Genomic DNA, 72089 nt, shown 5'->3' on the forward strand with positions numbered 1-72089 from the left:
TCCTCTTGTGCTGTCCCCAATCTATTTTTTATTATTTTTTTAGTATTCTCGTTTCCAAATATTCTTTATTATTTAGTAAACGTTTAATACTTACATTATTATAGGTTATATAACTAAATTATTATTCCTTATTACCCGTCTTAAAATAGTAAAAAAAGCTAAAATCTGATCCCAACCCACCAAGTAGAATCTTAAAACCTACCTCTCCATTCGAGGGTTAATACACTACGTCAGAAAATTATAGGATCATTAAATTTCAACCGAAAAATTGTCGATATTTGAATAACTGTAACTTTGTAAAAAAAATCGTACGGGCACATTTTAAAGCCTCTACTGTCACAATTTTGAACTCCATTTCTTGGAAGATCACTTTCCGTTGTAGAATGAAGTGCAAAACTAAAGTTGTTTTTTTTCTTTTCAAATTGCACGAATTCAAACGACTCTACGGAGTTTAAACAATTTTTTGGGGGATTCGTTTTGAGATGACTTTGTAAAGAGAACTGTCCCCTTTACAACGACATCTAAAGAGGTGACATATGATTTTTTGTCACCACTTTATCGCACTTTACATGAAAAGTGGGCCGCCGGCATTAGAATAACCCAAGGTACACCACGAGGAGGTTGCACGGTCGGACTTGTACCTCATGTCTGATGTCTGGCGCAACATCGAATTCCAGATATCAATTAAGAATATTATCATAATATTAGTTCAAAATTTGTTACAATCTTGCTCTGTCCAATAAAATTCATTTCACCATTTGACTGTTCATTATTAATCATTGTTTTCAACTCACCAGTGATCCCTATTTCACAAGAGTGAAGCCCATCTTCTTAAAATATTTACATAACTTTAACGAGATATCCACGTAATTGATTCCAAAGCGATCGTGGTTGGTTCTGCAATCAAAAAGATCATTTTGACGAAACAATTACGAGGCATTACTCACCGGCTGTTTTTCGTCGCCCAATTTTTTTGACTTTCACTGGTCAGACCTTACACGTACCCAGCAGCGCAGTTAGAACCAGTTCTGCGGAAATTTTTCTGATCCTGTATGATTCAACGGTGTAATGATAACGAAGTGATTCGTTTCCAACGTGGGTGTTACCTTCGGATTCGTTAACTTAATTGGAGAGATGAACAAAGGATCTCCCCCGGGTCCTCGCTACAAAGACGGAAGAAATACCGCAGTCTGGTGGAAATAAAAACACTTTATTATTCGCTCATCTCTCTGGCGAAAGGGAAACCTTGATTTAAATACAGATTAATATTTTGGTAATTTTTTTTCAGGTCACGTTGGCGTCATTGGGGATTCATAAACTACGCTGATTCTTATTGCATTTCATAAATTGGGTCCATTTGGTCTGAAGATTCATGTAAACAATATGCTAATTCAATTTACAATCTGTTGGATGCCAGATGAAGCTTAATTTATGATTGAACCGAGAAGAGACGAATCTTCATCATAACTGTCACTGACTACTTGTGTTAATTTTTACAAATCTTGACAGTAGCATGGTACTGCCTATTTTCCACAATAATTACATGGAAATCAACACAACATGAGTAGTAAAATCAAATGGAAAACATATAACTTCGCACTAGCATCAATATTCGTTGTAAGTAGAAACAGACAGTAACACACAGACAAAGTATCCAGTCCTTCAATAGTACGGCATTCCATGACTCTTCAAATCCAATCTCATCTGCAATCAAGCTTTACAAGAAAGAATTTTATTCTACATTTCATACCAGATATTGTACGTAAAATTATCTTTTCGATTCCACCAATAATAACCTACGACCTTGTGTTTTGTTGTACTGTACTTCTTTTCTTCAATTTTGTATTTATACAGTGATGTACGTAATAAAGTCGTGTTGTTATTATTATGGCCTGGAAGGGACAAGAAACCGGAAAAGAGCGCAGGGGGCAAGGATTATTTTTGGTAGCCTCGATACGCGTAATAAAGGACCCAGAGGACCCGACCAGGTCTTACTCGCGTGTTACTGCGCCTTACGTAAGGCGGATCTTGATAGCAACGCGGCACAGTTACTGTTTTCACCGAGCTGCACCGCCGGCAGAAAGTGAGAGCTGCAAAAGGATCAACAGGAATTCATCCTTTTATTCTCCCGGGCCGCCTGTCTCCTTCCTGTACTTTATCCCGCACTACTAAGTTGCTGGACACGAAACGACACCCTTTCTCGATCACGAACGCGTAACCGTATTTCAAGCCTCACCGTGAAATAACGTAACTGATGATGCAATTATTAATAGCATTAACTGCTGCACGAAGTATCCATTCGAATTAAATATCCCTTGAACGGAATTTTTCATATTATTCGTTCGGGAATTATTTGACAGTAATCTGACAAGTATTAAAGTCAGAAGATGAAGTTAGTAGAAGATAAAACTGTCGTACTAGAATTGTGTTGATGAATTTTTATTAGTAATTTTTTTGTAATGCAACAATGATGCAACTGGTGTTGCATGAAATAGCTTTCGGATATACTCTCACACTGATCTGAACTGATCTGAACGTTCTCGCTAAACCACTTCCCCTTGGTCAAATGAAACTGCATTATGACTAACCGAGGTGGTCCACCAGAGACGGGAAGTAAGGATTTAATGTTTGATTCTAGACCACAAATCCGTGAATGATATCCAACAGATGGTTGGAACATGCATACGAGAGGCTATCGTGTTACCAGCATTATGCTCATTGTAATGACCCTTACCTGTCTTTTCCAACTAACAAAGAAAACTAAGGACTTAAGGACTTGCAGCTCCGAAGTGCGGACTTGTACTTCTTTCTTGTTGCCACTATTCTCTTAGCTGGTCGTCTTAGTAGAAAACAGACCGCAAGTGCAGTATTGATCACGCTTGACGTGCACCGCAAATCCTTGAATGATATCCAACAGAATGGCGTGACGTGCAAACGTACGAAAAAGGTAAGGCTCGCTTACACTCCTATAATCACACCGCGATCGTTAATGTTACACTAATTACAAAACAGGTTGAACAGTGGCAAGGGATTGCATTTGGAACGCACACGAAACGACACGACCGACGCGTGTAATTAAACAACCGCAGTTCGCAGAACGCGAATTATACGGGATTACGGGTGACAGGAACGGTACGCATTTTCGTTGGCAATCTAGAGGCCAGGTATCCTGAAAATCGGGTAATGCAAATACTCGCGATAAGTTCCATGGAGCCATGCAGCCATGTGAAACGATACACTGGCGAAACTACGAGAACAGCAACCCTATGTATTAACTGAAGAGGGATATTAATAACGTGTATGATGAAACTATCGAACACGGTTGCTTTTAGAAAGGACTTGCATTCAAGAACATTAAGAACTTGGTAGCAAGACGCAAGGACATGCGTTGTAAATGATTTGGGGCAGAACAAAGTTGCAAAAGTTTACTAAGATTTTCTAGTGACACTTCATTTGACTCTGTCATTGTAAGCTATCGGTCATGCGTTGCAAGTCCGTACTTCGACACTGCAATTTCTTACTTTTCCTTCGGAAGATTGAAGTCGAACGTGTGTATGTTGATAATCTCTTAGTTGTAACCTGAATTTTCACAGAACAATTGTGATACGCCGGCCGTAAAATCACCAAGCATGCCCCTTTTCATTTGTTGCAATTTGCACCTCGCGTTTCGACTCTACGCATGTATACTGTGCTTGACGGATGAGAAACACCGTTCCACTCGGTTACTCAAACGATACGATCTTTCACGATCGAAACCGCACGCAGAGGAAGTTGGAGGCACGACCACGCAGAGGCCAATACGATTGACGTCAATGTGGCCTGCCCGATATTGAAATCTCGAACCCGTTTTCTAGATCGATGGGTGAACTAGGTGCGCGTGTAAGCCCTCGCGATGTGGACACGGAAAGTATTCATTTACATTTTGAATTCCAAAAACGAATAAACCGTGTATGTAATCGCAGCCTGTCAATGGATTAACTTTTCAATTATAAACGCCTATACCTATAAACATTCCCACAACTTTTATAGAGTTAAGTTTATTTCTATCAAAATGGAAACTGTGGAAGTTAAGATTTGCTTTTAATAAACTGCGGACGTTTATGGAAATTTACAATTTTGGACAGCAATATAAAAAAAAACAATTTCTTTTGTTTACTATAGGTTTATCTTTTTATTTCTTTTATTCAGTACGTTAATAGAAATGCACAAATAATATTAAATCTTCCAATCTTTATTTTGCTACGTTTTGCGAGTCAGAGGGCGCTATAAATGCATAAACATCCACAGTCTAGTTATTAGTTCTGATGTTTCCTTGTATCATCAACTTTGGTTAATTTCAAATCTGAACATGAAGATCACTCACCTGACGGTCAATACTATCGTAATTAAAAGTAATGGATAAAAATGATACACCTTTATCCAGAGTAACACTACTCACTTATATCCATTATTTTCGCATATAATACGCAAAGGTGAGTAAAAAATGACCCAGTACCAGTTGAACGTTGACGAGTGTAAGAATTCTTGGCCCACGATCACCTTCGAAGGCGGAACGAAGAAGAAAACGGATTCCTTAGTCACGCAGGCGCACGCGCCAATTATAAATACAGTACGTAATTGCGTTAAAGGGTATTCATGCCCAGAGCGGAATTCAACGGTAACAATCGTGAGTCACGGCCTCGCGTGGAATTTTGTAATAAGGAACGTACGCGTTTATCGCAGGCCGTAGTAACTCTGGATCAACTACGAAGGATTTGAGAAATTGAGAGAATACAGTAAGCCGCGTAAAGGCATCGTAAAGTAAATCAACCTACGGGGAGGGCACAGTGGAACGAAACCAAAGAAAAACCGATTCGGCGAAAAGACGCGTCTGTCAAATAAACAATTTTCGTATGTTTGTTTGGTTTAAATAACTGCGAAAGTACGATAAAGTAGGATATGATTCTTATTGCATATAAAAATAGGGTTCTTTCACAACATATTGTGATAAACGAGAAGGTGGGATATTTTGGGACTTTTTACTAAACTCGATGTAAAGTAATACATCTAACACAGTTTTGAAGACTTCATAAAAATTATTGAAACTAAATAAATGTTCACATAATTATAGAAAAAAATGTCACAATTCATTCATCATTTTACATTCTTTAATATATGTTATCAGTTATGGGATTTATGAAACATATTATTGTAAAATGTTCACTAGAAACGCGTCTCTACAACAGTCGTCAATTACATTATCATGCGAATGTCTATTTCTAATACTATTTTTTTCTATTTAGAGTGATGAAAAAAGTATAAATGACGATAGTTTATAATAGACTGACTCTTCTAGTATTACTTTCACGTAGAAATTTGACTGATTTCAACAAAAAAAAATTGATCAAATGTCCAGGAATTTCTTATGATTGGTCCACTGTGGAGGGGAACGCAGCCTGCGTACACGGTAATTAAGTGACGTTAGAAGCAGCATTGAAGCGTAGACTATTACGCAAGCCACGGGGCTACGATCTCGTTAAACGTTCACAAATATTTTCGCAGTTGTGATTCGTTCACGTAACAGCGATCCTTCGGGGAGTAACTAACCTCTCGTTACGGCTGGAATTCGTCGTTGGGCCTGACATAGGATAATGCTTCGTGTATAAATCAATATAGTAATCTTTATTCATATATTTATCGACATATTAAATAATTTCAAAATCTGATTTTGTATATTTTAATGAATGCTTGCAGTGTGTCTATTTGAAGTTTTCAACGACGAGAAAGGCAAGGGTAGGAATGATGGGACACAGAAGAATTACTCTCTATAATCACACAGTTTGTAACACCTTGTGATACTAAGTAGTGCCTAACAGTCAGATACATATCATTAGTATATCAATCAAAACACTTAGTGAATAAAATCCATCAATTACGACGGAATCTCTTATAACTACCTGCAAAAATGTAAAACATGGAGAATGTTACGAGAACTTGAGCAAAGGATTGCAGTAATTCGTATCATTTCGCACGACCAACGCCGCGCATGAATGTCGTAATAATTGAAAAAAAGAGGTGATTCGTTCGTGGAAGGATACATACGTATAATACAATAAACAGTAAAACACGATCATAATGGAAAGGCGTACAGACAAGAAGCAGTGTCCTCGGTAAATGGGCAAAAACCGCGGGAATGATAATCGTGATCATTCGTACAACCAAACCGGTTGACGATTCCGATTTGCGTATCATTCACGTCCAAAAAATCGCTTGTGAAACGACGATCCGCTAGATCGCGATTCGATAACACCTTCGAGCCATCCAGTGCTTACTTCTTAATCAACCGGGCAGGTGTTTCTAAACTCCGTATTACGTCACGCTTTCTAAGCTTCGACTCGCTAATGACGAAGTTTGGCACCTTTGTTTCCCTTCCCCTTCACTCGTACGACCCTCTAGAAACTCTGACGTGTCATGTGAATCGTAATTAACGAACAATAACAACGGACACGCTGGCGAACTGGACTGATAAACGATATGCGACGTGTCGATAATGAAATTGTCCGGTTTCGACATTGGTCACGGTTGCTGGATCACTGGCGAACCACTTTGTCCCGCGGCGTTTCGGGGTGGTTGGTACTAATTCGATTTAGAAGTTGTTCGTGATAGACAGTACAGCTTAACGAGTCACGAAACTGTGTTTATGAGTCATGGAAGGAAATTCTATACGGGGGAGAGATTTTTTCCAGTTCCGGTTCTGATCACTAAACAAGGATCGATGAACTTCTGGGTCTGCTGATAGGATTCGATTGAGCTGTTCTTATACGACGTATTAACGAATGTACAACTGATATACTGTTACTTCTGTCGATTCGAATTTGATCGATCACTTCACACGGTCGATTATGAGATCGACCGTTTAATCGGCACCGATACGATCTGTTTCCGATTATTTAACGATCAATTACTCGAAATTTTTTCAAATGGACGACATTTGTGTAGGATACAATGCGTCAATATGAGAGCAACGTAATTAATAACGATCGGATTACTAGGGACTTTTTATTTAAATTTCGTTAGACAATTTACATAACCGATCTAACGTGGGACGCGATTATGATCCTCGTTGATCGCTAATCAAGTTTTTCTACAATCAGACACTGAATTGTATGTAACGGTTCTTTTGTATCACCTATTTCGATCAGGAAGTAATCCGATTTATGGACACTTTTACGCGCGGCCGAAAATATAATAATCTCAGGTGAATGGCCACTGCGCGATCGGCCGTTCGCTATGATCGATGCAGATCATCGTTAGAAATTCATTGCTGCAATTCCCCTGGAGAGTCATAAATTAAACGTCGAACTGTACTGGTATGAATCAAACATGAATCAACAATCTAATTGAAATGAAATTTAAATGTAGCGGTATATATGAACCTGGTTTTTTGTCGGGCTATATGGTATGAAAGTTATTTCATGAATTAACATACATATAATAGAAATACTTCGGTAAGATTTATTGGAATTTTATCGAAAGTATGCAGAATCGAAATTGAACGGGTTACGTGTAAAATCGAGACGGTCGGGAAATCGAAAAACCGAGCGGTGATTGGAAATCAGGAAATATCTGAGCCAGCTCGTAAAGATTTCTGGACATAATTTTCCCGCTTGACCGTTCCATTACCGTCGACGTGTTACTGTATTCGATGTATTGCATAATTTCGTCCTGATTTCCGGCATGTACCTCTGACTTTGTGCAATTAATTGCGGGCGTCGACTACGGTCGCTTGATCAGCTGCGAAATATTACGTGGTGTGATAGCGAAATATCCACCGAACGTATTCGATAATATTCGTGTATTATCGAATAGGAAATATTAGCAAACACTATGTTCTTTTCAGCTATCTTTGGGTCCCATTTACTTTGCGCCATTTATATTTCACCCATTCACAATAAGACTCTTTTTAAATTAAAATTGCAAAAATATTTTTGAATTATACCGTACGATTGGAAAACCTTCCATTAATGGGTAATACCGTCACATAGTATCAATATTTCCGATAAGTAGTATTAGTCGATAATGGACAGACATGCTCGAAGCACCCGAAAAATGATCAACCTGAATACTTTAGCATACAAAGTCACCCGATACCCGGTTGCACTACCAACAAAAGAACACCCTATATTTATAATTAAGTCTCTAAAATTATATTTCCCTCAGACACTACTTCAAACGAGAAGATACTATCTTCCCACGACAAAATTGTACAAATGACCATTCATAACATTTCCAGTGACCCGTGCAACGCAGTTCTCTCCATCGAAATACACACACACAACTGATATTTTCATCCAGGTATAAATTATTTACAATTACCATCCATCGCACAGACTATATCATGAACGAACGTACTGTACAGTACAACACCTCAAAACACTTTCATTATCAAATTTCCTTTCCACTGAAGAATCATCGATGTCCTCGATCGAATTACGTCTTAACAACTCCGTGAAGGGCCAGCACGTCGAAATATACAAACTTCCTAACGAAAGACGATACGAAAAAAACGAATTACGTCTGAACAACTCGGGGATGGATCAGCACGTCGAAATATCAAAACAAAGACGATACGAAAAATGAATTCGTACACAACGCGTGGCGACTGTACTCGTCGTCGAATCGATTCCCAGGGTGTGAACGATGGATCCGTTCGATCCGTGCGCGGTTGAACGTGTTCCTGAGTTTACGAGTCTCACGATCGCGGGTCTCCCCTCGAAATGCCGCGATCGATGCCTCGTTAAAGTTGCTGTGAGCTCGAAATGCACGGAGCTCCGGTATATATATATATATAAATATATGTATATAATAGTTGTATGTGTATCTCCATAAAGTGCCCCACACGTTCTATTTAGTTTTCTCTCACGTTTAGAGTGTTATACAATCACACACGTGTAACGCACATTATGTATTATAATGTGCGACGGTATGCGGCTGTATGTATCGTGGGTAAATAGTGTGACGGTAGGTGTGGCGATAGAACACCGAACGAACGGCCATTGGCTTCCCATTGGCGGGGTGCACGCGCGAAATGAAAGTGAATTCCCTATATAAAGGGTGGTTTTCCTCGAATGCGACAGAACCAATTTAATTTACCGAGAGACGCCTAGCCAAAGTATTTTCCGGTCGGTTCACCATGAGGGTCCTGGTACGTTTAACATAAGTTCGCGACGAGACACCCCAGGGACGATTCGTCTCCTTCTGTGGATCCATTTTTTAATATAATTACCGTTCAAGTGAGGAGTCGGATCATGTGAACGTTTATAGTGGACGATGCTTTGCGCCGAGAATCTTTCATATTTTTCTGTCGAGATCGATTTATCAGGATGAAAACGACCTTTCCGTTGATTTAGTTTAATTTCTTGACTCACGGTATGGACTCGGGCTCGAACTGTAGATTTCCAATCGAACATAATAAATATGAATATTATTCATTTCATATAAGTTCAAGTTACATGCTACTTGTCTTGTTATCAATAATTAATATTTACGATTTTTGATAAATGAGAAACACCAGAAGTAACTTCGAGGCGAGCATTGTCGCTACGGAAAATCGTAAAATCAAGGGTGTTAAATTGAATGATGTACTAGACCAAAGAAACATCGAAATTAACAAGCCCTTAATCGTATTGTTTTTCACTTGAAGATATGCTTGATGCTGATCACCGTGGCGGTCGCCGAAGAAAAAGCGGTCCAGAAACGTGGTCTGCTTGACTTAGGTTGGGGCGGTTCTGGTCTGGGTGGTGTTGGCCTCAGCGGACTTAGTCTGGGCGGTTGGGATGGTGGACTTGTCGGCGGTGATTTGGGACACAGTAAAGTCGTTGTTCAGGAAAAAGCTGTCGCCGTTCCAGTCGGTATCCCGCAACCATACCCAGTCGCCGTCGACCGACCAGTCCCGGTTAAGGTGAGAACAAAATTGCGTATGAAACTTACCACGAGCCGTGCTTGTGTTACAACACTCGACACGCTCTATTAACTTTGAACGTGTTTTTTCTTCTTCCTTCTTCGATCTACGACGTTTCCAGAAATTCTGAAAACCGATCGTGTGGTCGCCGTAGTTTCAATTAATGCAGAACTTGGTACTTAACTGTTGAGCAATGAACAGACTTGCATGCGAAATGATACTAGCAATCTGAACTTACAGTTTCAGCTTTAACATCTAGAAAATCTTTGTAATGAATCATGTGATATCGAATTGTGTGATATCGATAAACTTCAAATTTTGTCTGTTTCGTCGATCTTTTACGTTTTCATAGTTACCCATTTTTTGGCTATTTTAATTTAGGTATTTAGAAGGAATTTAAATGGTATGTACTGTTTTGTTTTTTCAGGTACCAGTCGCTGTCCCACACCCAGTCCCGGTGCCAGTAGTGGTCCCCAAGCCGTACCCAGTAGTCCAGACCCAGACGGTCCAGGTCCCAGTCGACAGGCCAGTCCCAGTCCAGGTTCCAGTTAAGGTGCCCGTCCCCGTGCCCGCCCCATACCCCGTCAAGGTGAGTCGAAGCGATCGATAGTCTCGATTTCGTTCGTAATTCCGTTAATTAGCCATGCGGTCCACGCTGATTCCGATCGCGATATGGCCTCCTGTCGTAACCGATCGCAGCATCCAATACCACAGCAATTTAAATTTCACTGACGAATCATTAGGTGGAATTCTGGTAGAATCAAAATTAACGTATACTTTAGTGGACACTAGTTACCGAATTATATTTCCACGCTGATTCCGAACGCGATAAGACCTTCTGTCGTTACCGATCGAATCACCCAATACCAGATCAAATTTAAATTTGACTGGCGTAAACCATTAGCGAAATTTTGACAAAATTAAATTAAGTTTCACTGTAGTAGCACTAGTTAACACGTTTGGATTCCGTTATTCCAGATAATTTATAACTAACTCTTATTGTTTTTTTATTTTCAGGTGGCAGTCCCTCATGCAGTTCCAGTCGCGGTTCCACACCCCGTTCCAGTCGCGGTTCCACAACCCATCCTTGTTAAGCAACAGGTTCCCGTTCTTGTTAAGGAACATGGCTGGGGTCACTACTAGATGAATTTTACTCTTAAACACGCCACAAACCCCCTCAGTCTTCCACCTAACCCACCCCCCGCAGCATCGCAAAAGACATCGTGACGAGCGCCGTACCAAAACACGTTCTCCTGTCGTAGTAACTACAAATCATGCAATAAATTGATTTTATAAATGTTTTTTTAAAGAAACGTCTGTTATTTTCTCCACCGAGCCTGTCATTCCTTTGGACCATTATTGTTTTTTAAGAAAGATTTGAAGATATGTTGACACTGGCTTCGAGCCAACATCATGGCGGGTTTAAGATTCATTCGGAAAACGTGCCTTCCAGTTAAATTTCTATGACATTAATAATGTCGCTATTATTGTTAGTGAAAATAACTGTACTCGCAAAATTTAAGTAAACAAAGTTTTTCATTGCGGTCACATGCAGAATATCTTTCATGAACATTGTAAATATTATAAATACGTATTGGAGATATGCAATTATATATTGTATTATAAATTTTGAATTAATATAACGTGGTTTGCAGTATTTACAGGAACACACAGATACATCCAGATTTTATTACATCCCAGATCTGTCAAAGAAAGATTTTTATAAGCATAGATCCCAAACCCTCATATTCATGTTTGTAAAACACAACTATGTTTATTTTAGAGCTACATTTCACAAGAATCGTCAAACTGGTTTCCAGTAACTACACTGCAGCTGTTTATGCAAACCGGCATTTTTACGGACTCATTTATAAAAATGGAAATTGAATCATTTAATCTGCGTTCTAATAGTTTGAACGGATTAAAAATGACATTAAAACTGCGAAAGAAATTAATTAAGAAAGAGCCGTGTTTATCTGTACACGATATAACTAAAATTCACGATCTATATTGATAGAAGTACTTACAATTTAGCAGTTACAATTTATCATTAGAAAATCACTAGAAAGCTTCTACAAATCAAAGAAAGTTCAAGTTTACATTCTGTTTCTTCCACAAGGCCTGCAATACCTCATGAAATAAAGATTTGAACAGGTTTAATTTCCATAAACCTAAACTAGTTCAACCTTTTCTTGAAACGTTTACATTCGAACACATCCCACAAGGACCATGTTTATGCAAGTACTATGATTCATCTCCATGAATCATTTCATTCATAATAATGTATGAATACCTGATTCCAGTGCCTCTTAAAATCACCTGTCCAATAACACGATCTTCCGAACAAGAAAAATACACGCGACATCCAACCGCGCAAACGATCTCAAAGAATCGTTCAACAATCTCGATGACCAAAATCAACGGCCACACACATGACTATAATGTGTCCAGTTACCTTTGCCCAAGTTTTTACGTGTCCGAGACCGCGGACAGCCTTCAAATCGAGCTCCGATTCCTTGGAAACCAGCGACCACTCTAGCGTTATAAATTCACGCGCGACAACGCTGACGCAACCGAACAGAAATCTACGAAATCGTTTCAGGATCACGTCGTCGCGAGCTAGATCGGTGGTCTGGGTCGATTACAAAAAAAAAACGTTAACAAGCCTTTTATCCGTGCAGAATGTCGCCTTAATCAGGGGGGAAATCGAGTTATATTAAACGCTCAATAATTGCCGGTTCGTTAATTGATTAGTTCCTAAAACTTTGGCCCTTTACAGCCCCGAGATGATCAATTATCGAACGTCTACTGTACCCTGCGGTATTAATTAATGTGCGAATGAAATGTTTCGACACATCCTCGTGCGACAAGCCATTACCTGATTTTTACGAGTGCTATCTGATCCCTCATTGTCTAGAGGCTACCCACGGGGCTCGACGTTTCACGTCTCACCGGAACCTTGACTGCGATTTCGCGCGATCTTAGAAGCCTTCCCGGTATACTGAACTTCCACGGGATCTCGTGGAGGGAGCCAGAATACGGGTCACGATGTGAACTTTCCCCTCCCCCATCGAGTTTCCCCATCGGTCTTTGTTTATACATGGTCGAAGGATTTTTTATCGCGGACAGACAAAGGGCTCGCGGGTCGATTTCCACGGAAAACTAACGAAACGAATTCCTGCGGCCGGTTATGGCGAGACGATTTTTCACTCGATTGTTGGTGGTGGATTCGGGGTTTCGGTGACGGAAACACTTTACGATATCGTGAAACGTGTACACCGCCATTCAGAAATTTGGATCTGCTAAGTGATTCTTAATTACAAATTTTTCTTTGAAAATGTCCATGATCTTGGATCAAACTTGGAAACAGACTTTGGAAATAGATACGAAAATTATTTTTGAAAGTAGTAGCAGATCTTCATCGAGTTCAGATTTCTCATGGTGACGAAGTTTTGTATCTATATAGGGTGGTTTACCAAGAACGAGTCACCTTACACGTTTTATATTAGTGGAAGATACGAAATTGAAATCAAGAAGTGCCATATAAGGTCATTTTTGTCTTTCATGATCACACTCCTCGATGTCTATACCTTCTCTATAGAACGATATCTATATTCTTTTTATCAAGTCAACACAATGACTACAGACACAATAGCAAACGAAAAAGTTACCACTTTTCCAATTTGTTTTATTTTTATGATTTTTTAACGTCAATTTAAAACATTAGTGTGTGTTTAATATATATTCTGACAGGGAATTGAAATTATTCAATATTCCCAGTACACGCTAATTATATGAAACAGTCAATTATAATAGTATTGAAGAGAACAGTAGACCAAGGTGCAAGATCTCCAAAGCGATTGTACAATTTGGCCAACCTCATCGCATCCTCTCATTCACAGAACAGAAGCTAATTAAAATGAACAATTCACCGCGTCTTCGCGTCGGCACCTCCTCTCATTTTACTATTCATCTCCGTTCACTCCCGAGCAGCGTGCACGACCGATTATTAATTTTTAGAAAGTGCAACACGAACGGCCATCATTGTTCGCCCCTTGCATTCCGATCACGTTACAGGATCAGCTAATTAACGTAGATCTTTAATTGGCGACCTTGCCACATCGGTTCCTCCCGTATATGAATATACAAAACCAGACAGATTCGGGGACAGAAAATACGTAATTGATTTGATTCCCATGCCTCCACTTATCTCCGTGGCCCTCATTCATCCTCAATTAATTAAACGAAAGTTTACCGTGATATTTAAAAAAAATACCCTTTTGCAAGCTGTTCGAAAGTTAGAAACTGATCAGCATCGTCCAATCACGATCGTCCGTTGACGAAATCCGCGACAGACCGATCGATAGTTCGAGGAAAATTTATTGGTCGATTTGTGGTCACTTAACCCGATCCGATGTCGTCGCACGCGTCATCTGGGGCCCCCCCTTATCTACGGCCCACCGTAATGGCCCATCGCGCCACTCAACTTTCTTTGATAGGCCCGCGGATTATTCAACGTCTTCCACACCGCGAGTGAAAAACAAACGACACGCTGTCACCGAACATCGAGAGATTATACAATACATTCCGGGCTAAACCTTACACACACGCCGTGACGGATAACGCGACCATTATGTAAGGGCCCACTTAACCTACTGCTTATGAAAGTAAACGCGACGTTAAAAACGATTTTTAAAAAAACGGGTTTCCCCTGTAATTCATATCGCGATACGTGAATTCCAGGTCGAATTCCTTTTCGTCCGGTTAATTTCACGAGAGCAGATCGTGTTTACTCCAACGAAGAGAGGAACGTCGTTTTTCGCCAGGAACACCGAAATAAAAGCCAATCAACCGTTCGCGGATTTATGAACCGCAATCTGAGCGATTTTTATGGAAATTCCCGATCAATTTCGTCGGCTCGAAGGACATATTCCAGGCCTGCAGACGGAAAAAATACCGGCACGTTTGAAATTTCAATGAGACACTCACTGTGTTTGAAAGTGGAAATGCAAAAAGTCTTGTTTTTTTATAGTGATTAAGTATAGTGTGTAAGAGATTCATATTCGCGATGAGGTTTATTTGGTGGAGACATTAATCATTCACTTTGATGTATATTATTTTATTGCACTCTTAAATTTATTATCTTTCCGAAAGAAAGAAGAACAAAATTCTCCACTGTTTATTTGTTATTCCTGCGAAGATATTACGTTGTCGTCGTTTCACGTGTTAAAAACAGACACCTATCTGTCTTGACGAAATTTCCCCATCGCTTACGCAGATTTGTCATAATCCCCCTAACAGCGTCCTAATAAAGCTGTTCTGAAAAACAGAAGTCGTAGATTTTACCAGGTTGTAAAAGGTGTTACTTATGGCCGACCATAAAATTCAATGAAACATCTTTCTTCGCCGTGGCTCGTGGCATTGTGAAACGTTTAGAAAACATCTTTTCCCAGCTATAACTCGCCGACGAATTTGAAACTGTCAGAAGAGTTACGATTCGAGGGGTTTCTCGCCGATCAGATGCGTTCGAAACGTGAAAACGGAGACCAACCGTGACGAAAGAGTAACGCATATCTATACGCAAGCTGATTACCGCATAAAAAATATCGTGTAACGAGACACCGGTTCGCATTTAATGTTACCGAGGAATATTCCAACGGAATTTCGTGAGCATCGTTCAAAACAACGACAATTTTCGGGGAAAATGTTTTCATCCAAAGCAGGACAAAAGAAAGAACAATTAAACGGTAAAAGGATACATTAACGATCACGTCAGCGATTGAAAGGTATACGCAAAAACTTTGGTCGTATGTGAAGTGTGGTTAAGAAACGAAAAGAACTCGAGGCACTCATAAAAACCTCGTATACACTCTATAAAGAATCGTGATGTAGAAACCACAATGACGTTATAATTTTCAGATTGATTAGTCTATTGGTAGACCATTGGTAGAAATACAAAATAGAACTATCTAAAGTTAATCTATAAGAAAGTGAAATCATAGTCCAATAATGAGTATAATTTTTCTTTTTAAAATATTCATAGAAGATCTGTTTGTATGTATAGATACCGCTGTTTATTTACTCGATCCTGTCACTAGATAAAATACCAGAATTGGTAATAGTTTTTAACGGTGTTCCGAAACTTCGTGTCGATTGCCCAATCGATCGATCCTCCTCGTGCGAGCAGTGTCGCGATTCGGCGGGTATCGAAACAAAGTCGACTTTCTTTCTGGATAGAATACACACCGACAACGGTGAAACCACCGCCATTCACGGTGTGTAATAACGGACCGATCATGCTCATTTTCATGACAATAAACGACATGCATGGTGTCGTAGATCGGCGACGATACGGAGCACCAGCGTAATTCGTGCGTGAAACTTTTCGTCTGTTTCTACTCGTACACGCCATCGTCCGGGCTACACGCGATAAGCGGTCATTCAGAGTCGAGCAAATTGCTCTCGTTTTCAGTGTACAATGGTTAATAAAGGCGTAACGCACAATGTTGTACAATTTAATGGCAATGTTACGGCAACCGGCGCTGTTTATTCCGCAGTTCTTTCGGAGATTTCAATGGTTCTGTTCCGAGTAGAACAAACACGCGGTTGGATGAACACTTTGCACTTTAGTTCTAGTTTCCTTAATCTAATTTAAATAGTACATTATTACTACTTTGAAGTGAAAGAAAAATTTAATATTTTTTATTACAGATAACTTATTATAATAGAAATGTAAAAATATTACGTACTCGGAAGAATATTATGTACGGAAACTGAATATAGTTAAACTCGTATTATTGAATGCTTAACCGACTGACGAGCACGGGTTTCAAGCTACTCGCGTTGGTATCGATATGTTTCAATAAAATAGTTATGAATAGATTATTTGTAAGTGTAACAACGAGAAATTTTAACCTGATGAAGTCAAATTATTATTTGAACATTTCAAATAGTAGTACAAAAAATGGCAGAGCAACCATGTGACGTACTGGTCGTCAATGGGTCAATTCACTACAGTAAAGCATCGATGAGTGTACGTAGACTTCTTGGTACTGAGTGTTCAGCTGTCATCAGAAAAGGGTCCCCCGTGGAACCAGCCAAGCGCCCAGTGGTGGGGATGACATCTGAACATTCATCGATGATATACTGTATTTCCTTTTGATATATCGCCATCCTTTTGCTTGTTCACGATGAAAATGACTATTTCAGGATAACATTGAACACTGTTAAATTACTATAAATATTTTACCCCCAAAAATAATGATTACTATGTGAAAGACAATATTATCTAACATTCAACATTAAGAGGAAACTGTTCAACCTCCAATTTCTCCATCTTCTGCTCCCATTCGACTTTCTTTTTCTCTCTCACTAAAGACGTCCTCCACTTTTAAAATTACCCAGTACATTCCACAATCCGAAAACTCGGCAACAATCGACGGGTCCCATCGAGCGGAAACCGCAGCGCAATAATTCGAACGTGGAATTTTCGCCGATTTCGCTACGCTGCGTCGCGGTTGTGCAATCGCGAAGAAACAAGCATGGGGCCCATCTTGGTGCCCGTGACAAACGGACCGTGGCGAGTTCGTGCGTTGAAAAGAAGGGAAAAGGACAAAGCCAGTTTCCGGTGTCGAAACCGGCCGCGAGACGATTTATGCAACGCACGACACGCGCCTGTCCCGCCCCGCGCCGATTTTCGCGCCGATTCGTTCGATCCGAAATTATGTTACTGCTCGATGATCGCAGGCGAAAGCGGTGAAACGCACAATCGTGCGCATTGATCGCGTGAAAACCGTATCGTCGAAAACAAACAATTGAATGCGAAAGTATCGCTCATAAGGAAGTCACAACAAGTGGATTGCGAATTTTAGGGAATCTTAAAAATATAACCAAAGGAACATTTTTGATTAACCCTTTACTAGAAACCACTTGTCTTATAGATGAATCTGAATTTCTAAGTCATAATAAGTGGATTGCGAATTTTATGGAATCTTAAAAATGTGGCAAAAGGAATGCGTTTGATGAACCCTTAACTAGAGACCACTCGTCTCATGAGCGAATTTAAATTTTTATTTCACCATCAAAGTGTGGTGGAGAATTTGTGCAATAAGTGACAACACTATTTCCAAAACGGTAACGAATAAATAAGACTAAGTTGGTTATTGAAAATATTACAAAATAGTCGTTGTCGGATAATTTGTCCCTGAGATGTGTAAATGACATCTTCATGACCCACAGATCGAACTTTCAAACGAATTCATAGCTCGAATGATCCAAGAAGAGCCATTTGCTACCAGGGCAATTTTTCGACCGAATTTTTCCCGATTCGCGTCAACCGCGAGTACCAGCTGAAAACACGAAAGATACAAAAAAAAAAAAGAATTGTACGAGGCCAGTCCCCAAAAACCAGCCTTCAACCACTGATCATTCCCGGTCTCCGCGCGACATGGGTCCGGCAGACATTCGACACGGACAACTTTACGACTGAACTTGAGGTCCCCTCCCCGTCCAGCCTTCTTTCCCTTTTGCAGAATTCCGTAACACGAAGGTTACCCGCGATCTCTTCTACATACGCTCCCGTTTTTTCTTGTTTTTTTTTTCTGAAGTGAAGGTACAACCTGGACCACGTAATCCACGCGTCACACTGTGTCATTAGAACGAAACAAGCGAAGCTCGCCACGGATCGAGGCACTAATCGTGGGCAGCCTCGTAACACTAAACGGTTGCTTCCCAGGGTGGATTAATAAAATCACTTTATCCCGATCGTGGTGATGAATCATCGGTCAACGGCGAAAATAACAATCGTCCTAACAGGAACAAGGTGAACCAGAAGAAATCGACGATCAGAATCGGATCAGGATCGTGCCGTTGCGGAATGCTGACGTCCCTCCGACAGAAGGGGTTAGCTCTTGTCTACGACTCTGAAACCCTTTTCTCCCTTCCCTCTATTTTGTTCTTTTAGACCGGCTGGATTCGAGTGGCTGCTCGTTCGCCCGTAATAAGCCGCGGGACCAGCAGTGTCCAGCATCCTGGCACGTTATTCAAAATGTCAGATTGCAAAATTTGAAATTCACTGCGTTCACCTCAAGAAAGATTAATTATAGACACGACAAAGACCTTTATGAAATGGATTGACTGTCGATCGTCCGTACCAGGCTGGGACAGCTACGAGGTTCAAGGTCACACAGAAAAAAAGCTGTTTTTCCGTTCACGGTGCACGGAATTCGAAAATGAAGCGTCGTCATAATACGACGGGCGTGTAACCAACGATCCTTCCCGGTATCGATTATTCGTCTTGTTTCTGGACCCGGTGAGCGGACGGGACTGAACCTGTCACCGATCATTCGGAAGAGGATCCTTAAATGCATGTTTTAAACATGAACCGGTAAAACGATTTCATTAATTTTCTGTCCGAAATTATACCACGGGCTCGCGGTGAAGTGAAACGCTTTTTTTGGCCGGACCTGTCCGGGAAAGGACACATTTGAATGAAATATTCTGTCCGAATCAATCTGAAGATCGTACGGTGAAAAAATATTTATGTCGATTTTAGCGACGATCGAGCCGGTTCGAATAATATGGATCCGTTTTAGAGTTGCTTTTAGTGTAGGAGATATAGGAGATGTTCGCCATGTTGGATTCTCATTTTCATGTGATTCAGATATTATAGGGGAAAGAAGATATTTTAGGATTCTAAGTATTTATACAGCTAATAAAGATTAATATCTATAATTTCATAAGCAATTATTGTACTTATGACACTGTATCGTCATTTAATTTGAAAATTGTAACCGTTTTCAGCGTCCTATAACATCTTCAACCAATCAATTAATGACCATATTCACATTTTCCTTGGCTCTTTGTAGTTACTTAAAGATGCACACGATATTACAATATGTAGTAATTAATTTTTACGAATATAATACTAACATACTTTTTTAAGGAAGAGAGTGATTATTTTATAGTAATTATATCCACTGAATGTTAATGAATTATATCTTATGTTAATCTGATAAAAAAAGTAGTATTTTACACCTAATTAAGAGTAAAGTTTTAATGATTGTTGACATACCATAAAATTAATATAATCATCATTAATATTTCATGCTATACAAGCTGCACACGGTTGCCGGCAATAAAAAATCAATAAGAGGTTCTTCGTGAAATATTCTAAACCCTTCTGTGAGGAAAAGTAAAAAACGATAGACCATTTTCGAGCAGTGTCGTTAAAACGTCCCCTTTGGTATTTTATGGTATCCCTTGTTCTTTCGAAATAGTTTTGGTGTTTCTCTGCTGCACTAACATCGAAAAAGCAAAAGCTCACGTCACTCTATTAGCATAACGATGTAGCTTACGATAACGGAAAAAAAAATATGATACAGTGGCTGCGAAAGAGTTTTAACGTTATCGCAATGGTTATCTACGTTTAAAAAAAAAAGTATCTCTCGTTGAGTGAAAAAGATATTAATATTCATTCGAGCGTTATCAAGTCGATTCGATTCTTTCGTCGAGTTAGGTTCTTGTATACTTAAGTACACTTTAAGTAATTATTAACGAGCATGTTAAAACGAGGACCGGCTGACACGCCTATGGTTTTCCATTTCCGACAGGTGTTCGGTTAACGAGCGAAGTTACGTGGAATTGCGAAAAATTTGCCCCATTTACGTAATTTCAGGGTCCGCTGCCAAAAAATGAGACATTTCTTTTGGACATTTCTGACGTCTCGCAAGACGCACAATCACACATAACGAAATAAAATATGGCCAAAAAGTATGATCCAGGTAAGATGTTATTTTTTTTCACCTGTCTTCCCATCTGGCACTCAGTCAGTACCTCCTGCACAAAAATTCTCCTATTTACCACTAATGCATGGATCCATAAACAACGAAACTTTCAAAGAAAACTAATGTTAGATCTACCCATTACTCTATTTACTATTCCATTCGAATAACAATAGAATCTAAATTGAAACAACTTTTATCCTGATTCCATTTGATAAAAAACAACGTAGATTAGTAAACAACGGTAATAATCATCCTTAATACAATATAAGTATACAATTTCCTTAAAAATTAATTTTGTCCGAAAAATAAGCGAATTACTAATTAGTATGTCTAATGTTATTATTCGAACATACTTACTTCCGTCGTCTAGACACGAGATGCACGTCGAAATTTCGCCAGAAATGCACAAAGACCACCTGAAACAACACGAAGCCACCGCGTTCCTGACGTCACTAGATGCACGTCGAACAGACCAATAGCAAGTGGAAAAGTCACCCTGACGCAGACAAGTGGATGACTAGCAGCGACCGACTGGAGTGCAAGGATCCAAAAGTATTAATCAACAACAGTGGGGGGATATAATTTATCTTTCGCAAGAAAAAAGAGCGCGGAGAGCTTTGCCTTGGTTCGCTTTTCGAGGACCCCTGCGCGCCCCCCACGCCCAATTTCTTTTCACCGTTTCGCTGGCCCGCCACGTTGCCTACCACCTCCGACCTGTTCAAGGGTTCGTCCAGCCGTATAAAAGCAGAGGATCTTCTTGGTATATCATCAGTCGCAAAACTACAACGAACCAAGTCCAATAGCACACAGCACCATGAACGCCAAGGTGAGCATCACGTACCATTAGAACTGGCGGAATGGTCCTGAGGTATCAGTCTTTGCTGAGGATCAGGACGGTTCGCCGGTACCATTCTTCATACTGGAGGGTTGAAACCCTCATAAGAACGTGTAAAACGTTGTTGGAAGTTAGTGTTTCAATCAGTATCTCTGTTTTCTGCATGATTGCCAGAGAGCTATCGTTTGTTACCATTTTCGTGACTTTCTAATTTTTGGTTGATGACTCGTATAAGTTTAAATTGTGGAAGAATGGGGGCCATTTCTGAGGAACAATCTGCTATTTTTGTTTAAGTGTTGTCGGTAAATATTGTCAATTCTCATTGAGATGTTAGTGTTTGTACTAAAGTTTATTTTTCATTCATCAGTTTTCGAGTTAACGAATTCACACTTAACGAATTAAATCGGGTTTAAATACATTGCCTACGAGAACAACGTGTGACATACCGTTCGCACAACCTACTGAACCTGTCCCATTAAGTTCTTTTTACCGACCTAAAAGGATTCACTTTCGCGTGAAAATACTATTACGGTAGTCTGAGAAAATGGTAACCTCGTATCACCTGAGCAACACAGAATGGAATTCCAGCCAAGCCGTTCCACGCTGTTCGAAAGGAATAACACGGTCGTAAAGATGAAATCACTTTCGATTCATTATCGACTACACCGTTCCATCCTGAAACTGGGTCATAAAATTAACAAAATCGTCACTATTATTAACTAATCGTCGTATAGAACATATAACCAATGTACATAAACATATTTTTTATTGCTCTTGTCAATAGAAGTGTATTGAAATCTTTCATCGAATCGTTCTCCAGAGGATTTCATTAGCCCACGGAAGTAACATTGAACGAAAATACTTGTGTAATTTCAGCTTTTCATCGTTCTTGCCTTCGTGGCAGTGGCCTATGCCGAAACCAAGACCGAAGAGCAGCCAGCCGAAACGAAGAAGGACAAACGAGGACTGTACGGACTGGGATACGGATATGATTCTGGTATAGGACTGAACGGATACAATTCCCTGCCCTACCACGGTGTCTCGACAGTGATCACCAAGGAAGTAGCTGTCCCGGTACCGCATCCGGTCGCAGTTCCCGTCGAGAAACACATCCCAGTCCCGGTTAAGGTAAGCATTCGCTTTTCGTTGATTGAAAAAAAAAAATGAAAACCGATACACGGTGAACAACGATTTCCGTCGCGTTGCAAACGATGTCACGGAGGTGTGAAGTCGGTAGTGACCTAATCCTTCGATCGCCCTTTCGAGCAATTCCACGGCGGAACGATTTGCATACGTAACGAAATGTGATGTGCGAGAGTGTCGAGTCGAAGGCGACGTGGAATCACGCTCTGTTTATCTCGGGAATATCGTCTCGCGCGGTTTCTATGCCGGAGCCTTCATCATCGATCGTTAATTATCATTTCAATGTAAACGAGTGATTTCGTAAGATATCGCGGTGTTGCAGGTTGCATTTTCCAGTAGAATTTAAAGTTATACCACGTTTTGTAATCTAGCCACGTATTACTTTATATGATCCACTGTTCTACGATTTTTCGTTCACAAGCAATATCGGGGAAAAGGTTTCTATAACTGTGAATATCAAAGTTTAAATGTTTTTCGTTGTGAAACAAACATTTGATGGAACAAGGCTTCCTTAGGTATCACAATTTCTGTCAATCTTCAATACACCATGACTAAAATGCTTCACCTAGAGCAGGGTTTCTCAATATTTTTCGGATTATACTCCACCTCAACGCCTCAAAGATCTCGATGTCCCCCTAGTAGAGTAGGAAACCGAGTTCTGATAAAGTTTAATATTAATAACCGACGATCAGATGACGAATGGCAATGATTTGCTAATTGGCCCTCAAAATATTCAAATTGCCCCTCGGTAGTGCGTACGCCTTACGTTGGGAAACACTGACCTAGAGACCCATCAAATAGTCTACTCTTTCATGAATTACTTGTATCAAAACAATCCTTCAAAACTTTTCACAAGCGTACCAGATATATTTAACCCTTACACGTTTACATTGGCCTCTACGAGCCCTGTCAAATCTAATCCATCTTATCGATCATTACCAACGATCTTGTTTTTAAAGTTTTCCACGCCTAATACTGCTTATACTAATCTTACACAAGTAATAAAGCCTATAAAATAAACAAAGAGAATGAATAGTAAAGTAGTAAGCGATAGTAGTAGTTCCATAAACAGTAGAGTATTCCGCACATACGCGACCTATTCGTCAAAAGTATGTCGCACCGAAAGGGTTAATGACGAACTTAAAAGAAGAAATTCAGAGAATTATCCCCTTCGAATCCAGACTTCACAAAATCAAAAATGTATAGCATTCTAAAAGCACTAAAGTATTTTAATTCCAACATCTTCGGAAAGTATTAACCTAGCCATCAGAATAAACCAGTACCCCGGCTCTGAACAGTTCAGCTACCATCATCGAATGTTTCTACAGAGTAAAAGCACTGATCTAACGATTTTCTCCGTGTTCTCCAGGTACCATACGCAGTCCCGGTCGACCGTCCTTACGCCGTCCACGTTCCCAAGCCCTACCCAGTGGAAGTGACCAGGCACGTTGCAGTCCCCGTCGACAGGCCAGTCCCCTACCCAGTCCAGGTGCCAGTGAAGGTTCCGGTGCCAGCCCCGTACGCCGTCAAGGTACCCCACCCCGTTCCCGTTCCGTACGTGAAGCACGTTCCGTACCCAGTCGCGCAGCCTGTCTTGGTTGAGAAACAATACAACGGCTGGGCGTCCGGCTACAACGCATGGTAAAATAACAACTTCATCGTGGATTACCCGGGAGGGGGGGGAAGACCAGTCACGAAGATCGTAACCGCGCAACGAATCGACGTCGTCGTCAAGACACACCAGGTCCACTGACAGAGAAAGTTTCTCGCGACGGATTCTCCACCTCGAGAACGACCATCGAGAGGGACTATTCCAACGACCACACCCACGAAGGCAACCGCTGGACATCGCCGAAACCTTCACTCGTACCTTTCTTCGTCTCTTCTTACCTCATTCTGGACAGTCACTCGAAAGATCGACAACGTTAAGACTGGCCTTCCCCTGCGAGACTAGGGCGAAAAGATGCCCCGGGTCTCGGTGTCCTAAAACCACAAGTCAAATCGACGGACTTGCAATCGAGAGCTGAACGGAATTGGATCGAGCGTTTCGCTACTGTGACATTAGACATAATTTTTTTGTACCGATTGTTTATGTATATTTTTTCTTTCTTTATTTTCTACGCAACTCGACGCGCGTCTTGCATCATTGAAATAAAGATACCATTTTTTTTTTCGTACGAAAGAAACCGGTCTTGTATCGCCTTTTATTCGCCTTGGTACCGATTTACGACACGGCCGAAAATTGGAGCAACGTTGCGAAAACGGAGGTAACCTTCGTATCCTTGAAATCCTCACGGCGTTCACACTCCCTTGTTCGACTCGAGTTCGTTTGAGTTTGGAGTCAGAGTCTGCGGAACCTGTCGCGGAAGAATTTGTGGGAAATATGGAGAGATTTAATGGAATCGTGTGGATGTGGTTCGTGCAACAACTTATATAAATATTTGAAGCTCTAAAATGATTCATAAAGAAAGGAACTCCAATGAACAGATTGTGGATCCTACAGGCATTTATGACATGTGGAATGCAATGGTACAACAACGTATAAAATTACATAAATATCTGAAGCCTATGTATTAACGTATTTCGACCACAGCTTTCTTGATCGCAAAATACAACCGATTTACTTTTGCTCTTGCTGTCCAACGTAACTGTCGAAGCGCAAAAGTCATTAACTCGATGGATTCGTCACAGATCACGCACGTAAATAAATTACAAACGAACTGGGAGAAAATAAATAATCGATTGCGTTAGCATCCTGGCGATTCACTGTCAAATTACATCACCTTTATGTAAGTGACAGAACGAAATCTAATTTACGACAAACATAGATGTCGATCTCCAATATTCGTTTTGTAATTTCATAGACCAACTTTACCCAGAGATCTTTCTTTAACAACGATGAACACATCGACTGTCACGTAAATATTCGCGTAAATTCAACCAGGAGGAAGATCGTCTTTTAACAAATTGGAGATTCTATCGTACAATATTTATTGCAGACAGTTCTGTCACCATCCAACATGATGATCAGCACGATAAAGATCTTTCTATCGAGGTACCATGGTAATGAAGGTTAAAATCCACTCTCTTGTAACGAGGAACAGGAACTGAATTCTAATTCCTTAACCATTTACTCGTTATAGATACTTGCCTATAATGCCACCCATTCGAGTCCTCTTTCCTCTTTCGCCATAGCTGGAACGTTCCCCCGGAGTGGGAACGTTCACCGCTGTTTTCCTGGTCGGATCAAAAATAGCCCGGGTATCAAATATAGATCACGCAGAGACATTGAACCAGCCGCGTGACGCATCAAAACCGTGGCAGAACAGCTCACTTTCCATTTCATCGGACCATGAAAGATCGCTCGACACAGCGACATCAACCTTTCCGCTGGGATGCTGACCGTCCTTAAGCCGCGTTCACACACATGGAACACTTGAACCGTTAAGAGGGATCGTAAAACACCACAGACTATCCATCTAGTAATTTTTATTACAAAAACAAATACGAAAAACTAAACATAATCAACGAAAACGAATTACAAACAGAAACTTAACGAAACAGACCTAACGCTACAGTGTACAATCGGCGGAAGCGATGTCAAGGATTGAGTTTTTTATGTCCTTTCCGAGACTCCACGTAGAATGATTCTTAAAGCTCTTACCAACAAAAATCAAAGGGTGATACGTCGAACTTGATAATTGGACCAAGGCTTGACATACTGACTACCACGTACGAGAACCCGTGTAACAATAACTTACCCTATTAGCCTGTTAAATTTCAAAAGCTTATTCAAAATTCAAAACTTCTTCAAAAATCCTGACCTCGTCCATTTGCAATCAGTCCCAAACATTCTCAAGTGGCACAAAAGATAATACAGTAGGTACTCCCCAGATTAACGAATCTACCCCAAGTCTCAGTACCATCGAACTCACCCTTCTTACTAACACAAAATAATACTTCTCATCCCAATTCGCGCCTGCACCGAGCCAGAAAACATCCCACTCCAAAGGTACCATTTTCGGAGCCTCCATGCTCCACAAAATGACATCTTCACTCCCTCCATTATCTTCGCTAAATCATTCCCATAAGTGCAGCCCAATGTCACCTTATCCATTCCACCGACTATACAGTCTGTACTACTAACTGTATATAGTACAGACATTCAGTGGTGCGGGCTGTAGTCTGGCTGCGAAGGCTGGAAGTGTCCGTGTCCACCGGCCTGCTGATCGTATCCTTCGTGTCCCTGCTCGTTCACCGTGTAAGAGCCGTAGCTCTCAGACTCGTGTCCCACGTGGTCATCGCTTGAGTCGTAGCCGCCGCCGCCGACTCCACCCTCGGACTCGTGGTGGGCCTGATATGGTATCGGGTGCGGGACCGGGTAGTAGATCGACTTGCTGATCGCTACCGGCTGGGGAACAGGAATCGGCTGCGGGATCGGCACTGGCCTCGGCACCAGCACCGCGATCTGCTGGGGAAGTGGTATCGGGACCGGCTTGGACACTTCGACCGGCACCGTTTCCTGGACTTTCACTAGCTTCGGGTACGGAACCGCGATCGGATGGTTCACCGGCACCGGGACGGGTATGTGATGGGGCACCTAAGAGAAAGGAATTCTCGATTAACCGGGCGATCTAGATTCTCGGTTTTTCGTGGCCTGCGGAGAAACGGCTTGTTCAGCGGTCTAGGGAGAAGACAGGGTGGAGCTGGTTGATTACGGTTTCGCGTGTCTTATGGAGTCCGAAGCGACTGCGGTTTGGAGAGACTCTGAGGTTCGTGTCTATGATGCCGTCCAACTCGATCCTTTGGGGCTTGATGTGGATGGAACCTCGGATGGACGTGAAACTTGAGATTCGTCTTTTGTGGAGGGAACGTGGATTGGGAGCTACAGGGTGGTCCGTTTAGACTGCGGAACTGTTTTATGATATCGAAGAATGTTTGAGGGAAATGTGGGACCGATTAGGAAGAAGGTATTTAAAGGGTTTTTAGTAGCGCCGGATCAAGAGGGTCTAGGGGGCTGCACCCCCGGGCCCCATACGCAGGGGGCCATAATCTAAGCATTCCATTTATGTAAAAAAATAATTGAATGAAATTTTGTTTACTGTTTCCCTTTGGAAATAATTAAAAATTGCACTAAATGTAGGAATAACCCGGACCATAGTTATTAAAATATAACGAAGCATTATTCGTTATAATCGATCATCCATTAAGATTAATTTTAATTGGAATAAAAATTCAATACTTAAGATTTAGGTACTTAAATGTGGTTTCTGGTGAGGATATTTTATATGTAGCATTCTAATCTGGCCGAATTACCAGATCCTCGACTTTTGAATAGTCATAAGAGTTATCACTTTTTGCTAGGAAAAATACTAATATCGTAATCATAGAAGAGGGTGGGTGTGTGGTATAAGGTGAATGAAAAGTAAGTAAAAATAACTGTTCAGCGTGAAGGAAACATCCTTCTTAACGTACCTTGACAGGATACGGCACTGGTACCTTGACGACCGCAGTCTTCGTGACCTTAATGATTTTCGTCGGTATCTCCTTCAGGTGAACCGATTGCGAAATGAGTTTCGGCTCACTGCCGAGACCATGGCCCTCCAGCCCGGAGTAATAGGAGGCACTCGCGGCGGCCACGGCCACACCAAGTAAAAACTACAAAGTTACAATCACGATTGAAGGCGACTGGGACCGCGAACAAAATTACAGGGCAAGAAAACACCTCGACTTGGATCACGCGAATCTTCCCCCAAAAAAATGTCGAAACGCCTTTCCAAGAAAGACGGAATTAAGCCCTGATACTTTCATCTGGGGACCTTAAGTACATAATTCAAAAGTAGCTAACTCAGCGATAAGATGGTGAGATCAACTTTCTCCCCGAATATTTTTGCCACAAGGTAGAGTGATAGTAGATCCATAACTTATGGGTTCAACAATGTACAAGCCCGATCGAAATACTTTCCCCAAAGAAAGCAAACTCATTTTTCGTCTCTCTATATCCGTCACTTTCAAAGCTCACGTTTGTTACCCAAAACCTGTGCAATCCCTTATTTCTTGGACGTTCCCGTTCACTGAAGTTACACCTCCACAAAATTATAGAGAAAATGAAAAGGAAAGGTCTCTTTGACCTTCTTTCATTTATCACACTCTCTTCCGGGTTTCTCCGCGGATGATCCAAGTAGCCTTGATTCGAGGGTTCTCTTTTTTAGCGTGCGGTGACTGATTGGCAACTTACAAATCGTAACATCGTCATTCGGTTTCCAGGGTAGAAGCAGATAGGACGCTTCTGATGGGACGAATCACACTGACAATTGCACTACCGGCTGTAGCTTATATACGAGGACCTTCACCGTCGCCGATTCACGAAGAAAGCACTCTCTTTCCGACTGGCTTGCGTTCTCCAATCTTGTCTCCGCTTCTCCACTTTTTTTCTTCCTTGCTCTTCTCGCAGGCGGCCCGGAGTTCGATGACCGCACATACGCCCGCTCTTCGTCCTCCACATACGATTTCAAGTGCGATCGAGATCGATCCTCTTACCAGCCGCATCCTCGTGCACCTGGACCTCTGAGCGGAATTAATGTTCGTTTCGTAACTGACCTCGCTACAACCACGTCAACATCGAGTGCATCTTCGTGGATTTATTAAGTGCTCCAGATAGTGGTAAATTTGTTTCTATATTAATTGTATTAACTAAAGAAATATTAACGTTGTTATTAGTGAAAATGTTCGGAACAGTTACGATTGATCTTAAATGGTCTTGATCTTATTTTGAAGTTACAAGTTTTCCAGTAGCCTTCTGATTTCTTGATGAATTTCTTCTGAATTTCTTGATTTCTAACCTGTTAACTGTTTTTGATAAGTCTACTCGTCATAAAGAAATGACAATTTTTGTGTTCTTCACGAATCTTACGAAAAAAATCGCCATTTCTTTACGACGGTTAAAGGTCTGTCGATTAATTATATTGAAATGTTCGTTCCTAATATTTTTAAACAATATATAATATATACTAATTTATTAATTGATATTAAATATTGATATTGTACTGATAAAATCTATGTATTCATTTAGATACTTTGATACTACTGCTTTATATTAACAGTTGATTTCTATCAATATAATTAGTAACTTTTGCTTTAAATTTTCTATATTTCTATTTATTATGCATATAAAATGAAAAATAAGTATATGATAAAAGTGTATAATAAATGGAGGAATGGATTAATTAGCCCAGAATTGACATAGAAACCTGATCAGGCCTCATTAAAATTCTATTTTAATCTATTCTCGACATTTACAAATATCTAGATAATGACTGTATGCACCTTAACAGTATCACGAATAAATTCGTAAATTATACCAGAACAAGAGAACAGTTAACAATATGAAAGTGCCCAATCAGAATCATGAATGAATCGATGCGCGTGCGTGTAAATGGATAGTTGTAATTATGCCGTCAAGATGCACCGTGCTATAACGGCGCATCGTGTGCGTAGAAATCGTAATTTCCACTCTGAATAATTGCCTGTCCGCGTTCCGAACACGTAAACTGTACACATTCCGGCTACCGTAAACGTCGCGAGCGAAATGTACGATGCGTTGCGTAACAAGACGATCATCTTGTATCGCGATGATGACAGTCCATTGTGACGGCTGTGATTTCGCGCGGGAAGCAGAAGGCAGAGTGGACTAGTCATGCAAGGATTCAATTGCTGGCGCTTAAGTGAATCCCTGTTGCTATAATTTCCCGAGGGTAACACATCATCTCGCGCCTGGAAGATCGTACTTTCACCGATAATCACGTTGTTTCTGTCCGGATCGTTACGAGTTGGCTTAATATATTCGAAGTCTTGAGAGTGTACCATCACTAGGATTCACGATGATGTATGTTCTTGAAACTTTAAGTATCTCTACATTATCATAGTATTACGTAGAGTATTATAAACTTGAACTTGAATGCTTGGCATTACATAGAAGGACAATACTTGACTATATCTATAGATCGATAAAACCTAGAAATTTTGTGAAGATCAAATGGGCACATTTACTTTTTTAGTATGGCTAAAAGAATTGGAGTGACCCCCAAAATTAATTATTGACTCAAAACCGTCATCATTTTTTCGAGAAAAGATTCGCCAGAGATGGTGTAAACGTGTAAATTCTTGTTAATTCTGTATTTGTAAATAAACAACAGATCTGTGAAAAGAAGACCACGAATTAATTTGTACACCTAATACAATAAAAAAAGATAGATAACTTACGAAATGAATAAAAATAAGGTCCTAGTAAAGAATACAATTACATAGTGATATTTTCTAAGGTAAACCAGTACGTAACGAAAATATATTGCTACTAGTGACAAAGAATATTTAATAGACCAATGTTAATTCTTAATGATTTCATTCAACGAAATGTATCGCTAATATTCCACCTACAGCGGAGTAATAACACGTGAAACACTTTCACATGTTATCTCGCCAGAGTTCTCGTTACCTAGGTGCACGGCTGCCGCCGATCTTGCACTTCCTCTACCGATTTTCAGCGCCCGTGGAGCCCGCTGTAAGGAAGTGGCGCTTCCTACGCGACTTCCTGTTATAAAAATGGAGAGAGCAATCGGCGTTCTGAAATGCGAGCCGGCCGAGACGATTCATGGCCGAGGGAGAGAACGGTGAAAGGATTACCTACAGCTGGGTGACTGAAAGAACGTTCGAGGTAAGAGGACTAATCTGGATCATCTGGTTCTTTCTACGGTCGAACTGCTACACGCTAGTTTCGCGTACTTCTGTGTGATCGAACGACACGTTGTCGTCTGTGAGAGACGGTACTCATCTACTTTTTATTATTTTCACAGGTGATCTATCTACTGAAGCTAAATTTTCGATGAATAGCGACAAGATTATAATAGGAAATGAAAAATACAATTTTAGTCAATATTAGGTATAGCAGTAAGTAATTCAATACTTTTTAATTATGAAGCGATATACACTGCTAAAAAATAATTAGAGGATCGCTACTATGATCGGTCCTGTTCCGTCAACCAAGCGAAATAAATAAAACGACAAAATAAAATGACGGAATTCAGATTTGTTATTTTACAATTACTGAATTCCTAAAAGTGTTTCCGTCGATATTCATGACTACCTTTAATTTATCATATATTTTATATTGCACTAGATTATGCTAAACTGTAATAATACAGTTTAATAAGTATATAAATAGTATAAATATTAATATATTATGCAATTTAATTTATTATACATGCAACGCTGGCAGTTCTACTGTTAATTATTTCGAGCAGGATATGTTAAGTGACAAATGTCTTCTCGACCTCTCGCAGACAAGTAAAAGTAATCTAGACTACGAGAAAGTTATTATGAATATTAATGAAATGGTATAGAGTCCTGGATTTCAGTAAATCGAATCCTGATTTCATTAAGAAACAGTGGCTTACTTACAAAGGAACACTAATATTTACAGCAATGTTATATATAAAAAAAAATTGGTCAACCTTATAGGGTTCAGCATTCGAGGAATTATACCCAAAATTCGTTCACCCTCGCTTCTAATATTAAACATCGCTCTATAGAGTTAAACAAACGATATTATTCTCACGTTCCAACAAGATCGACTCCAGAGGGTCATAAGCGATTCTCCACAGCGTGGATGTGCCGTTTAAGCAAGCGGCTAATGGAGCTTTCGTCGTTCGAACCACAAGCAAAATTACTTATCGCGTTTTAATCGACCACGTAGAGGCGGTCCTCTTGTGAGGGTGCTAAAAACTGGTTCCGCATAACAGCAAAAGTAAAATCATTATTCGCCGGACCCTCTTTCTCCTCTCACTTTCGATGAAAGCTAGTAATTCCACACCAAAACGTACACCGATTGATCTCTCGTGCAGAACGGTTACAAGATTACTACGGGACCACTTCCGCGGGATCGAGTCGGTCCCTGATATCATTTCTAGATCCAACTGATTCACTTTGGGAAAACATACCAATAATCGTCTTGGATTGAGATTCCTTCGACCCTTCGTCCACGACAGGAAAAGGAACGTTAAGCGTTAAAATGGAAGAATAAATCATTCAAGGTTCGCTTCGTATGGACACGCGTTCTTTCGATCCATTTAATGATGACTCGCCTTTCTTGCTAACAAAGCACTGATAAGCATCTGTAGTAAAAGTGGTTTGTTCCGATTTTCTTCATTTCACGGGAGAAAGGCAGAAAGAAACAAAAGGTACAAATCGAAGGAGAGCGCCGTGAGAGGAAAGGCCCGGGGAGTTTAACAAACCTGGGAGGTCATTAATCTGCATCTAATCACGCTCGAAACCGTCAAGAAATACAATGCTGCTGTCTGTCCAGTCGTTCGTCAATGATTTTTTCCCGTTAGCCAATTATTCTTGAAAATTTCTATCTACAACCCCATTAACTTATTATTCACGTTTCCTTCGTACTGGACAGAATACAATTTTTAGCATAAACGTGACTGTAAGGTAATAAACTTTGATTCTGAAGTATTTATTAATCACTGTTTTGTGAGCACAAGGTGAAAAATAGGTGTATTTTATGATCTGTTTGGTGTGAGTCCAATCTGGTCAAGTAAGCTACGTTCTAACGACTCTATTAATCACTGACACGTTCCTCGTGAAGAAGATGAACCGCTAGCTCGGTTCAAGTATCGTGACAGCAGACCAGGCGGAATTGAACTTTTACAAATAGAAAGGACAGCTCCTTTCAATAAGAAGGAATAGCTTGAAGTGGGTCACCGCTTTAATACTGAAAGCGTAGAAGATGCAATATCGTGTCTCAGCCAACGGCAACGAAAGTTTTTTCTGATACCTTTATCCGAATAAATCGAAAAAGAAGAATATTCTGCAAGAGTTTGTCTTGATATATTTATATATTTATAAGCTAACACATACTCTAAAAATTCATTTACCTGCATTTGAATCTGAACGGAAGATAAATATAAAGAGTTTAATTCTTCATACAAATTAATAAGAACACCCTGCATATATGTATTCTTCAATATTTGTACTCGAAATTGCTCAAAATGTCTGAATCAATCCAGTGAAATGCATAGCAATTCGCACGAGAGGCAATAAAGATAATTAAGAACGTCGGACCTTTCCTTCCGCAACTCGCCGGTGAAGCGGTTCTTATGATCCTTGCACACAAATGGAATAATATAATACGCTCTCGTTTAATGATACCGCATGTTCGACCACATTGCGGGCGTATCCAATGCTCACCCGGCGATTTTGCGTTACATTCACTCTCACCGAGAACTAGGTTTTTCTCGTGTAATGATAAACGAGTGCACCGGGCCGTATATTACTTTAACGCTTCAATTGTTGAATGGCTCTTAACCACCGACTAGCATGATTAATTACAGGCAATATTAGAAGAAAAGGAATAAAGACGAGACTCTAGGAGACAATGGAACACGGTAAATTATTTTTGTATATAATATAAACATTTTTACGGTCGCTGTTACATATACAGTGAGTCGCGGAAGCATTCGTACCCTCGAAATTCTTGAATTCGAATGACTAAAAACCGAACAATGCCGATTGCAGCCTCTGAGGGAAATGTTAGAGAACGTAGGATCATTCAAAATTGTTATAAATAGACAGCGGATTTTATGAATTTATAGACTCTAGAGCTCTATTTTATTCTTAACTCAATAATATACTTAAGAGAAGATAGAAATTCCTACTTTTGTTCTTATTTTCAAGAATTGCTTTATAAAATTTTATTTTGCATAAAAATCCGCAGTCTAGTGATACATAAACGAATAGGTTATAATGGTACCAGTTAATATGACTATTTTTTAAAATCTTCAGTTGACGCCTACCTGTAGGCAGACGTTCGCTCACCTGTTCCGAGTGGAATCTACTCGCAGGCTGAAATCTGAATTGTCAGCGCAGTCTTACGTTCACGTTCTTCTCAACAGATAGAGCTACCAGGTTAAAAATTTTCTGTTAATAAAAGAAAGCATAAAATTCCCTGAAGTGGTGTATATCATATCATTTATGGACATTTACGCACTCATAATTATATTGCACAAATATTTTAAGGTTTGGAACAATTAAGGGGTTATTGAGTTTAAATAGCAAATTATAGCTAAAACACAGAAAATTTATAACAGAAAGCGTATTTTTTATTTAATATAATAATTAAATGAATAATTTTTTTGTACTATCTCATATAGGAAAATTTTACCTGTTCTTGTCAGAACATAATCTCTTTCCTATTCTGTTTTTATTTAATTGACAAGAAATGAATCCAATGTTATTAAGTAAAAATGAATGGAAGCCAGAGTGGCCAACACTGTATTCTTTTCTTCCATAAATCATAAATATCGTAATATTTATGGTATTCAGTGATGTAATATCATTCATAAAATAGTCTAAACACTTAAAGGGGTGTTCCCTCTCGAAAGCGTCATTTTTAAGCAATGTTTAGAACTAAGAATTAATGGGGAGAAACATTTACTCGTCGCATTTAGTGTTAATTACCGTTAACCAGAATTTCATCAACCTCAACCTTCTTATACAATTCAAAATGCGACCAGTCTACGATTTCTAAACCAACGCCTTGTTATGCAATTTATGCAAGATCGGTGTGTTTTTAATTTCCTCTGTGTCAGCCCATTCATCACTAGTGTAGAAACGCGTCTGGCCAGATACGATAAAAATGCTACGAGATTCGAATGGAATCCTCGCTGACCAAGGTTACGGATCCACCTACTGAAAGATTGAGACGGATTATTGATATGACTCCAAAATCCGGCTGTCATCTATGCGTTTTCATTTATGCTTCTCACTCCATTGTATTGAGAGGAAGAAACAATTTTCAAGTAACAAAATTATATTTCGAAGTGATTCGATTTCCTTTGTTGCAAGACTTTAGAAAAGTAAACATTCTCGGAACCTTGAATGCTTATACAAAGTCATTAGTTTTCGCCATTTTTCTCAGAATGATATTTTGAACATTAAATATTAATTGGAAGTCTTGATGTAATAGTATCCAGATAATGTTATAGACATAGATAATTCAATAATCACATGTTTGAACATTTATACATAGAAATAGTTACACGAATGATCTTAGATCCACAGTGTACCTAATTTTTTCAACGTCACCTTCCATTGAGCACGATGAAATATTATTACGATGAAGATAAAATTGGTTCAATAAATCGACGGATTATAATACGATATCCTGGCGAAACGAATTTTTATGATATGCCAAGGATAGGGCATTCTTGTTCATTTACAATTTAAATCCGACACACGGATATTTCAGGCTGTTGGCAGACACAGGTGCAGAAATGTTATTCGAATATTCACAGTATCATCTTGTTGGACAACCGAACTAGAAGAATGATCAATGTCAGATCGTTGCACATATAGTGACAGAAACATATTCGATCAATTTTATTCGACAGAGAAAGTTGCAAGGACCTAGCGCCTGCAAAGATCAAGCACATTAAGAATTCTTATATTATCCACATCCACCTATATCATCCTTCAATTCTCAGGCAAAAAACAACTTCTATAACACCATATAAATGTAACTAGTCATACTTAAGAACCACTAACACGACATAATCTTGTTTACGTAACAATCGGAATTTACAATCGAAGAGACGGAACAGTTGCTTAATATATTCACCCTTAAAATCACCGATCCGAAAATGAATCAACACACATGGGCTCAAACAGAAAAGTCAGATTAATGTTCCATTGACAGCTGGGATCCATTATAGCGTACAGAGATTCCTCGTTATCCGAACACATTTAAAAGCTTCTCCCTCTCTTCACTTGATAGCAGTCGTGTCCAGGGGGCAGTTAAGAAAGAAGACGGAGTTCGGGACAAATAAGAAAAAACGAATGTGTCCAAAGAAGAAGAGGAGTTGCCCAGCGATTTGCATAAATCATCCTCGTCCCTCCGTAACGAAATGAAGTATCCGGAGTAAAACGTTCGTGGATAGGTGGGAGGAGAGTCAGAAGGAGCACCAACACAGAAACGATTCGAAGAATTCTGTTTTTCTCGGCGCTGTGGCACATGGACACACAAACAACACCAGCACACACAGACACACACAGCGGGTGCCCACCTATTCAGGAAACGTTTCGGATGGTCATCGAAGGCGCGGGCCTTCAGGAGGAGTCAATTAAAAAATCTAGTTCTGCCAATGCCACCGGATTGGGAAATAAACTGGAGGGAGCATCGGTCGTGTATAAAAGGTCGAAATATCATTGGGATGATACTCAAATCCACATCCAAACGTCACACGGTCAACATGAGGCTCCTGCTGATCGTTCTGGTAAGGATCCTCCTTTGTCAACCCCTTCGACAAATAACGCCATTTTGGAAACGTAGTTGCAGCGATGCTGATAGATTCTCACGATTATTAGCGATTTCTTTGTGGATGGCTTAGATTTATTGTAAACTAAAGAATTAAAAGTATAAACAAAAAATAATAATTGTGATATCGAATTAATTGTAGTGGTTAAGGGTAGTTGGGGGAACATGTCAATCATTATACAAATTCAAACACTTGTTTTAAGCACAATTTCTTGAAATACATCTGATAGTGTATAATTCTCTAAAAACCCTTTCTTTAAAATATAAGCAATGCATTTCTTAAAATAACAAAACTCTTAAGGCGTAAACATTTATTAATCGATGCGCTGTGTTCACTATATTCGCGACTACAATAACAGGCTCGAAATCATACCACTATCAATCCAAGTCTGTTTTTATACCGATCTGAAACCACACAACAGAAAACTCGACACTCGTCAGACCACTTTGAATCCCTTCCACTTTCGTTGGCGTGTCCTTTGCAACAGCCGAAACTTCCAGGCTCGATGCTGCATTTTCGAAAAACAAGCACTCTCATGATCGTCCAAAATAACCTTCGGCTAATTCGTTAAATATTTCAGACCTGCCTGGCGGCTTCTTTAGCTGCGCCCCAACAAAAGCAGAAGAGGGACATCCTACCGGGCGATCCGCGCTATGGAACCGACTACCATCATCATCATCACCATCACGACACCACCATAGTAGAAACCACGAAATCCATCGGTGGTTACGTTTACAGCATCCCGGAGAAACCGTTCCCATTGCCAGTGGACACGTACGGACCCCCTGGGTACCAACCAGGTGTTCCCTTGAACAATCAGTATTTGTCGCCGATCGGTGATGTCAAATACTCCACGCCAGAACCAATTTACGAAGTACCTGAGACTATTCACGTAATTATCCGAATTTTTGTTATTAAGTCGATGAATGGATGATGATCAATGAATGAACTAAATTTGACTATATATTCATCTAGACTCCCCAAGTGACCGAGACCGTTGGAGAACCAGCTGTGATAGATGTAAGGAACTTTGTCTCGAGCACACCGCTGCCACTTCCACTCGAGCAAACCCAGGTACGTGTGATATATACATATATTAATTGCTTCTTTTTCCTTGATAATAAGGTATATTTATGAAACATAAAATTACGATTTTATGTATTTGCAGACGGTGACTGGTTTACCGCCAGCTACATCTTATGGTACTCCGGTGGTCGACCATGTCAAGGTAAATTAATATTCATCGAAAAGTTGTCCGGATATTTTAACCAGGAATAACATTCAAGTGTGAATTTTTTTAGACCTCTGTGGGAACCGATGTAGTGAAGACAGTCAAAACCGAAATTCATGGCCAGTCTACGTTGGACCTGCCTAAACCCGTGGTGAAGGTCACCGAACACGCGCCTCTTGTCCAAGGTGAGAATCTTTTTACAACTAAAATTGTTATCTTAAAAAAAAAAAAAAAGACGAGTTTATATACTGGCGAAAGCAGTAAAACCTCGGGTATCGTGTATGCAATTACGCAACGCTTTCGATTTCGAAACGTTGTCAATACACTTAGGTGCTTAGTCAATCCGGCGATGGCTTGACAAATAAGAGTGTATCTGTAATTTATGCACGTAAAACCTTAGCCACAAATTCTGCAGTAATAAATTACGGTATTTTTAATATTCGTGTAGAAAATTTCTCCTACTCTGTGCCATCGTTTTTTAGCTTCGTAAATCTCTATATTTAACCCTCCGTGAACCAGCGGGTGTTAATGACTTAACACTCCTTTTTGAATTCCATAGTACCATCACTGAATAAAAACAATATAGATCCCTTGTAGAGTTTTCCTACTTTATTCCGGTACATACAATTAGGACGTGAAAACATTATCATTACAGGGCTAACTCATCTAACCACTGGCATCAAGAGCGTACCAGCAGTCACTGCCACCGTGACAAAGAACTACGTCGGTGGTACCCTGTTCAACGAGAAGTTACCAACTCTCCACTCCACATACGGTGGAGTGTATTCGGCTGGCGATGTCGCTGGCTCCGTGCCCTCCGTCTACACAAACATCCAACCCCATTACAATGGAGTCTATTCCGGGTACGCAGGGCTTGGATTGAAATCTGTCCACGTAGAAGCACCTCTGGCGCCACAAAGTACCATCCAACTTCCAGAATCCCTCACTCACATCGTTGAACGCATTCAACCATCGGTTAAGTCTGTGGAGACCTACACACCAGTGCATTCGGCGCACTCGGTAAAATCCTACGAATCCCTGACACCAGCGCACCCCGTGCACGCTGTGCACTCTGTACAGCCTCTGACATCAGTGAAATCCGTCGAGACCGTGACACATGCCCCGCAACTGCACAGTCTACACACCTACCCATATGCGCAGACTCCAGAGATCCTGACGCCAGTCGAACCAGTACAAACTGTGGGCACTCTGGACACGGTTCACCATGCACCCGCTTTACACAGTGTGCACAGTCTGCCAACGGTCAAGACCTATGAAAGCCTGCCATCAGTGCACCATGTGCCTTCTGCACACAGTCTGGCAACAGTCAAGGCCTATGAGAGTCTAACACCAGGGCACCATGTGCCCTCTGTACACACTGTACACAGTCTACCAACGGTCAAAACCTACGAAAGCCTGCCAGCAGTGAACTATGGACCGCCTGTACACACTGCGCACAGTGTGCCAACGATCAAGACCTATGAGAGCCTTCCATCAGTGCACCATGTGCCTTCCGTACACAGTCTGGCAACAGTAAAGACCTATGAGAGCCTGCCACCAGTGCACCATGAACCCTCTGTACACACTATTCACAGTCTTCCAGCGGTAAAGACCTATGAGAGCCTACCAACAGTTCACCATGAACCCTCTGTACACACTGTTCACAGTCTGCCAACGGTCAAGACCTACGAAAGCCTGCCACCAGTGCATCATGTGCCTTCTGTACACACTGTGCACAGTCTGCCAACGGTCAAAACCTATGAGAGCCTGACGCCAGTTCACCATGGGCCCTCTCTACACACTGTGCACAGTCTACCAACGGTCAAGACCCTGGAAAGCGTGACCTCATTGCCTCCAGTCCACACTCTTCACTCTGTGCATACACCAGAACACTCTGTGGAGTCCACAGAGACTCTGACTCATCCGGTCCAGACCGTGGACATTCTGCCATCCGACAGCCCAGTACACACCTTTAGCGAAGTGATCAAGACAAAGACAACCCCGGTGATCCAGAAGAACGTGCACGTCCAGGTGCAGAAGGGCTCGTTAAGCGATCTTATCTCGAGCTTTGGCGATAGCCTGTCATCTCTGCCATCTCTACCATCCTTCCCGACGCTGCCTCAACTACCTTCGCTACCGTCGCTGCCATCGCTGCCGTCGCTGCCCCAATTCCCTTCGCTACCTAATTACTCCGTCGATCCAACCAGCGCTACTCCATTTCCCGTGTCCACTCCAGTGAGCGTGCACGTACCAAATCGCCACGAGACGGACTCAATCACAGTCGACAACCCTTTGTTCCGTGAAGAACAATTATTGAACAGTGTCGACACCAAGCATTTAACACATGCTCACGAGTATGTTCAACCCACAGATGCCAATGGCGGATATGTCTATTAAGAACACCTTATTGGACGTGATTTGTTAAGTTTTTGTTAAGACGATGGAAGGTACGAAGAAACCTATCATGACACACTTTGTAAGAAAGTACTTTTGTAACTATGTGTCGGAATATTCTTCTATGTGTACTTCATGTTAATTGACATTGTAATAGATTTTCTATACAAGACGGACAACATTTAGAGAGTTACAGACATAAAGAATGAATGTATACAGTTTGTAAGTAAATAAAATTCTTTTATTACAAATATTCGATCACTTGGTTACTATCCTGTGTGTTAACATTGCCTGTTCCATCGAGTCATTCCATAAGCAATTTAGAGACATTAAAAGTTAATAAAGGATAATAAATTGATCAACATCCTTTGTAATTGTGTTCTGTGTTTTAAATAATCTTTCAATTTTATCCCGTTGATAATGTTATGGTTTTGACGTAGAACCACCAGTTTTATTTGAAAAGTACTTTCCCTCCCATTCCTTATAAAATCACTTGATACGTCGCTGTTTCAGCAATGAATACTTTTCTATGCACTCACACAACAATTTTCGACTTCAATTAATTACCAGAAGTCGTGTATCCATTTACGAGTTTTGTAGTAATAATTGAAGGAACACTCTGAAAGAAGAGACGAAGTATCTTCGGCTGTGGTACCATTACCATAAACGGCACTTGTTCTGTGGATTCATGTTCGATCCCACAGGACATTTCCAAGCATCGCTGAACTCTTTGGAATTTTTCAGAACCCCCTGAAGCCTCACGCGCCCCGGGCAATGTGAATCATCCAGCATCCATTTTAAAGCCTTCTGCGTGTAAGCTTCACACCAAACCTGAAGTTAATTAAAACTTCAATCTGTTATTCAGTAACTTTAACGATTTCGGAACGGAACACATTAAAAAGTGGAATAACTACTGTTCAATGAAATATTCATGGATCAGAAAACGAAGTTTCGTGTTAATGGAAGTCAAAGACACCGTGATGAATGTAGTTGCGCAAAATAATTATTTCCCGAATCTAAATCGAAAGAACTTTTCTACTATATCTAGCATTCAATATACAGGGTGGCCCAACAATTCTGTTCACCTAGCGTGTCTCTAGTTATTTTTGGAAATATAGAAACACTTTTTTTACGAAAGTTGAGAGATATGCCACAAAGAATGATTGCAGTCAAATGACCACTCCTTTATTTATTGTCGAATGACCTTGTATTAAAGATCGTTGAAATCATCTAAACATCCGCTATTCTAGTAGAATAAAAAAATCTTGCATGTTATTTAAAACAAATAGAGGTGACCTTGAAATCTCTTAAAACCCTCCATCTACAAAATAATTATTACTGGCCTATCATGATCCCTTCTGTATCACACAACTTCTGCGAATAAAGTTTTTCAATAGTTCGAAAAATAACGGAGATATTCCAAGTGAACAGAATTACTAAACCACCCTGTATGTATATTTAAACAGTGTACTTTTAAGAATAAAATTGCTGTAACCAAAACTTTTACTCACAAATAATGGAGCACAATTCAACAAATTCTAAAATAACCACTGAATGTTGTAACCAAAATAGAAAATACATCCTCAATATCCTTCGATCAGAATACCAATTATATCAAGCGTTTATCAATATTCATGAAACAGATTCCTCGGTTTACTCCGTCCTCAAACACGATAAAACGTTTCATCGAAGGCGCCCGGTGTTTCACTCTCGGACACCGAATCTCCATCAAGGGGACACGGTATTGAGTAATCCCCCCTTGAAAGACGCGTGGGCAATCTTACGTGCGCGAAACCGAGGAAAACGAGCTGCTCGTGAGTGAGGTGAGTGAATCCCGGAAGCAAAGGCTCTTGACCGTGTCTGGCCTTCCATCTTTCGTAAGCGATGACAGCCTCCCTAAGGCCACCATTATCCGCTATATTCTCGCCCAGCGTTCGTTCACCGTCGATGTAATCGTCTACCTGCGGACCCACAAACTCACGATCAACCTGTCCGGTCGGTCGTAGATCGATTGAATTTGGACGGTGTACTATTCCAGATTGTAACTTTAAAACTTCACAAATAAGTAGAAATAATAAAGATTAATATTAAAATTCATAATATATATTACCGAATTATCTAATTAGTATTGTAGTTAAATGGGAAGATTAGCTAAGTTCTGGAGATTTCCAAAGGCTGTGAATCTTTCCACTTACCTCTTCGTAGTAATAGCTATTGTAGTGTTCTATGAAACACTGGGTCTTTTCAGTGTACTCGGAAATGGTCTCGTTGGTCCACCACTGTCTAACGTTTCCATTGCTGTCGTAGTGTCTGCCGCTGTTGTCGAAACCGTGCGTTAATTCGTGGCCGAGCACCGTACCAATAGCGCCGTAGTTTAAGGCTCTGAATGCAAAGAAACGTTATATGAAGATAATTAATAGTATTGGAATAATATAGAAATACGTTGATTTTTAAGAATCTGTAATACGTATAGCGAATTTGTATAGTTTAATTGAAAAATTGAATATTGATACAGATCTTACTCGAGACCCAATTCATAAAATGGGAATTGAAGTATTCCAGCTGGTATAGCTGCGTGCGCATAAGAATTAAATATAGCGTATAATAATTAATTCATACTACAGTAGTCTACGTTAATACGTACTTATGTGGTTGAACTGATACGTATGAAACGCATTCACATCCGTCGGATCAGTTGCCCAGCTGAAAAACGAAGAATGGTAAACATAAAAGGTACTCCATAGCTTCCCATTGATATGAAATATGGCAATATTTCAATATTCTGTTAGCTACTCATTATCATGAAATATTGCAACTTACTATGAGAGATTATTGTAATTAACTTGATGAATACACTCCAACTCCGAGACAGACATCAGACGAACAATCTGGACCATGTTGTCCAAGTACTCCGTCTCCGAGAGGTCTATCTAAAAACATGCAAATTAATTTTCCTTACTGCACAACATCTAAGAAAATACATAGTTGACAAACGATTAAATGTAAATCGACAGTATCCTACGCCTTCGTAATATTCGTTAAGGACATCTTCATCGAACAGCCAGTCCGGGAAGCCGATCTGCGAGTCCATCTTCCTATTCTTCTCGAGCGTGGCCGTTTTTGTCTTCCCGTCCATCCAGTCGGTACGGGAAACCATCGAGGCGAAAGCTTCCTTTATGTCATCCAGCATCTCGAACACCTTTTTGCCCTCCGCTTCGTGGAAGGACGGGTCCACGTACAGCCAGGAGACCGCCATCCCTAAATCATCGCCCAGGCCAACGATCAGTGGGACCTTCGAATTTCGCGATAAAAATCCAAACAAAACCATCGCCCCGTTCTCGTCCTTGATCTAGATCAGCGCTGGGCAACGTAGGTCATCTCGCGCGCCTGTTTCCCCTTCCAACCTTTCTTTCGCACCGTGTGCCTTCGTAGAAACAAAGAAGCCCAGACTCTTGTCTCTGTCACTCCATGGTAACGGTGGACAGTAGTGGGGACAAGTTTTAGCTCCCGAGAGCTAACTTTGCCCACCGCTGATCTAGATTCTAGAAGCTGGTCGCGACACCCAAGAGAAACCTTAACTGACCCATCAACTCGTTAACTGCAGCCGCGCAGCGAATCGACTTCGATTCACCGATCTCGACGCTGGTTACTTCGTCGATGTACTTCAGCCAGAGCTTCCTCAGACTCTCCGACGAATGGGGTACCACGATGTCGATCACTGTCCACCAAATGTAAGTCTCTGAAACAAATCAAAATAATGTACATTCTTAGGACTAATGACAGTGGTGTAATTGTTTCACACATAGAATAATGATTTTAACCCTCGAATAGTAAGGTGGGTTTTAAGGTCATACTTGGTAAGGTGGTGGTAAATAGTAGAAACCCACCTAATTCTTCTTCATCAGTGGTAGTCAACATGAAAGCAATGAGCTTCAAGTACTCCAGATCCGCCACCAGTATCTTGTCCTTGCCATCCAAGTCCACGGTATCGACATCCTTAAAAACCATCTCAATATATGGTCGCCATAATGGCTCAGGTGTGACACTCGAATTCGTTTCCATCGCGTACGCGTCCGTCAGCTTCTGAAGTTCATCCACTGACATATAGTCAGCTTCTGTTGGATCGTCTTCCCATATGGTCTGATTGCTTTCCAAACGAGATAACTGAAAGTACCATAATTCGTATAATCACCAAGCCAATGATTTACTAAATTATCGTAACTTGTAATCGACCGTGTTAACACAGTAATCTTCCTAATTGATGATACATTTCCAACATAGTTTATTAGTCGAAATTAACACTCACGAAATAAAAAGCATTAGTCAGCTCGTAAAGAGTCTCCGCGACGTCCTGTAGATCGTCTTCGTCCGGAAACTGGAGATCGTCGATCAAGGAACAGGCGTCCAAGCTACCGTTATTCAGGACCTGCTTGATCACGCCGCTTATGTACGTTATTTCTGCTTCCTTATATTTGTCCGACTCTTCGTGGTGCAGTTCATCTTCATCCTCTTCCTCCTCCAGCTGCCGGAAACGCGATCGGATCGAGTGCAACCGTTTCTCCAGCTCTCTATCGCTGTGCAATTATGGAAAAGCGCATAATGAACATTCGCGTTGAAGTAGTAAGTGATTAAAATTCTACGAATAAATAATAAATTCGATATCAATATGTATTAGCATATCAAGGACAGAAAACGTGCTTACTCGACGAAGAATTTTATTCGCTGTTCGTATCGATTTCAATGACTACTTTTTATCTTGGACACGCGAAACACTAAAATGTAATCTGGTCGATAACGATTCGAATAACTTGCTGTGTAGCGTATATCCGAGATTTACATCTTTCTCGAATGTTTGCTGTATGGATTGTGGACAGAATAATTACAGAGCGGTAGATGCTAATGATAGAGGGCACGTGATATTGATCACTTTGATCTCACAGTGTAAACGAAAGGGGAGAATGGAAATGTACGATTTCCTGAAGTTGACGAGTTTTGTGGTTATTAGGTACCTACTAATTGTAAGATAGTTCACGTCATTTTAAGTAATTATCTAACTATTTCTCCATTCTACCTTGACCATCGATAAAAAATTCCTTTAGAACTCTGATTAATAACTTAAAAAGAGAGGTTCTATGAATTTTGATGTACAACTTTTCAAGTGGTAGGATGTTCCAAGTTCATAAAAAAAAACAATTAACGTAACTTTGAAGGATAAATCTACACCAGAAAATGATCAGAAAAGTATTTTCAACCCTAAAATAAAATAAAAGTTTTCCTTCTTCACTTCAGGCAAAAAATAATCCAATGCTGTTATTAACATTAACTTAGCCCCGATTCGTTCCTGACAGTCTCGTCCATTTCTTTATCAAAGATTCAATAAAAGTGAACGAGAGATTGTACTTGGGCAAGGGGTTCCTTATCATGGGTGTGTCGAGCAGCATGATATTTTTGCTCGTATTCCTTGGATCGGGAATCACGTCAAACCCGAAAAAGACATCCCTTCCCAGAATTCTCTTCACCCTGGCCATCTGTTCGATATAACTGCTGGTCTTCTTGGTGAACGCCGGCGGTATCGGTGGTAAATTGAGCTCCTCCAATAACTCGAACAGTGGCGTGAGTCCCATTTCATCCGCGGCATCTGAAAAGATATTATGGTTCTACTTGTCCAAATTTCCAATGACAACTGGTGAAATAAAATTTTCAAAATAAAACTATTTATGACGAGTGCCAAAATTTCGTCTTTTATCGTTGGGACATAACGAATCGTGTCACTCAGAAGGTGATTACTCCGGAATTAATACTAAACACTCAATTGAAGCTAATTGCAAATTATTTTTATATTATCAGATGAAACTGTTGAAGAAAATACAAACGTACGCACGTCCATGCAGCTGTTGTATAATATTTTAGCCTGATTCACCGCCCAAGGAGCGTTGTTGCTAGTACTGTTGTCCCTCAGGAGTTCCCTGATTTTCCTGTACACTCGTTCTCTGCGTTCTTCGAACCAAGAGTTCGTTATACTGGTGTCCGGCATAGGATGCTCCTCAGTCCACTTTCCACAAGCATATCTAAGAAATATATTTCCATTAACCGGTTAATTAATTGGTACGTGCCAAAAAATATTCCTTTGCAGAAAAACATTAAATAAAATGAGTTCGGATAATTTTAGGATATTCCATAGAGATTTTATTTCTATGAAAGTGGCAGAGAAAGTGTCTGTCGATTAACAATTTCAATTTAAATTTTTACAACGTGCACGTGTGAAACAACAATGTCGTTTGAATGTCAGGATTGATGAAAATCGTACTATCTCTGTGACTACAGCAACGGAAGTATAGAATGCATTCTTTGGAAAGTACACCATGCATTTATAAAGTGCTATAGACGGTCTCGCTTCGATTTCAGGTGTACTCACTTATAAAAATCGTCACAGGGATCTACAGACGTGTCCATACTTTCTTTCAAGCTAGCCGCTAGAGAAACAGAAGTTTTTTAATATTAGAAATATTGGAAGTAGTAATCATCTCTACGACCTTGGACTTAAAGTTCTTAAAACTTAAAATTGTTGCAGTCAGGATTAGATATATAAATTAAATATTCGACGTACAACTGCAAATTTTAAATATAATAGAATGTTTGTTACACATACCTATACGGACACAATTCTGCGTTTCGCAGAGCTTCGCATATTTATGTGTGAAGTCTGCAAAAGAATCGGTAATAAATTCCGTAAGTATTGTTACTTGAAACTCCATATCTATTTAGATCATGAATTTTCTCATCTCTGTCTATTAGTACACACACAATAATACTTACACAGTATGGAAAGTGTGAGTGCTGCTATGAAACAGAGAGCTGCCAACAAACACAAACAAATCATCACGCAATTCGGCACGTATCTTCGTCTCTTGAGGCTGTAACGAGGACAGATCTAATTGCCAGGTCTAACCGGCGTACGTCGATCTAGCGTTCACTTACTAGGCTTGCCTGGATCTTATCGGGACCAGATTCGTGTTGCTGGCGATCGTGTATATCGACGGAGTCTCATCCTCTGGGAAAAAGAAGAATAACAACAATCTTCTAGGGCGAAACGGAGAAATCATTAGAATGCTGAACGGTACCACTTTGACTTTCGTAATTAAGTGATTAGGATTCCAGTATCTCGGACTTTTATTGATTAAGGTATGTAAATCGCTCGGAGAAAATTGAATTGAAATGCTAATTACTATTAATCGAATGTTTGCAGGTACTAAATTGCTTTGGAGCTTAATATATTTTGCACCTTGCGAGCCATCGATGATCTATGGAACTTGTATCGGAAGAAAATCTTTCGATTAAATGGAAAATTCGATGGTTTAATTGTAGGATATAAGTTAAATATTTAATCACATTAAACAGAAAATAGAAATTTTGAATGTACAATTATTAACTACTAAATATCCAGAGATCTTAAGTGCCATTTCTAACAGAACCAAATGATTGTTAATTAATATCTGAAACGTGATCATCAAATCTCCATCATTTGCTATAAATATGTTAAAGAAGCAGAACTTATGTTAAAGTATTCCAGAAACCAGTTATTAATTACTATGACTGATACTAAAGTCCTCCAAGTGCCATTTTCGACAAACAAAAGACTTGTTACTAATTTCCGAGCCATCGTTCCCATTTAACATCTTGTATATCAGAAGAACATGTGAATATACCCTTCACACTCAATTATAGCGACAGAACACTTCATGTAAAATGATCCCAGCAGTATACCCTCGGAACGTCAATGACAGTCCGTTATTGTTGCAGAAAGAAACTAAAGGAGGACACGTATAACCCTGACTTAACTCAATCGTAACGTTTCACGTCTCTCTTAATCGAAGTTCATGAAGTAGAAGTTGATCGTGCAGCAGGTAGACAAGGTGCCATTTGAAGTGATACATCCGGACATAGTGGGTGCAGAAGGGGAACGGCAACCAGGAAGCAGTGAACAGAAAGAAAAGGTATAAATATACACTCACTCCGCTCGTTCATGCTGAATGGCCCACTGACCGGATCGAACTGACGACACTGAACAACCTCGAGGGACAACGGTGGCTATCCATACGTTCACATTTTCCTGGTTCGCCAGTGGTTCTCGTTACGACGACGTCCCGCGGCTCGTCAATTTTCACCGGTGCCGTCGTTACGTTCACCCCAGCCACGTGTCTTGCCCCATTAGAATGGCAAGCCGTTTCACCGTTGGCTATACCATCGTGAAATTTTAATGAAGTACCGCCACGGACCTGTTGGAAGTTTAACGGACCACTGAGAATTACGTAGGGCAGGAAATGGTCCTTCTTAATTTGACTAATAACAAGGCGAAGAAAAAAATTTCGAATCTTCTAAATGGTACTTACTACATCGAGGAAGAGATAGTCAAGCTAGGTAAGTAAAAAAATTAACGTTTCCAGACATAATAATATATTATAAGTTTTAGATTACTTTGCGAAAGAAGAATACCTGTGGTGCCATTTTCAGTACTTGGAAAATCTTCTGTACACATGAAAGTGAAGTATACAGTGAGAAAGTTTTTGTTTTTATATCATCAGGGATAGTAATGAGTTCTCGGTATGTAATTTTCGATTCTCCACTCTTGTTCAAGCATTTCCTGTTAAAATACATCTCCTATTCTTGAAGTTATCCTTTTTCTTCTATTACAATTCTTTCATAAGCATTCTTTCGATTCAACGTAATTAATCAGTAAGATCTTCACTAAATTTTTCCATAAATACCACAGACTGTTTACTAGTTCCTAAGCTGAGAATTGAAATTTTCAAATCAAGATGGTGGATCGTTGCACAAAATAGCGGACAAAATCCTACTTGATTGATACTTTCAACACTTTCTTTATTCCTTCCTCCTAATGTATATAAAAACATTCCACGTTATTGATTGAATGTAGTACGAAATTAACTTCCAATACGAATAAACGGTAGCAATCATCGGAAATCAATCAGTTAACAAAGTAGACAGTCCAAACTTTCTCCTAGAGGATTCAAAGTAACCGCAAAAGTCTATAGAAACCGTCCAATCGACCTTCGACGTAATCGACGTATGCAGAGAGTGTATCATTAATACATGCACTGCCATGAAACGCGTGATCGATATCGGCGTTACTCGCAATTCAAAGAAAGCTTGCTTCCGACTGGGACACGGTGTCTGGATCACGACGCGTAATGTATTCCACGAAATTACACGAAATTGAATTACGAACGCCTTCGGTAGGACATTAACTTCCGGAAGTCACATTCACGTGAATAGAATTCTGTCGAGGCAATTTCCTGTCCAGTCCAATCGCAATTTCTTCCCTTTGATAAAAATAACAGCATGTATGGTTACGGTTAAACATCCTCGGTACAATTTTGTTGCATTACACAGATTAGTGACATAACAGATTCTTCCGTTTGCTTCGAAATTATTCGTATTCCATGGAGAAAGTATGAAAGAAACTGTACAAAGTGCGTGAATCATCGTTACATCGTGTAATTGGTTATGACTACCTTAACGACCAGGTTTACATGAATGGTCTACATTTGAAGAAACGTTATTACGAATGTAACAAGTCAAGAAAATGTGAAGATAATATAAAAATCGTTCGACATCGTGTCATGATATTTAATACCCTACAGTTAAAATTTTTACGACCAACTTTAAAAATACCCAAAGCCTACGATTCCATGTTAATAGTATGTAATTTTCGATAAGGGAAAATATCCTGTCACCGATCGTTGAAAAATAAACAAAGTGGTCTTTTAGCGATCGATACAGTTACCACGCGATGACTCGGTTGGAAGTCGAAATAACATAATCGATGTCCGTCGTGGAAGTGGGTGGCTATTCTGTGGTCATCCACGCGTCATAATGGAGAACAGTGACGGTCACTGGAGGCGTTGAACTGCGCCAGAAACTGAACGATATTCGAAAGAAAGTTATTCGACAAAAGGTTTCGTAAACAATACCGGTGCACGCATTTGCATTTCTGAATCGCAAATTTTTACGTTCACTTTTCACAGTTACCCCCCGCGGGTAGCGAATTTCCAAGTTCCCTTTCAATCGCAACCGCGACGCTCGTGATGAAGGAACGCGGCTGGAAGGTGGCCGCACGAAGAAATCACAGGCTACATGGAGCAGTAAAAAATAAAATCTGTACCGAGTTGAAATGACAGGGAACCGCCTGGAGGGAATCGCTGGAGGCGTTCTTACAGAGGACTGGAATTCTCTATGACGTTTTGCCTCGCAGTTACCTTCGTTCAAATGGAACCTGGCACACCAGGCGACTAGAATTAACAGTTCAGAAGACTGAACACTACTTTTTAATAGATATTATAAATTTTGTTATTCTTCTTAAATTGTCGGTTATGTACGACATAATTTGATAGCATCTTCTAATGATTTTTCATTTTTTTATATGCTTATATCAGGAATTCAGCGATTATCAGTGTAAATTGCATAGTATTTGCGTTTTTAAGGAAATAGGTGAGTTAGATTATTTTCATTCATCTTTCAATGTTCATATTTCAGTGTTTACAAATGCATGATGAGTAGATTAACAGGTTAAAGGATTATTTAAACAGGTTATTACCCACTACATTTTGTACAGTTTTGTAAGAAATAGACTCCTGCTGTTATCAATATACAAGACAAAAATTCGTATTGCATTTCTTATCGGTAGATCGTGGATGTTTATGCAAATTTACATGTTCATAGAACCTAGAATTAAAGACTTAGATTGATAAGAACATTTGCATCTGTTACGAATGCATTAAATCCACGGTCTGATTATTAATCTACATACTCATTACAGTTCCATACCTTTAAGCAACACAAAATTATATAAAACACAGAATACATTATATAAAATGTAGAAAACCGCGATCTAGCGATTAGATATTATGGAAAAGATGCGCATAGCCAGAGAAAATCGCAAACAATAGAATTTCCCGGCAAACTACCCGCGTTAATTGCTTCTGCGTATTGGATTGCGTAAGGTTGATTTAAATTCACTGCATATTAATGTAATTAGAATGAGGCCCTTCCGCGATGCTCGAGCCATTTTTCTCTGATGAGTTCTCCACGCACCGGGAAAAATGATCCCACACCGTAGTATAATTTATTACGTTAGATTACGAGTGTCAAGTCGATTATGCAACTAGGAGAAACACAGGATAGAATAGAACGATCGATGAAACGATTTTGATCGACGTACACGGAAGAAGAGCGACTCTATCGTCGGAACGATCTCCACGCGATTTGGCTATTTTCCGGTCCGTTTGTGCGGAAATACAGTGCTTACTTTATTACAAAGTTTTGTTTCATTTTTTACGAACCATACCGTGCATCGTACGAAGAATTTCCTATATTAATATTCATTTTTATACTCCTCGAAGACTTTTCCACGGTACGAAAATATAAATGAATCGATTAAATAATCATCAAGTAGAAGGAAATTTAAATTATGCGGTTAATCGATCTCATTTCAGATTTTTTCACTGACGATAAACTGAATCGCTAAAACGATCATCGGACAGAAGGAAATCTGAACGCTATCGATCCTATCGATGCATAACACTCAGGATCCTTGAGTGAATTTCATTGATCTCCAGATGACTAATTCCGTCTTTACACGATCGTTTTCCTAGAGTTCCTGTTTTTATTGATGGCTACGTCACGCTCTCTGTTGGAACGATTTACGATTCATAGCGGTTTCTCGTTGCGCAAGTCTCACAACTTGGACTCCCGGGTATTCTCTTTTTCTTTTCTTTTTTCTTTCGACCAAGTGCAACTATGTAATCGTGGCGAATAGAAGGTATGCTCGACTTTTAGAGTTATAATTGTGCCTCAGTGGAATTCGAATTTTCGTTAAAACAGTGAGAAAGGAACGGAAAACGAAATTGAATTAGGATGCGAACAATAATTTGAATAATTGCACGTTTCATTAAATGCTTCAGGGTTCCATCATTTCACTTTTTGGAATATTTAATAAAAAGCCAATAGAATCACATCACTTAGATCAATTAAAGCGTCATAATATGAATAATTGTAAAAGTTTCAGCAATCTCTACCATTGACTGAGCTTCTTTTGAGGCTAAAAAGGTCACAGTCTTCCGAAGAGTCTTTCGTCACAGCGAGATTTTCAGACACTTCGAGTTACAGTTACATGGAGTGTACTCTAATGCTTCAAGCTTCAAAAAATTTACGAATACAAGACGGGTCGACGTGTTTTTTCTCTCAGCACGGTGCACTGCGAGAACAACGGCAGCGGGTTGAACGTTCTGTTTACGCGATCGGTTACCCTGGCGACATCGGATTGATTTCTATCACGGGTCTTCCTCGTCGCATACGCTTACGGGGCGCATAACCGCGTGTCAACCCCCTCGAGCACACGCAATTAACATGAAAGTGGAAAAATGTGTTTATGTAAATTTCAATCGTTGATCTTTCGATCGCGAGATCAGACATCAAATGATCTAACTATGCTTCATCTCGTTTAGAAAATATAATAAATCGTGAATATTAAATTTTCAAATTGATTAAATTTTAGTTGGGAAAGTTAAATTCTAATTGTAATATATTTTACACTTTAGGAATCAACCCTTGAACAACAATGATTAAGTCATTTTGACCAAAGTTCTGAAGAACTACATCCAATTTAACAGCTTTCGGTAACTCGTTTAACTGAGTAATTGTATATATTAATTCAAAGGCAAAGAAAGCCAATTCGCAAAGGAACTTGTTCAAAAATGCATTTAAAAGGAATGATGCACGAATGTGTTTTTTCCGAGAGCTAAAGAAGATATCTTAATTTTTTATTCGAATTTCATTCGAATTGCTATAAGTAAATCGAAGAGAAAACAAATTATAAAATTATACAAAACCAAGTGAAACTTTCTGCGGTTCACCTTCATCACATTTCATACTTTCCCGTTTCCCTTAGATTAATCTTGTTAATAAAACAATAAACTAATTTCTACAACCAGGATCAAGGAACAAACAAATAAAACGACTGGAACACCGATGTTTATCACAAGACATAAAAATTAACTTTTATTAGAAAATAAATAAAAGTGTTGTTGCAGAAGTATGATCAGGGGAGGGGGTGGGGTAGGTGGCAGACGGAAAGAAGAGAAGGGAAATATACAATAAACGGCTCCGATGTCGTGTTGTCTTCTTTTCAATATCACATGCCGCACATACTAATTTTCGACGCGAATAAACCAGGGCACAAAATAAAATCTACGGGAACGCTGGACCAAGGGGGTGGGCTGAGATTGTACAGAAATCGCCACGCTCGTGTGTGCTAACTGTTCTACGAAGAGAAGGGAACAGAAAAAAAGGTAGAGAGAAAGAAGGAAGTAATTTTTCTCGTTTAAATGCCTGGTCCAGGGTGGTGTTCGGGTGGTGGTCCAAAAACGCTAGCCGATCCTGAGGGCGTTGTCTGTCACGTCCTTCGTCCTTCTACTGGATAATACTGATCACGAACACCTGAACCCTTTCCGCACCTCGGCTGAATCCCGTGGTATCCAATCGGGGATCAGGAAAAGGTATACCGCCTTTTTTTCCCGCCATCGAACGAACGACTCCGTGTCCACGGATTTGCCCCCTTCCTGTCGACATCGATGCCCTCCGTGTTGTATATGATCCCTGGGCCTCTTTCCCGCCAAGAGAATTTCGATGATTGGCCATGGTTACCGTTGTATATCCGCAAAGCGTCGCTACGTCGAGCACCTAAGGCTCGTCCAGGATGGATCAGCCTGGACCAGCGTGTTCAGTTGGCGCCGTTCCGAACTCTAATCCCAGGGGTGGTGGACAGGGGCCTTGACGACCTTGACGGGCTCGACGTACGCCTCGTACCCGATCAAATGGGGCTTGACAATGTGCGGGGCTTGGTACGGGATCCTGTTCGCATGGCTTTGCACCTTGATGGTCAGCGGCTGAGGATGTGGGGGAGGGACCGACTGCTGCTGGGGGACCTGAAGCACCTGATGCACTTCCGGGGCATGTACCTGGAGGAATTGAACGGTTTCAATTGTCGTGTCCTAGTCGAGAATCGCGATAGATGAATCGAGAATTTGGGGACTTGTGATGAAGAATTGTTGGTACACTTGACAATTGAATTAATGGTATCTTGTAAGTGGTTAGGGTAATATAATGAGATGTAGTATGGCGGTTCAGTATCTTGTTCATGTGTGTATATGTAGTGCATGTAAACGGTATTATCGATATTATGAACTAATTCGTGTAAAATCAGTTAATGTTACAAGTTTTCTAAGATAATTAACTCTAGCAGTGACAGAATTTATTGATATTGTATCTATTGTGGTGATCGTTAAAAGAAAAGTAATTGCCTACCTCCTTTCTGAAATGGAAGACATCTGCTTAATTGATTCACTTCTAGTTTGTATTATATCAAATATTTCTACATGGTCTTCTATAATCCGCGTCAAAGTGGCTTTCTAGTTCCGTCGGAATTAGTAAAACCATGGCAGAGAAATATGCTTTAGAAATTTAATACGACATTAATCATACGAATTTCAGAATTGAAGCTGAAATTTATGATACAGGAAAGTCGCGATAATTCTACAACTAATTAGTATTAATTAAAACTTCGTAACTTCATATGAAACAGCTCTTGTACCATGAAATCAATAGAAACTTCCTTTCACATTTCAAACAGAATTAATTAAAAGAAGCAAACAAACAAAGTCGGTCTCCTTATATTTTACAAACATTCAGAGGCTTATTTTTCACTCCAAAATTGTATCTTTTACATATTATTCATTTTATAGACTTACGTCGCATCTAATTGGCCACTTTAAGCAATTTCTCGCAATTAAACTGAATTGTATATACTTTTGCATCAATTAAAGTTAAATAGCAAACATGGAAATCGCTGCGTATGTCAGAGGTTACAAGATCCAGAACGTCTGGAGCAACCGCCCGACAATTGGAGCGACTCGTTGCAAGATACAGTTGCACAAGGGCTCTGAATCGATCGTGATTTCGTCAGCGGGTTCGCGGATCCCTAGCAGAAATCCAATTAAACGACGATCGGGGTTCGATTCCGCTTCCACATCGGCTGGAAAGTTACGTTACGTGATTCGTAACGAGCGGCCGGCGTTAAGCGAACCGTTAATCATAGGAAATGAAGAGTTATCGGCGATGCGGTAGTCGTCGCCAGCGAATCATCGATCAGACATTACGATGATGGAGGGAAACGATCTAGATGATCAGTACAAGGAACGCGGAATAGAGTGTAGCCAGTAAAGCTCATCAGAAGGTTCTGACTTCTCTAAAAATCGTGAGAACTCGACATCGCGGTTTCTAGATGATTGATACTCTCGAATGGTAGCTGAAGGCAGTTCAGAAACATGGACTATACGGAACAAGGAATAGAATGTTTGAAATGAAGCTTATCAGGGAATTTTAAACATTCGGAAACTCGTAATTTAACATGATCATGCGTCGAACATCTGGAATGGTAGCTAACAAGAATACTGCTGGAGGTCCTATCTACATGATCAATATGAAAAATAAGGATTGAAATGTTACCAACGAAACTGATCAGAGGTGTTCAAATTATTTGGACCCCTCAGAACTCAACACCACGGGTTTATAGATAACAGTTATCGTCGGATGATAGTCGGAGGATCCATGAACAGATTAGTGTACTGATCGACATCGATTCGACTTTCTGTCGCTTTGGTTACCTGATGAGACCGTGATTCGTCTGAAATTATCTTTGTCGTTACCTGTGGCAGCGCGACCTTCACGTACGAGGGTTGGGCGACCTTCACGTACGAAGGTTGCCAAGGTTCAGGCGCTGGCCAAGGTTGAGGCGCTGGCCACGGTTGCGCAACCTAAGTGTTTCAAAATCACCAAATTCGTTTCAATCACAGAGTTCGTCGCGGAACAGTTTGTGTTACGTTTGGTTATTTTCCGCCGAGTAGGTCCAATTACTCGGTTTGTTCGATGAACGATGCCGGAAGACAGTGACAGAGAAGAGTTTCGGAAAATTAAACGAGAACAGAGATGGATGCTGAAGAGATGACGTTAGACGATTAGGTAGAGAACGTTGGAGGATCTCCATTATCTTATAGAGACCTGCGAGGTCCAAGTTTCGTCGAGTCACTTGGACGTCCCGAATGAGTTACGAGATGGCTAAATTAATTGGATTAATTGAAGGCTGATTGGTGTTGTCAAAACAGTGTAAAGTAACATACAGAGTTCGTTTTAATAGCTGTTATCTCGATACGGTAACTGCTGCAAACGCCATCTTGGAAGATTTACTCGAACAAAAATGAACTCGAGAACGGGGGCCATGGTCCACCCTCGTTAAATGTTACTCGATGGAACCGAGTAATTAACATGTATCGAGGGAATTCATGAACGATCGAAACAAGTGTTATAGAAATACAGCAGTATAATAGTGGAAAGTTTTGCAGGCATAAGTAATCATTTTTACAACAGTTTTGACAACGTTGATTTACTAGTAATCTTTCGAAGACACTGATAACAGTTACTTTTGTTATTTCGTCCTGATAACGTTACGAGAGACGATTAAAATATTCCACCTTTCCGAAAGTTGTAAAATAGATACCATATGTTATATACTTCAAGAAATGTAAGTTGCATACTTCTATGAATGTATGTTACGAGAAAATGTGTTACGTTTTTATTGTATAGTACTACATAAAGTACCTATAGACTTCCAGTCGGACTCAATGTAGAAAATTATTAGGCAATTGTTACGTCACATGCTGTGGTTAATTGAAGTTTCTGAAAGTGACAGAAACCGCACAAGATTCGTTTTCGTTTGGAATTTTTTCGAAATCTGTAAGTTTCACTCACCGGAGCAGCCCATGGGATTCCGGGGAAGGCGTTGGCGACAGCCATGACGGCGAAGAGAACAATCTGCAATTGCGGGAGGTAAATAATTTAATAAGCATCTGGACACAACACACAATTATACTTCGCAAACGCACAATACTTATATATTACAAATTAACAGCACAGACGAATAATAAGAAACGAACGAAAAGCAAAATTCTGTTAACGAGAGAATCAATGAATTGCAGTAAGATACAACACACAATTATACTTCGCAAACGCACAATACTTATATATTACAAATTAACAGCACAGAAGAATAATAAGAAACGAACGAAAAGCAAAATTCTGTTAACGAGAGAATCAATGAATTGCAGTAAGAAATATTTAGAGTATAACAAAGAATACATTCATGTTATAAGTTATAAATATTCTGAAGAATTTTGTCATACAGTAGAATAAATTGAAACCAATGAAACCAACAGAAAATCTAATAACAAGAGCAAATAAATCAGATGTCTAGTTGCAACATTAATATTCTTCTATGTATTAAACACAGGATCAAAGACTACTTCAAATTACCTAACCATGGCAAAAATTCAATGAACAGTGAAAATACAGTTTCCGAAAAAAGAATTATATTTTTATTTTGTAAACTGAAACTGCTACTGCGATTCTTCATCTTAAGGGGTAACAAACCAAGTATTGTAATAAATACTGACTACAACACGTAAAACAATAATCAAAAATTCAATCTTTTATAAAAGTACCAATATCAAATATACTATACAATTATTCTTAAATTTCTCTGTCCCTTCAAACGATATAAAATCAACGAAAACCAGTGATACCACAGGACAAACTAACAGAAAAGAACCAGTAACTAGGACTAATTTTTACAAATACTAAGTATATCCAAATCTTACTGTATCACCTAACTCAAACCAAAGACTCGATAACTACTTTAAAAACGAATTATCAAAAAGGATAACGATACTTCTGCGTTACAATTCACGAGTACTCTCTGTACGCTCCAAGAGTACGAACAGAAAGCAAGATGGACACCCGTAATGTAGTAACGATACCCGAGACTCGTTTCGTTGCTGGCTGAAACTTACGACGAACTTCATCGTGGTCGATTTTTCTTGTGCTGTACACGGGAAAACACTACGTATCTGAGGGGCGACGCGGTATGCTTTTATAGCTGGGCCCTGCCCAGGCCTAGGGAGCCCCAGGATGAGGCGGGGGCACCAACGATTGCATTGCATACAGACCCCTTTCACCAATACCGATCGACCCTTTCGGACCCCCTTATTCGGTGCACCGCAGACCACGGCGGCGTTCACACTTCCGGTAACCCTCCAAATTTCCCAAATTCTCGATACGTCTAAAGCTTTTCGATGGACGAAGTTTCACGATCGATGATTCGATTGACCTGATTCGCCGTATGCAACGACGCGTTGCGGTTGCATTGGCCTATCGAGAGAGAAAAAAAACTTTGAAGCTTAGGACACGCGTAAAATTCATCAGAAATCTCGCTTGCACTGTTTTTTCTCGAGTGATTAACCGATTACTTGCCTTTTTTTTTGTTCTCTGTCTATTGGCTAATTAGAGAATAACACGTTTCTGTGTTTCGATCGAACAATCAAAACACGTTGTGTAAGTTGAGGAAAAAAATTGATCGGTCTTCCTGTGTGGTTTTTACGCGGCCACGGTGAAGGGGATATTCGTCGACAGAGGCATATTTCTATACAATTAAACTGTGATTGTTTGGGAAAATAATTTGGTGGTCGGAGATTAGTAGAAAGGTTTCTGTTGTATGTTATGAGTATCGCTGAATAATCCACTGATTTGTTTTAATATTATGGGAATATAGTCTGACTTCAATTTGTCTTTTCGCTGTTGCGTTTTCGAAAATAAGTATTGAGTTAAGGAAAAAAGAGCTGAACAGAAAAATACTCATTTGTTGTTACATACATTAAATAATACGTCTTCGGTCTAATATGAGATGTATAGGAATTGAACTAAAAAGTTACCGTATTACAAACAATTTCAATAATACACCATGGCATAACTATAAAACCACCCTAGAATTTTCAATTCTTGTGTATTGTGGTTAAAATAAAAACGGATGAAGTATGCCATGTTTGACATCGTGTTGAGAAATAATGTTTCTCCAGGAAAGGATAGATTACATTCCCCAGAAAAAAGTGATTCTTTTTTATTTTAACCACAATGCATAAAAATTTGCAATTTTAAGGCAGTTGTAGAATTATGCTACGTAGTATATATCAACCATAAGGAACATATCAATTTATCATTTTACTATCCTCATCATCCATTTCGTTTAACTCTTTATCTATCTGAACATCTTTGCCACTCGATCGATCATGATACTTATGTCAACGTGTACATTATGTTAATTCTGCTTCGTGTAAATTATGATTTACATCGAAAGAGCATCCGAATAAAATTCGTCTCTTGACACGTGTTGTTTCGTCGTCGATCAGCTTTCCAATCTCGGGACGATCATCTCGAAATACAGGTTGGCCAGCAATCGGGAGTATTGCACAACGGAAAACGAGCCGCGACTTCCGGCAGGATCGACGCAACCGCGGAACCACGACGATGTTTCGTCGAGCATTTTGTGAAATTTCCCGCCGTCTAAAAATTTTCCCCGGGCATTAATTTTCCTGTTCTCATTCTCGACGTGCTCCGATACCTCCCGTCAGCGGCGGATCCCCGTTAACACTTTCGGCGCGGCCCAAAAGAGCGCTTCCGTTCGAATAATTCGCGGGGGATCGTTTCACTTCGGCCGCGGGAGGATTGCACAATATTTCGCTAAAACTTGACTCGTCGAGGCAAGAAATTGCTGCCGGACCGTTGGCACACGAAACAACATGTCGCTATGGAACACAAAAACCAGCGTCGAGCAACCGTTTTATTGTTTCCCATTTACGGCGGCCATTGTATTGACGCGAAATTAGAACGCGCCACGTTTTTCCAGATACATCGCGGTCGACTTTATTCCTACATAAAAATCAGAGTTGGCTCGATTTTTTCTGCTGATGTTGATGGGGAATCGGCGGTCGTTAACGATCTAGATAATAATGATTGTCGTCTGATAGAAATAAAAAATATACAGGGTATCGTGTAACTGATGGTACAACCGAATAGGGGATGATTCTACGTGAAAAGATAAATCGAAAATATAAAATACAATTTTTTCATGTGAGACTTTGTTTTCGAGAAAATCAACTTTGAAAGTCTGTTGGATACACGTACAATTGAATAGGACTGGGATAACGCGTCTGTTCATTGCATTCTGTTTCTACTTGCTGCTAGCATGAAGACACGCGTTACAGATGAATCTTCGAATTCGATTTTCTCGAAAACTAACCCACAGATGAATAAATTTTGACTTCTATTTTCGACTTATTTTTTCACGCAGAATCACCCCCTACCCAGTCGTACCACCAGTCACATGACAGCCTGTACATTGTTCGTGTTCTTTTTATAATAATAAAGTATAGCGACTGAGAAGTTTCGTACTATCTACAAAACTTAATATATTCTTTCTCCTTTTGTTTTCTTCGTTACTTGGATTAACAGCATACTTCCAATATTTTTAATACTATTAGTATTTTAATGTAAAAAGCTGTAAGCAAAGCAGGCGAATACATATGATGCTTTTATATTCACAGCAATTTATTTAACGAAAATTATACTCAATGTTAACGAAATTAAATGAAACACCTGTGGATCGCTATGTTGATATGGAAAAATGACATTTTAACCGCGTTCATTGTCCCAAAATAGAAGAGGCAAACATCACCCATTTTAACGGCGTCAAAGGAAGAAACGTTCCCCGAGACACGATTTTCTTAACCCGACTTTTTCTTCGAGGACAATTATGTAACAGTGACGGGGGGTGGGGGGAAGGATCATTTCCGCGTGATCGAGCGGCACGGTTGAAATTCAGTATCAATTTTCGTCCCTCCCACCCTATTTAGCCCAGTTATCCCTCGCGTCGTTAATAGGCTAGCTTTTACGACTCGCCAATTTCGTAAGCGCTGTAAAAGTCGGAACGGTGTAACCTAACGGGCCTTGCGCGGTCCCAGCACAGTCGTAAATGCATCTAGTTCTGGGTCGTGCGTAATACATTGTGTACAAATTACACCTTCCCCCGTCGAGAAATTGTATTATTCCTTCCGACGAACAAAGATCTCTCAGACTTTCCACGCGAATTAAGCAATTCCATACACCAAAAATCACAGCACCGCGTATGTATCTATCAAAATAAAAGGAAACCACTTGAAAGTGTTTTACGAACTGCTTTACACTCCAATTCTACAGTGACCGCGTTCCTAACAATCTACCATTGGAATCCGCCATTAAAAGAAAACGTTAAAATAGTTCCAAGCGGAATGAATTACGTTTCATGGAGCTAATTCGTGTTACTCGTGATGCAATCAGTTTTCGCCAATTTATCGTGTTGGACCGCATAAACGAGACCTACTCCTCGTAAAGAAACGTAACGGTAAATTAATCGCTTTATGACGAAGAAAAAGAAGCGTCTCTCGGTTCTCCCCCGCCAGAAGAACGGATGACGTTCGTCTACATGATCTTCAGAGACACGAAGGTTGCAACGATTCACGAAGTTTCCACCTTGGCACGGATTCTCTAAGGCGACATTTTCTCGCTACCTTTGGCCTGCTCGATCTCCTTTTCGAGAAAACTAGCCGCCCTTTACATGGGAGTGCACCGGCCAGTTGGCCAATCTTCGCGCCGCCGCTGGAAAAAACGCGATGACCCGTCGTTAAAAGTTCAGAACACCAGCTGTTTCAACCTTCGAGCGTATAGATTAATTGTAGACAGATAAATGATCGAATTAAGGTTCCACGATTTCAATCTATCAAAAAAGTTTTAGAAAACTTCTTTTTGTAGAACACCTGCGCCGCTTCAATTAACTGTTTGTTTAGAAAGAACGTCGTACGAACTGTAACAGAGTGGTTAAATCGGACGAATCGGCTGATTAAAGTTCAACTTCATTAGCCATATCTGCTAACGAAATTCGCGTTTCGACAACGCTCGTTACGGATAATGCGTTTTTACTACCAAATCAGGCTTCGTTTCCCAGAAACACTGCTTTGTTCTTTGTGGAAAGAAACCCGGGATTTTCCGTGCGAATCTGCTCGGACTTTCTTCGTTCATCCTGCACGGTAACTGTTCCTTTTCTCGTCATTTTCTTTTCGTTTTTTTTTTCTTTTCGACCTATCGGCAATTATGCGGGAACGTTGCGCTCCAGCCACTCACCACTCGGTCGATTTGCGCAATTTTTGTGGCGCGTTGCGCTCGTTGTTTCGAGACGCGGAGAAAGACAACCCCGACGCGCGGATCCGAGGGGGAAGCACGGTTGCAAAACTGGGAAAGTTCCGAGCGCGTTTTGGTTCTGGCCGGATTAAAAAGAAAGAAAAAATGCAACATTCGGTTTACGGTTCTGTGAGCGTTTGTACTCGAACATTTTGCAACCGTCCCGAGCCGCGTTTCACAACGTGGATTTTGTTGTGATACCGTTGGCATTCCCAAGATCCATAAAACATTGTTTCGGGTGAACTATATTAAGTTGTGTTATATAATCATAGAATTTATTATCAGATGTGATTCCGAGCGATCTTGCGAAATTACGGGGTGTTTCGTTGAAATTAGAGAATAGTGAATAAAATAGTGGCGGTGGATTTGACAGTGATAATTATTCTACATTAGATATTCCATTCTAGCCATAAATGACGAATGACAATAGAAAAGTAGAAATTATTTTATCATTTACTTCACTGATACAGAATTGTAAAACGAATCTATTGAAACGACATAACAATGCACAGATTAACCGAGAAAGTAAATATAATTTTGTCTACAGTTTTTCGTATACTATTTCCGAACTAAAATTGTTAATTGACTATTTGTTATACTCTTTCTTCCTGTTTCGTATACAAAAAAACATTTGTTCTGAATTTACGGTGTAATATCTTGTTACCAGACACGGTGAGTAATAAAGGTGCAACGCGAACAAAATTACGCTTGAAACGAATTCGCTGCCGGCGTGATTCAATTTGAATTGAGTTCAATCGCTTGCTAATTAACCGCAGTAACGTAACGTGATTGCCCGTGCAGCTACGTTTCATTAACGGTTTTCCTTATTCGGTCTTTCAAAATCCTGTAATATTCTATTAGATCATTCTATGAGCAATATCGTATTTTCTGTAATTTAAAACAAAGAACAATTATTTCATAATAAAAGTATAACGGATTACAATTCACGTTTTTAAAACATTGAACAGCTTTAGCTAGTTATTCTATAAAGAGAATATTTAACCTAACAAAAATTTAAAATCAAGATAATGATCATCTTACTAAAGAGAAACGGGTGATGAATGCTAAAAATTTTAAAATGACGTACGACTACGTTGCCAGTTACGAATGTGTTAATAGAATTCACTGCCTTCATAAAAATGATGACTATTCTTATTTATTTATTTTTCAAGAACAGGTACCAAATATTACACCGTCTGTTTCGACAAATTTCTCAACATCCACATCTCAGAACCCCAAAATTGAATAAACTTTTTGTTTCACTTCTGATTTCCTAAAATTGTCCACAGTGGGAGTAATTTTCTGTACACTACTCCTTTTGTAAATGAATCTACGCACGCGTAAATTTGCATGAACCAGTCCGTCATAAACACGACGGGAAGAACAAAAAGAAACTTCCGCGATCGATCATCATAGGACCAATAAATACCAGTATATTCGAGAATCAATCTATAAAACCAGTCGATCAACGCCCAACAATTAATTACGATCCAGCCAACAGCTGTGCAAAAAGCCCGGGAAAAAGGTACGCCCGCGTTTGAAAGAAGTTCACGCTCCGTTGAGCGGGCAGAGATTCGAAATGCGCGGGCAGTTTCCCATGGCGTGCCGGGTTTGATCGCGAAAAACGATCTGCACGTCGTAATCGCCGGTCACCGGTGCACGAGGAATACCGTTGGGGAAGCACCTGGCGAATTAGGCAATCCGTCTGCCTAGATTAAATCGTTCGCTCGCCCGCCGCTTTAGATTAGGTATAATTCCCAGACGAGTCGAAACGAATTACGGATCTAGCAGTGATGACTGACGGCCATCCAGATCAGAATCACCGGGAAATTATTACGGTTCCCGCCTGTTCCGCGTGCAGAATATCAACTCTGCCCCCTTAACCGTCGATTTCTGTTGGCAGATAACGCCGTTTCGCTCTGGATATCCGATCAATTGTGGAATTTATGAGTTATTTTATTTCCGTGATATTAACTGTTCCGGTTTTTTGTTTTGTTTCAGATTGTAATGATTCTTCGTGGTAGTAAAGGTGCCAAGGTTCTTCGCGAGAGCGTATGGAAATGGAATTTGAGAACATTTTTTTAAGGGGAAAGATTTATTGGAATTTGCTGGATTTCTAATTTTAGGTAATGTGAGAAACGTAAGTTTCAATATAGGGATAAAAAATAGTGGCGAGACGTTAATTAGAATTAGAATTGCAATCCTGATTTACGATAGTTTATAAATTAAAAGAAGATGTACCTCGATAAGTTCCAACTTATATACATATAATATAAACAAATACTACACTGTAATTACATCACGATTATTAGTATACTAAATCATTTATAAGTGCTCGAAGGCTCTTCGGCACTGAGTGTTCAATCTTGTAAGTTATATTCTACTTAAAATATTTAAATTATGCTATACTTGATTACCCCTACCTATTAAAAACAATTTATATTACGTGCAAATGATTTGTAATAAAATAGTTTACACTAACGCCACCGTTACATTAATTTAAACACACTTTTATTTATAGAACAGAAAATATCCTAAATGGAAATGGTTTTATAAAAAGACTATGACGATATTTATATCGGTTCTCCGAGAGTATACTGATTAAGTAGACTGATATAAACAGATACGAAAGCGAGGTAGCAAGTGTCATTACACCGGTGCACACTTCCTTTTTCCATTTTTATCGCGCATAGTATACGTTAATAACGATATGTCGGCTCAGTAGCTGCATAATTAATGACACTGGCTGTTTTTCTGCGAGCGGTGTATGGATATTACAGAAACGCTTCGAGCGACTACGATACGCCGCGGCAACCGGTCACAGCGGAAAAATTCTGATTAGATTTCCCTGAGGCGAAAGGATTTAAAGTTGTTAACACCTTTCCATAAAAAATTACCTGCGTGATTCGTGAAACATTCTACGGAACCCTTACACGACCAAACAATAAAATTTATCCTTTAAATCGAAGAATTGCACTTCGATTCAGAAAAAGAAAGAAGAAAACGGAAGATTTATTTTCATAGACACTCAGATTATTTGTTCCAATTATGAACTTATTAAAAAATATAAATAAAATGAATTAGTATAATTACTCGTGTCTCTATACATGTTATTATACAACGATAATTATTTGTAGATTTTCAACGATAACGATTCGATCTATACAAATCAATGGTCTTGGATTCATCTTGAAGAAGCGTTTAATTGGAACAATAAATGATAGAACAGTTGGAACAATTGAATGATTCTATTGAATCAATCCAATTGGAACCTCCACCGTTAGAAGCGAACTCGATCGAATTTCAAATCAGTTTGGCAAACGCTTATCGCTCGATTTCATCACGATTCCCTAATTACTACGGTGGAAATAAATGGCATTCACTTCGACAAGAAGTCCAGCGCAAATCGATGCTTCACGTGGCCAGGACGAAGAACTCGAGTATCGATTGCGCGGTGATCGATGATTCATCAATACAGGTCATCCATAAGATAACAGAATTTGCAAGTAAACGTTTGATACTGTGTCCCTATGTCGCTTAGCGTTTAACCCTTAAGTAGACGTAATGACAAAATCATAAGTGAGTGCATAGGGTCTGGAAGGTCCCCAATTTTGCTTCAAGAAACAAAAACCAACTAAATAAATTGAAGTGACAGTGACGGCATACGCCTACTTAAGGGTTAAACGTAACAGATATTCATAATGATTTTACACCCTGTCGAAAATAAATACTTTTAAACCCAAAGATACGTCCTTGAACAAATAGCAACAGCGGAATTTTTACAACTCCTACACTACATTCTTTAAGACGATCATAAAGAAGTGACTATAAGCTGCTCAAAAACCTCCCCCTCGCAATAATCGACACGTCACATTCGATCAGTACCAAGAAGGGTCGTTCTGTCTCGCCACTCTTCCGCAAACCCAGTTACCCGCCACCGCGGCTCGTATAATTAAACAATTAAGTAGCCAAGCAGCCGAAGGCGTAGCCCCGCCGCATGGAAGTTTACTTTCTAAGCTCGTTGCCGTGCCCCGCGAGCTCGCAGATATGGGAATCCGTGTTGCCCCCGAGGCATCGGCACCGGGATTGCTGCAATCGCCATCCTTGGGACACGAATCTGGAGCAGTTGGCCCCACCGGTGGACTTTGCAAACAGCCACTGATCACCGTCCACAACGAGCTTAATTTCGCGGTGATGAGGTGTCACCTGCGTTCCATTCGATTGACCATTCTCGACATTGGATTTTCGTTCGTCTGGAGAACAGGAATAGCCATGAAAATCAGTGGGAACGAAGGATTCGCGAGACACTGATAACTTTAGGGGATGTCTTGTACATTTATTCGGTGAGTAATTAGGGAGTAATTGTTAGTTCATCTAGTGTACTACTAACTAAGTTCCATCACTAAATACAAGTAAGGTGTGTTGATAGAAAAATTGAAAGGACTGATCAGTTCAATTTGTTTCGGTCTAATCCAGATGTATCGAGATCGATCTGTAGATATTTGATGTACCATTAACTGATGGTTCGGATGATCGTGTGAAAACAAATTTAATTTAGATCTAGTCGAACCATAGTTATTCACTGATTTATGGCAACTTCTCAGATTCCGTGGATTGTGTAATTCATAACGAATTATTAGGTCACCCGGTACATGCTCCCCGAGGCACCGCTCGATACGAGCGAGACGTGATTTTTTATGCCCCCCCGGTTTCGTAAATTTTCCCCGCGATTTTACCCGCTGAGCATTCATAGAAGAGTAAAACCATTGTACGAACTAGATCTCGGAATTCGTGCAATCGGGCACTGTATTATTAAAGTCGTAAATTTAACTAACATTACCAGTCCATAAGAGGTGAACGCAACATTGTTTCCCATTATTTCTGTCAAGAATTCTGTACGTTTCTACACACTTTCCTTTTCATTTTATTGATCGGGGATCATTGTGCAGGCGGAATTAAAACCCCGGGGATAAAGAAAAATGGAGGAAGTTCGCACGTAACAAGTGTGTACCCTTCACTTCTACAATTGCTCATTTAACTTAATTACGCGTGTACAACCTCGTATGCAAGAATACATCTACTGTCTTAGGTAATTGTGTGACAATCAGGTTTAACTTAGCTACTATAGATATATCGTATCCTATAAATTATTCATACTATACGCATGAATAGAAAAATTATGATAACATTACTTTAGGTTCGAAAATGAGAATATCGTCTTAGAAATTACTTTTCGATCACTTAGAAAATTTAATTTCGAGTATTAAAATTCCTTATAAATTTAGTTGGTATAATATAAAGAATTCTAATATTTCTCTATCTGCAACTGCGATTGCGCTATGTTTACTCGTTCAAGTGTATCCAATCTTCAATTCAACGGCTACCAATAAATCAAGATGGCGTCCAAGCGGTGCCCGCTTCACAACCCGCCAACAATTTTTTTGTTCGACGCGTTTAGTCCGTATCACTCCGCCTCGATCATTCCGCCGTCCTCGCGGTGTTCCCAGGAAGGAGTGATTGGGACTTGTCATTTAGAAGGAACAAGGCTCCGTTGGAGTCGTGTTGATTGTCAGGTCACCCGGTACGTTACCCCTTCGGCAACGTCCGCTCCGCGAGCGTCAAGAAACGCGATCACCGAACATACGTACATACATACACAAGAAATCACATTCTGCCATTCGTCGTGCGATCACGCACGGAGGGGATCGAGGTCCGCCAGGACAAATTCAGTAATCCGCTGAGTAGAAAAATGCACTGGGGAACGTAACTGGAAAATGGTCGCCTTAACTCTTGGCTTCGTCAATCCTGCTAATGTCACGTATACGCGGTGTCCCACGGCAATTTATGGCACAATAATCATCTCGTGAAACAAGTAGGTACCGCGGAGAACTATTATCTGAACGGAATTGGTTTCAAAAGTGAACACACTCCTACAGTATCCGGAATTTCATAAACTGAAACAACTTCGTCTAAAAATGCTCAGGTGCAATTTACGCGAAATTTCTGGCATTCGTATGGAATTACGAGGGTAAGAGGGAAATATGATCAATTTTATGAAAATTCGTTACTCGCGTTTATAGACAGATCGGTGACATATTTCATTGGTCGACAGTTCGCTTTAATCACGTCAACGTTCAGCCCAGTGTGAAACTAACCGAAAAAAAGAATCCTTTTGCGGTAAGTTCGACTGCAAATCATGCACAGTCATTCGCGGAAATAGTCACAGAGCCGTGCATATAAATGGATCATGTACAAGGTCTGATCAAAAAGTTCAAGAACTTTATGTATATATCATTTATCATTAATCTCAACAATAACCGTATAGGATCACTTTCAAGGTAATCCCTTTTTGCACTTATACACCTTCGAAGTTCTTTTTCTTCCAGTTTTCCAAAACAACGTGGTCTAGCTACAACAATAACTCAGCCATGTAGAGACCTAGTCAAATACAACACGGTTGATTCCCAGCGAAAAAAATGACGATTCGCCCATCTGAATCTCAGACTCGTATGTATGCATACTTCTATCACAATTTATTCTATAACATTGTGATTTGAATAACGGGAGCTCGGTCGAGACGAGAGCGTAACGAACGAGGTTCATCGAAAGGGAATTCGGTGGCTATTACGCTTGATGCCGAACCGACTGTCAGCTTCCTAGTTAAGAAAGTGACGTTACGTATACGGTGCTTGGGCGTCCTCGGTGTCAAGTAAATGGGCAAACACATCGACGTGGCCCGAGCGAGGAACGATGGGCATCCGCAGAATGGGAGCATCCCGTATGCGGACCGAGGTCAAGTTAACCCAGTGCGAATCCCTCGAGTGATCCCCCGGGCGGCTCTTTATTAACCGAAGGAAACCACACCGTGGGCCCGTTGGTCGATGGAACTAGGAGGGACGTCGCCAGAGGAACTGGCGCAACATTATTTCATCTCGTTGTAGGCCAGAGCCCCGGGCAATGACTTTGAGAGCGACTAACTTGGAAACGGCCGACGCTTCTTGCGGACCGCGACGGATGACGCAGCTGCTCCTAGTGGCACTAACATCTGGCGCCCGTCACTTCGCACTATCAATGGTGCGGAAAATCTAGTTAATAACTGGAGACAAGATAGGATACAAACTCTACTGGATTAATATTTGAGATCGTAGTAGGTATATCAAGATCTAGACTATAATAAATCAACTTCTCGTTAATAGTTATTTAGCTCTTTGTAGGAGGAATTGGAAGATTTACTATTCGTTCAGCAATCAGGAAACTGCGGACGTTTACGCAGATTGTGAAGTTGAAATTATAGGAATAAGAATAATGATCCATCTTCATTACATGTTCGATTACAATAATGCGTGGACGATCGTAGACACTCGTGTAGATGTGTGAGTTTCAGATGTTCGGGGAGAAGTTGATCCGCCATTTTAAGACGATAATAATTACGACATAAACAGTTAAATGCTGTCGTAATTACTACCTGACACCTGGTTCAAAAGAAAGATATTGAAACTAGAAATTAATACCTTATATTTTGAAAACAGGCAATAAATGTTCTTTTCATCTTCCATTTTCGTACATTAATATCTGATGTATAAAGAGAGAGATATACATGTGTATAAAGAGTCTCAGCTTACGTATCATATAACCACAGTGGCCAAACTGCGGTTCGCGAACTGCACAAAATCTTTTAGATCCTTACTGTGGCTCCTACACACTTACCTACATTATATCTTTTTATAAACTCGACGCATATTACATACACATATGTAGTATAATATTTTTGTAAGATTGTTGACTTTATTATGCAGTGTGATATACACGTGAATTGTAAGCATAACTCACAATCTAATACCGTTCCGATAGAGTATAGACGATACAGTTCTCCAGTATTTCTGATAGACGATATATTGCTCCTATTCTGACAAGGTTTGACCACGATTATCATACAACATTGACATCAAAGAAGACACCATTATTTACATAAAAATAGAAAAACAGTGAACTGAATGAGCCTACAAAAAAAAAAGAAGCAAAAAAGCTTATCAGACACGCGATTGCTCATCGGACCAAATGAAAAATCGCGTCGGTACACGGGGCCTGCAATTTGTTCATCCGATCATAATTGCCGGTCGTTATGAAATAACGATAAAGTCGGGTGGGCCGCGGAAGGTGATGATTCGCACGCGATGCTAATCAAGATTTAACGTAATAGCTCGCGTAAAATCCCCCATTTTTCTACGGAAGCTCGCGTCCATCATAGCTCGTCCGAACGAAATCTATCGAGCGTTCCGGCAAGAAGCGCACGCGCTCCCGTTCAATTACACTGGCCGATGGGGCCCCGACATTTTACGTGTGTATATACATCGCACGACTTTCATCGCGAAAGCGTGGCGATAGAAATGTGTATTACGTCCCGGAAGAAAATACAGGCGGCGGTTACCGCAACGCGGAGAATCGGTGCCTCGTAAAATCTTGTATTAAACAGTTCGTAACTGAATTGCATCGTTCGTGCCCTTTTCCTCATCGTCGAAACGGGAAATCTCTCTCTATCTCTCTTTCTCTCTGCGACGCGCAATTCGGCGAACGTCGGCGGATTTCTTTAACCCTTTACTTCCCACCGTTGCTATACAGCTACGGATATTAAATTACAAAATAAAATATTAGTGTCATGTATTTTTTCATATGTGTGAGTATATAATAGTTTCTTCCGGTCTTGTACAGATGGTATAGCACAGATTTGAACGTGCACTTAAAAGTTTATCGGTATAATAAAACATTATTTGATTTTTTGTCTCCTTCATTTGATGGAACTCAAGTGTTCAATGTTGTTGTAAATACAATAGAAACTTCCGAAACTGTAATTTCTTTCAGATATTTCAAGAGGATTTATTGATCATATTGTTGATCAATGATGAGAAACATTGGGTTTAGTATGCATATCATAAGTATTTAGACGACAGATTTCCATATAAAACAATTATGAAATATTGTTGTACGAAAGATTAATAGCGAAGCTTTTTGTTAAAGCACATTTAGAAAGCCTCACGAGATTTGTTAACGCTTGGAATACAATCGTTCATAACCACGCATTGAAATCACTAGAGTGTTATTTATGTGAATACTGCGTTCACCATAACCTATAGATATATTATACAACAGACGAGAT

At 40.0% G+C, this 72089-nt stretch overlaps 5 protein-coding genes across 5 annotated transcripts; 2 read left to right on the forward strand and 3 right to left on the reverse strand.

The window, feature by feature from the left end:
* The first annotated feature begins 4483 nt into the window (after window positions 1–4483).
* LOC107194390 (zinc finger protein 512B-like) lies at window positions 4484–11139 on the forward strand. The gene is made up of 4 exons (XM_015584009.1): window positions 4484–4609; window positions 9683–9940; window positions 10368–10529; window positions 10958–11139. The coding sequence occupies exons 1-4, from the start codon at window positions 4484–4486 to the stop codon at window positions 11081–11083; spliced, it is 672 nt and encodes a 223-aa protein (XP_015439495.1). The 3' UTR covers window positions 11084–11139.
* A 10399-nt stretch (window positions 11140–21538) lies between these two features.
* LOC107194438 (cyclin-dependent kinase inhibitor 1C-like) lies at window positions 21539–24347 on the forward strand. Its single transcript, XM_015584060.1, has 3 exons — window positions 21539–21550; window positions 22436–22687; window positions 24072–24347. The coding sequence occupies exons 1-3, from the start codon at window positions 21539–21541 to the stop codon at window positions 24345–24347; spliced, it is 540 nt and encodes a 179-aa protein (XP_015439546.1).
* A 2520-nt stretch (window positions 24348–26867) lies between these two features.
* On the reverse strand, window positions 26868–29251 carry LOC107194391 (E3 ubiquitin-protein ligase RNF12-B-like). The gene is made up of 3 exons (XM_015584010.1): window positions 29243–29251; window positions 28178–28360; window positions 26868–27302 (listed from the first exon to the last, which is right to left on the reverse strand). The coding sequence occupies exons 1-3, from the start codon at window positions 29249–29251 to the stop codon at window positions 26868–26870; spliced, it is 627 nt and encodes a 208-aa protein (XP_015439496.1).
* Window positions 29252–41359: 12108 nt separating this feature from the next.
* Window positions 41360–48781, reverse strand: LOC107194433 (neprilysin-2). The gene is made up of 17 exons (XM_015584054.1): window positions 48715–48781; window positions 47681–47753; window positions 47519–47616; window positions 47352–47405; window positions 47118–47175; window positions 46580–46770; window positions 46103–46340; window positions 45009–45276; window positions 44590–44866; window positions 44286–44441; window positions 43725–43960; window positions 43523–43632; window positions 43347–43405; window positions 43225–43273; window positions 42898–43084; window positions 42487–42663; window positions 41360–41533 (listed from the first exon to the last, which is right to left on the reverse strand). Exons 1-17 carry the CDS (start codon window positions 48725–48727, stop codon window positions 41360–41362), a joined length of 2418 nt encoding a protein of 805 aa, XP_015439540.1. The 5' UTR covers window positions 48728–48781.
* Window positions 48782–54319: 5538 nt separating this feature from the next.
* LOC107194392 lies at window positions 54320–58830 on the reverse strand. The gene is made up of 3 exons (XM_015584011.1): window positions 58681–58830; window positions 57584–57646; window positions 54320–54738 (listed from the first exon to the last, which is right to left on the reverse strand). Exons 1-3 carry the CDS (start codon window positions 58828–58830, stop codon window positions 54523–54525), a joined length of 429 nt encoding a protein of 142 aa, XP_015439497.1. The 3' UTR covers window positions 54320–54522.
* Between the last annotated feature and the right edge of the window lie 13259 nt (window positions 58831–72089).

This window comes from Dufourea novaeangliae, unplaced genomic scaffold (genome assembly GCF_001272555.1).
Source record: "Dufourea novaeangliae isolate 0120121106 unplaced genomic scaffold, ASM127255v1 scaffold39, whole genome shotgun sequence".
NCBI classification, from domain to species: Eukaryota; Metazoa; Arthropoda; class Insecta; order Hymenoptera; family Halictidae; genus Dufourea; species Dufourea novaeangliae.

Excerpts from the sequence above, each read along its gene's own strand:
- LOC107194390 (XM_015584009.1), top strand. The coding sequence starts at position 4,484 with ATGACCCAGTACCAGTTGAACGTTGACGAGTGTAAGAATTCTTGGCCC. Across the intron at positions 9,941-10,367 it reads ACCGACCAGTCCCGGTTAAG|GTACCAGTCGCTGTCCCACA; the intron begins GTGAGAACAAAA and ends TTGTTTTTTCAG. Across the intron at positions 10,530-10,957 it reads CCGCCCCATACCCCGTCAAG|GTGGCAGTCCCTCATGCAGT; the intron begins GTGAGTCGAAGC and ends TTTTATTTTCAG.
- LOC107194438 (XM_015584060.1), top strand. Across the intron at positions 22,688-24,071 it reads ACATCCCAGTCCCGGTTAAG|GTACCATACGCAGTCCCGGT; the intron begins GTAAGCATTCGC and ends CGTGTTCTCCAG.
- LOC107194391 (XM_015584010.1), bottom strand. Across the intron at positions 27,303-28,177 it reads CAGTGCCGTATCCTGTCAAG|GTGCCCCATCACATACCCGT; the intron begins GTACGTTAAGAA and ends CCTTTCTCTTAG.
- LOC107194433 (XM_015584054.1), bottom strand. Across the intron at positions 47,406-47,518 it reads ACTCACACTTTCCATACTGT|ACTTCACACATAAATATGCG; the intron begins GTAAGTATTATT and ends ATTCTTTTGCAG. Across the intron at positions 43,406-43,522 it reads AATTACAATAATCTCTCATA|CTGGGCAACTGATCCGACGG; the intron begins GTAAGTTGCAAT and ends TTCGTTTTTCAG.
- LOC107194392 (XM_015584011.1), bottom strand. The coding sequence starts at position 58,830 with ATGCAATGCAATCGTTGGTGCCCCCGCCTCATCCTGGGGCTCCCTAGG. Across the intron at positions 57,647-58,680 it reads CGACCACGATGAAGTTCGTC|ATTGTTCTCTTCGCCGTCAT; the intron begins GTAAGTTTCAGC and ends CCGCAATTGCAG. Across the intron at positions 54,739-57,583 it reads GAATCCCATGGGCTGCTCCG|GTACATGCCCCGGAAGTGCA; the intron begins GTGAGTGAAACT and ends CAATTCCTCCAG.